Source organism: Oncorhynchus kisutch, unplaced genomic scaffold, assembly GCF_002021735.2.
Source record: "Oncorhynchus kisutch isolate 150728-3 unplaced genomic scaffold, Okis_V2 Okis01b-Okis20b_hom, whole genome shotgun sequence".
NCBI lineage: Eukaryota > Metazoa > Chordata > Actinopteri > Salmoniformes > Salmonidae > Oncorhynchus > Oncorhynchus kisutch.
In genome coordinates, this window is record NW_022261978.1 from 1,016,091 (window position 1) to 1,088,179 (window position 72,089).

At 42.7% G+C, this 72,089-nt stretch overlaps 2 protein-coding genes and 1 long non-coding RNA gene across 7 annotated transcripts; 2 read left to right on the plus strand and 1 right to left on the minus strand.

Annotated features, from left to right (window-relative positions):
• The first annotated feature begins 5,381 nt into the window (after positions 1-5,381).
• LOC116358810 (uncharacterized) lies at positions 5,382-10,990 on the plus strand. The gene is made up of 10 exons (XR_004206487.1): positions 5,382-6,431; positions 7,232-7,315; positions 7,601-7,945; positions 8,145-8,347; positions 8,819-9,126; positions 9,209-9,370; positions 9,655-9,745; positions 9,908-9,947; positions 10,063-10,143; positions 10,226-10,990. It is a non-coding gene; the product is annotated as an uncharacterized LOC116358810 (long non-coding RNA).
• Positions 10,991-18,487: 7,497 nt separating this feature from the next.
• LOC116358808 (sialoadhesin) lies at positions 18,488-23,970 on the plus strand. 2 transcript variants are annotated; one of them, XM_031811030.1, is made up of 10 exons: positions 18,488-18,576; positions 19,377-19,460; positions 19,746-20,090; positions 20,533-20,736; positions 21,208-21,546; positions 21,629-21,871; positions 22,150-22,413; positions 22,615-22,705; positions 22,790-22,844; positions 22,943-23,970. In XM_031811030.1, exons 2-10 carry the CDS (start codon positions 19,400-19,402, stop codon positions 23,180-23,182), a joined length of 1,842 nt encoding a protein of 613 aa, XP_031666890.1. In that variant the 5' UTR covers positions 18,488-18,576; positions 19,377-19,399; the 3' UTR covers positions 23,183-23,970. The 2 variants fall into 2 exon arrangements, with proteins under 2 accessions (XP_031666890.1, XP_031666891.1); XM_031811031.1 differs by having other exon boundaries at positions 18,531-18,576; positions 19,746-19,899.
• An 8,309-nt stretch (positions 23,971-32,279) lies between these two features.
• Positions 32,280-55,371, minus strand: LOC109876704 (B-cell receptor CD22). 4 transcript variants are annotated; one of them, XM_031811545.1, is made up of 15 exons: positions 54,499-54,602; positions 41,679-41,756; positions 41,054-41,398; positions 40,672-40,890; positions 40,163-40,519; positions 39,824-40,042; positions 38,007-38,333; positions 36,676-36,894; positions 36,169-36,528; positions 34,791-35,042; positions 34,296-34,559; positions 33,973-34,069; positions 33,831-33,870; positions 33,625-33,705; positions 32,280-33,530 (listed from the first exon to the last, which is right to left on the minus strand). In XM_031811545.1, the coding sequence occupies exons 2-15, from the start codon at positions 41,731-41,733 to the stop codon at positions 33,468-33,470; spliced, it is 2,898 nt and encodes a 965-aa protein (XP_031667405.1). In that variant the 5' UTR covers positions 41,734-41,756; positions 54,499-54,602; the 3' UTR covers positions 32,280-33,467. The 4 variants fall into 4 exon arrangements, with proteins under 4 accessions (XP_031667405.1, XP_020324689.1, XP_031667407.1 ...); XM_020469100.2 differs by lacking the exon at positions 54,499-54,602 and adding an exon at positions 53,999-54,058; XM_031811546.1 differs by lacking the exon at positions 54,499-54,602 and adding an exon at positions 53,999-54,058 and having other exon boundaries at positions 32,311-33,530; positions 38,196-38,333.
• Positions 55,372-72,089: the final 16,718 nt, after the last annotated feature.

Below are 72,089 nucleotides of genomic sequence, written 5' to 3' on the forward strand. Positions count from 1 at the left end.
CTCTCTGTTCGGTGCGCGTTCTGCTTAAGCAGCGTCTCTGCTCAGTTTGGCAGCTGCACCAGTGTGAGAGGGAGATGCCTGTGTGTATCGGAGTTGTGTACCTGATCTCTTTTTCTGCTGTTTTCTTGAAGATCACTCGGCTACACATGACGCAGCGCTGTCGTTCAGATTGTTGGCATTTTATAACAGGTGATGATAAGCAGTAATACGGGAGTACTAACTAACTCTCATAGTAGTAGATGTGAGTTTCTCTTTCAATCCCCTGGCCTTGTACACAGCTAATAGCTAACATTCACCAAAACAAGATAGCTACTGATAGTGCAACCCTAGTAACAGTACTGATGAAAATGAAAAATGATCAGGCCTACTTTACATCTTACTGTAGAAATTATTGTTGAAAACTAGTCTAGGTTGGAACTGTTGCTAAATACAACAATAATTGTTATTCTTAACTGGAATTAACTGATTGACGCAAGATGCTTTTTGAGGCAAACACACTCAGTTCTGGGTTGTTCATGTACAGTAGGAAGCGGTCTCCTGCCTGACTGAGAAAGCAGTAGATGTTCTGGGTTGTTAATGTACAGTAGGAAGCGATCTCCTGCCTGACTGAGAAAGCAGTAGATGTTCTGGGTTGTTCATGTACAGTAGGAAGCGATCTCCTGCCTGACTGAGAAAGCAGTAGATGTTCTGGGTTGTTCATGTACAGTAGGAAGCGGTCTCCTGCCTGACTGAGAAAGCAGTAGATGTTCTGGGTTGTTCATGTACAGTAGGAAGCGGTCTACTGCCTGACTGAGAAAGCAGTAGATGTTCTGGGTTGTTCATGTACAGTAGGAAGCGGTCTCCTGCCTGACTGAGAAAGCAGTAGATGTTCTGGGTTGTTCATGTACAGTAGGAAGCGGTCTCCTGCCTGACTGAGAAAGCAGTAGATGTTCTGGGTTGTTCATGTACAGTAGGAAGCGATCTCCTGCCTGACTGAGAAAGCAGTAGATGTTCTGGGTTGTTCATGTACAGTAGGAAGCGGTCTCCTGCCTGACTGAGAAAGCAGTAGATGTTCTGGGTTGTTCATGTACAGTAGGAAGCGGTCTCCTGCCTGACTGAGAAAGCAGTAGATGTTCTGGGTTGTTCATGTACAGTAGGAAGCGGTCTCCTGCCTGACTGAGAAAGCAGTAGATGTTCTGGGTTGTTCATGTACAGTAGGAAGCGGTCTCCTGCCTGACTGAGAAAGCAGTAGATGTTCTGGGTTGTTCATGTACAGTAGGAAGCGGTCTCCTGCCTGACTGAGAAAGCAGTAGATGTTCTGGGTTGTTCATGTACAGTAGGAAGCGGTCTCCTGCCTGACTGAGAAAGCAGTAGATGTTCTGGGTTGTTCATGTACAGTAGGAAGCGGTCTCCTGCCTGACTGAGAAAGCAGTAGATGTTCTGGGTTGTTCATGTACAGCAGGAAGCGATCTCCTGCCTGACTGAGAAAGCAGTAGATGTTCTGGGTTGTTCATGTACAGTAGGAAGCGGTCTCCTGCCTGACTGAGAAAGCAGTAGATGTTCTGGGTTGTTCATGTACAGTAGGAAGCGGTCTCCTGCCTGACTGAGAAAGCAGTAATGTTCTGGGTTGTTCATGTACAGTAGGAAGCGGTCTCCTGCCTGACTGAGAAAGCAGTAGATGTTCTGGTCCAGTTTGGCACCACATCCCTATGTGAGTCAGGGTTCTCAACTCTGACACTTATAAAACATGTACAGAAACAGTCTCAAGGCTGAGCTTGACCTCAGTGTTACACTGTCAAAAACAGAGCCCAGAATAGACCTGCTCTCATTAGGACTGTGTGGGGGTTTTCTGGTCTACAGATTTGATCAATCACTTTATTCCAATTCAGAATTTAAATGATTTATTGTATTTTAACAGCAACAGTTCCAACCTAGACAGACAGACAAGAGTGTTTTCAATGGGGGAAAATAAACATTAATAGATATTTAATGTCATTGTTATTTGTTTTTGTCTATATTGCATTTGTTTTAGGCATAAGGGCAATGAAATGTACTGATATTTATGTATAGTTGCATATTTTCCTAAGTTTGGGTCCCAGGAAAACACAGAATGTTGCATTCGGGTCCCAGGCTGAAAAGGTTTAAGAACCCCTGCACTAATGAGCTAGCAGACGCTCTGAGCAAATCAGAGTAGAAGTGCAGCAAAAGTGTAACTATACAAATGCACTAGTCCAGACTGTATAGCAACACATAGCCTGTATGCTAGTCTAGCACAGGCTTCTTCCTCCTTATATGGATGAAGGACTATTCTCTATGATGGTTCACGGAGCGCACTGACTCTGACTAGTATTGGGAACAAACAGGTAGGCTATATGATTGACTACTCCTGAGGCTAATTCTACTTAGCTAATTCTACATGTCGCCGGCTATTAACTGAAAACAGAGCAGCAACATGGTTGATCCTCACAATCAATCACATCACCGCAGCAGCCAAACATTGCAACATGAGCATATTGAACGATGCGGGTGAGTTTCAAACACAGCTAGCGAGCATTCACAAAGAAAACATTATATCAGAAATCAGCAGCATAGTGAGAAACAGCTAGTTACAGCAGTAGAATCAATGGAGAAAAAGAAGCCAGCGCTTGGTAGCAGCAAGCGGCAGAAGGATGCAAGAGCAGACCAGGTCAATAAGGAAGTCGTGAATGATACTAGCCTCTAATTGGTTCCATTCTCAGTTCAGGCGGGCCCTCGGGTTTCCTTTCTGAACTTGCTCCGCTTAATGAATAGCCTACTTTTCTTGTGTACTTATCTGTTTTTGCTATTTTTCTATGGGATTTAGCCAATTCCAGATTTGTTATAATAGATAAAGTATTGGCTTGTTTTAGTGACACAAAATGAATAATATTGACAAGAGCTTTTAAATCATTTTAGCTCTGGAGTTGCTCCTGATTTGTTTTAATACGTTTTACTTTGTAATGGTGTCAGATATTATTGGGCATTTTATATTTTATATTATGTTATACCATATTGTTCCGTGTCATAATATTGCTTGTTTAATTATCAAATTATGAGTTATTACCTATTTTAGATACATTACATTTTTCAGTTTTTTTTACATTGAATATAGTACAAGTATCATGTTGTAAATAAGCTCAAAGTTAGACAATAAATAGACAACAAATAAATCAATTATGTTTCTTGTATTTCTGCCTAACGTACACATGATGGCGCCATTGAGCAACATAATGCATGAGTGGCTAGCCTATAGGCCAGCCAGGGATACTCCATTACTGTCAGGAGATAAACTGTAATAGATCAACAATCAGCACTGTTCATCAACAAACACACACACAAACATGCACGCACACACGCACACACACTGAGTTGGAACTTGCCAGAGTCTTTCCCGGTAGATCAGACGTTGTATGGGTGTGTGCGTGTGTGTGCCTGCGTGTGTGTGTGTGTTTAAATGTGTGTGTGCGTGTGTGTGTTGTTGCGTGTGTGTGTGTGTGTGTGTTTTTGCTTGTGTCTCTGTGTGTGTGTGTGGTATGGGTATGTTGCTCCCTAGACTACTGCATGAGAACTCTAATGTAAGTGGTCCAACAGATTTACTAGGTGGTAAAGGTCTGGATGGACTATTTCTACATTGATCTCATTTCTTTGGTTCTTTGGGAATATGGTTTATACTGCTACTGGTGTCTAGAGCTCTACCCCTCTACCGTATCAGACGCTCAGAATTCCATCCAGCTCAACCCAGATTGGCCAAAGGGATACTTCTTCAAGGGGAGTGCACTGATGGGGATGAAGGTCAGTGTCTGAGCTTGCTACTGTGAATATGGAAATTGCTGATTGTGTGTGTGTGTGTGTGTGTGTGTGTGTCGGTCTGTCTTCTCCCTCTCCCCACTCCTTCTATCTCCCCATCCTTTCCTCCCTTCACTCTCTCACCTCATCTTCTCTACCTCCCCTCCCCTCCCCTCCCCTCCCCTCCCCTCCCCTCCCCTCCCCTCAGTTTTCCTTAAATGGCCTTCTGAATAGGAATGGACCAGGGTTTGAGGCTGCGTGTTGCTACTGATGTCCACCTGACAGCACTGTAGAGATCTAAATGTTGAGTTAGACATCCCTGCATGATACACAGAGTCAAGAGCCTTCAGTTTAGAGCTTCAGTTTAGAGCTTTAAATAGTATCACCATCGTTCAACACAGAGAGAAAAGTACAACTATTCAACTCCTTTCTGGCAGCAAAGGAAAAACAAGCTTTGTTATTGGTTCCATTGTACTTGTGGGACAATGCTATTGGTCCCATTGCATGTATTTGGACTGTGCCTGCTGTTTGTCCTCCGGTCCAGGGGGTGGAGCTGGAGAGCACCAGGCTGGTGATCAGGTACCCAGACAGCTAAATGCAGAGAACCCCTCCCTCTCCTTAGAGGACCAACCCTATAGGCCTCAACACCTCCCCAGCCTCCCAGTACGCCTCCACAGGGTAAGGACATCCATCTGTCTGTCAAAACATCATCTACGATTTATAAACATAGAACATATAATATATAAGCATTTATAATGAATAATTATGAGTTATAAAATGTTACCAATCAGCTCATATAAACGTTTGAAATGGAAGGTGGAAGCAGGAGCACAGTGTTCCTTGGCCGTCATTGTAAATAAGAATTTGTTCTTAACTGATCTGCTGTCACGTTCTGACCTTAGTTCCTTTGTTTTGTCTTTGTTTTAGTATGGTCAGGGCGTGAGTTGGGGTGGGCAGTCTATGTTCTTTTTTCTATAATTTGGGATTTCTGTGTTTGGCCTGGTATGGTTCTCAATCAGAGGCAGCTGTCAATCGTTGTCCCTGATTGAGAACCATACTTTCACCTTTGAGTTGTGGGTGATTGTTTTCTGTTGTGTGTCTGCACCAGCCAGAACTGTTTTCAGTCGTTCTCGTTGTTATTTTTGTTATTGCCGTGTTCATTTAATAAATATGGACATATACCACGCTGCACCTTGGTCCTCCTCTTCTTCCACCACCAAAGGACCAAGCAGCGTGGTAACGGGCTGCAGCAGCAGCGATCTCCAGACTCCTGGACATCGGAGGAGATCTTGGATGGCAAGGGACACTGGGGACAGCCGGGAGAATATCGCCGCCCCAAGGCAGAGCTGGAGGCAGCGAAAGCCGAGAGGCGGTGGTATGAGAAGGCAGCAGCACAGTCCGGTGCGGGCTATTCCACCTCGCCGCACTGGCCTGGCTACAGGGAGCATTCAGCCAGGTAGGGTTGGGCAGGCTCGCCTCCACGCACCAGCCCTCCGGTGGCAGCCCCCCGCACCAGGCTGTCTCTCCGTCTCCTCCCTACAGGTGCTCCCGAGCCTGTCCAGAGCTGCCAGAATCTTCCTCCTGTCCTGAGCTGCCAGAGTCTCCCGTCAGTTACACACAGTTGCAGGTGCTTGTGTTTTCATACTGTTTAGCTCTCTCTCTCCCAGGACCAGGAGGATGGCTCCCATCAATGGTGACGAGTGTTTCTTCTGGAGGACCACCGGCTGTTTCTACGGTGACAGGTGTCGCTTCAAACACAAGCCTGACCAGAGAGGAAGAGACAGGAAACCCTGACAACCCTTACAAGCCTGAACACCACGTACCGTCCGGATATGACAGAGTAAGGAAGAAGAGAAGGAATGACAGAATAATGAATATGAAGATTGAGGAAGCGGAGGAGGGGCCGTGTAGCTACCTGAAAAGGGAACAGGAAACTTGGCTAGAATGGGGCTGTTGGGAGGGTGTCACCGCTTTTGTAGTCCTCTGACACACAGCACAGACAGCACACTGGACACACAGTAGGAGTAAGTGTCAATCAAAGTGAAGAGGAGTGCTCCTCTGATTTCCTTCCCCCGCCCCCTCGGCCTGAGCTGTGAAACATGTTTGGTTATTGATGATGGAGATGATGTCATCATTAGAATCTTGAGGGGGTTGTTGCCCAGGCCAACGCCTCTACAACAACCATGTTGTAGACACTAAAGGGGGTCAGTGCAGGGTCTTTGATGCAGCTGATGAGGAGTGTACATTAAATGGGTTAGTAGAATAGAATGAATAGAAATGACATCATGGACCTGACCAAATGGAACTTTGACCTGTTCCATGTAGAACTCAGAGGGACAAGGCAACACATCCTAATATATTATAAACATTCCATATAGAATAGTCAACATATTGTTAACATGGTTCTGTATTTAAATAAAAGTGGAAATGGGGGACATTTTGTCCATTATAGAACTGTAGGGCCCATTTTAATACAGTAACCTCCCTTTTCTGACATGATGTTCTGGTTATCATGCATGTTTATGTCTTAAAGAGGAAGGAAAGGACTGTTCTGCATCAGCTACTTTAAATATGTATCAACCACAGAACTCACACTTACTACCAGTCAGTTGACTCACTGTACAAGACTCTCCCCTTCACTTCACTCTGTAAGTACTCTTGACATAAAAATAGTTTTTGGTTATTTGTTTTTAGTAATAAGTCATATTATTGAGGGTAATGTATCATTCTACTTGTTGTTATGTTTTGAGCTGTGTTTTGGTTGTTACATCAGGGCCAGTATTCATAAAGTGTCTCAGTGTAGGAGTGTTGATCTACATAGTGATGAGATGATTAACCAGGGTAAAAAAGACATGCAGACAAATATTGTAATACTGCTGTGTGTGTGTGTGTGTGTGTGTGTGTGCGTGTGTGTGTGTGTGTGTGTGTGACTTCTGTTTAGCCTCACAGCTTGGGGATAGGAGCTGTCATTGAACCTGGTGGTCAGTCTTTAGGCTGCTGTACAGCTTGATGGACCGTAGAGGATTGAACATTTATCCTCCTATATTTGGGGTTCTGAGAATAAAACAGCATCAGAATAATCAATGTAGAAATATGTGTTTACAGTAATACAGACCTGTTGAATACGCTGTTGGTGTTGTTTGTAATGATGGTGATGATAATGATGACTTTATTGTATCCATTAGTTAAATAGTTTATGCATCATACATCATGTCATCTTAAATAGACAGACATGCAACACGTCACACACTTTACATACATAGTGATATAGACTTACAGACAGACAGTATTCACATAGACAACCATATAGCACAATACAACACAACACAATATGAGCCTGGTTCATTTTCAGTAATGAGGCCCTGTACCCCATTTACAGCTTATACTTCAATGTATCAGGTGGAGTTATTCACCAGCTATAGAGTGAGTTGTTGTATATGTTTCTAAGACTGCAGGGTGGGAGATGCAACAATGGTCTTGAGAACAGCAGGTGGTCGTCTTTCTCTGGTGGTCTTTCTCTGGTCTGTAGCAGGTACGGGCTCATTCTTATCTTGAAGTTGCTCTGTTTATCGATCTACAGATATTTCTAAAAGCATAACCATTTTTATGTTCTACTGTCGACACACTTGGCGTCTCCACTTCCCTTTAAACAGTTGTCTTTCACACCTCACTGAGTGAATATTATCTGTGGTTTCCATTCACACTCAACCAAAGAGTATCTATGTCTCAACTCAGCAACTATGGAACAAAGTGTTAGTGTGAGTCACAAGACCTTGAACTTAATGTAACGTCCTTGTGATGTCTCACTGTGTTTCAGTGGTACTGAGTCAGAATGGCTGGAGTGTTACATACACCACTCAGAGTATCTGTACCTTGAAGGGGTCAACAGTGGATCTGTCCTGCTCTTACACATATCCCAGTAGTACAGTCACAACAACCTTCTGGTTCACCAAAAAGTATGATGTGGAGAATTATGTAAATCTGAGAAATGACTCAAACTACAAAGGTCGTGTGACGTACCGTAGAGATAAGACGAATGGACACACCCTGAGAATCACAAACCTGAGAGAGAGTGACTCAGCTGAGTACAAATTCAGATTTATAACAGATCAGACAGGAGGGAAATATTATGCCGAACCTGGAGTCACTCTGTCTGTTACAGGTACAGTGATATTATATATAGTGTTGATCTGTTTAAGTGGTTCTGGAAAAATTGTCTAAATTTGTACAGAAATAATATAATTAATATGAATGTTGGTATAATAGGAATGTCTGAATTGATGATTTGAGAACGTCCACTCCTGCCTCATTTGAACTAGACAACAGGTCATTGATGGTTTTAATGTTGTTATCTACTCCAGACCTGCAGGTGAAGGTGACCACTACATGGTGGTCAACGACACTGACCTGTAGCACCACCTGTACTCTGACTGGTAACCCCGCCTACACCTGGTACAGGAACAGTAGATTGTACAAGGGGCCTCCTCCCCCTCATACTCAGTCTACTTTCAAACTGAAGACAGCTTCTACTGTGCTGTAAAAGGCATCAATTCTCCTGCAGTGTGTGAGTGTGACTGATACACTTTTAAAGTCTGTCAAAATCCTCCAATACATCATTGGTCAGTGTTGATGTTTAGTGAAACAGACATGAGATAGATCTACTATTCCATTGAGATTAATGGTGGTTGATGTTTAGTGAAACAGACATGAGGTAGAGCTACTATTCCATATAGATTAATGGTTGTTGATGTTTAGTGAAACAGACATGAGGTAGAGCTACTATTCCATATAGATTAATGGTGGTTGATGTTTAGTGAAACAGACATGAGGTAGAGCTACTATTCCATATAGATTAATGGTGGTTGATGTTTAGTGAAACAGACATGAGGTAGAGCTACTATTCCATATAGATTAATGGTGGTTGATGTTTAGTGAAACAGACATGAGGTAGAGCTACTATTCCATTTAGATTAATGGTGGTTGATTTTACAGTTCTAAATACTGACACCATTTGAAAAATGTACTTGTGTTTCAGCTGTTGAGGGTCACAGTTATTTCCACGTGACTTACACCCATCAGAGGATCTGTACCTTGAATGGGTCATCAGTGGACATATCCTGCTCTTATACTTATCCCAGTGGTCATACAGTCTCTGAAACAATCTGGTATACAAAAGGAAAACTTCATGAGACGTCTCAAATCCTGAGCCCGGGGTATGGGGGTCGTGTGGAGTACCTTGGAAATATGCAGAGTGACTCCATCCTGAGAATCACAGACCTGAGAGAGGAGGACTCAGCTGAGTATAAGAGCCCACCATCCCTGGAACAACTCTGACTGTCACAGGTAACACTGCAGGTCACATCCTATCAATACTGCAAACGATTACTTAATGATGAACTCAGTGCTTTAATCCTCTTTCATTTAGGTCTGCAGGTGAAGGTGACTCCTGCCACTGTGACAGACGGACAGAAGGTGATACTGACCTGTAGCACCACCTGTATTCTGAGTGACAACCCCACCTACATCTGGTACAAGAATGGATATGTAACCAACCAATCTACCAGTCTGTTCCTAAACCCAGTCAGCAGTGAGGATGCAGGCAGATACAACTGCAATACTTCAATACAAAACTACATGGTTCATTCTAATGTTAATACTTTTAATATGGCTTTTTATAATTAAACATTGAGTGTACAAAACATTAAGAACACCTGTTCTTTCCATGACATAGATAGACTGATCAGGTGAATCCAGGTGAAGCTTTGATCCCCCTTTGATGTCCTTTGTTAGTGTATATTCATTGTCAGTTCATAGGAACACCATTACAGTCCTGTATTACCATGTACTCATGTCATCCATATTTTATTATAGGGAAACAAACCTCAGTTCTGACTGCAGCTGTAGGAATCATAGTGGTTGTTCTGGTTCTCATCCTCTGTCTCTCTGGACTCATGTGGTTCAGGTGACAGAATTTTTCAAATGTTTTATAAATTCCCCTTAGCACTCTGATTTGTTGTGAATGCATTAATATATTCATTTATTCATGTGCAAAACTGTATTAGTAACATATAAACTTCCACTAGTGGTCACTAGAGAGCAGAATTCACTCTGTCCCACTTTACAGGAGATCCTCAGCAGGAAGTGATGCCACAACAGGGATACAGGTGACTATATCAGTTACACCTCCACCTCCACACCTGGTGACATTAATTTACTATGTCATGACAGTCTCTCTCATACTATTTTCACTCTTACCGTGACAACTCTCTCTCTCCACAGAGTGTCCATCCTGATCCTAACAGTGACACGTACACAGCTCTGAACATGAAGACCAGGTCACCAGAGTATGACACCCTGGCAGTAAGTGTGTTTAATGTGTGTGTGTGTCTACAAAAATGTTACGGAGTGGGTGGTAATGTGCTCATTCAGTGTCTTATTTCAGAATGTGAGGGACTCCCCCACTGTCACAATCCCTCAGATAGATGCTGATGCCTCCGATTATGAGAACTACAACCCGTCCTGAAGAGAACCACCACAGAACCTGGACTAAAGAGAAACAACACAGAACATTGAGTGAAGAAAACCACCACAGAACCTTGAGTGAAGAGAACCACCACAGAACCTGGACTGAAGAGAACCACCACAGAACCTGGACTGAAGAGAACCACCACAGAACATGACTGAAGAGAACCACCGTAGAAACTGGACTGAAGAGAACCACCACAGAACCTGGACTGAAGAGCAACAGCATGAAACCAAAGCTAGACCTCACAATGCTATTCTCTTACTATCATTATGCTTTCTTATCTATTAGGTTTTCCAGACAATGACCTTTAACTTTTGAGTAAATGCTGTAATTTAGATTGTTATCCTAATGATAAATTCAGTATGTATATAGATGATAAATACAGTTTGTATATAGATGATAAATGGGAAAGATTATGCTTCTGCTATTTTTCTATAAGATTTTGCCATTTCCAGATTTGATTACATTTCATGTAGAAATATGTTGAACTATTCATTAGCTCTGCTCCTTCAGGTGTTTAGTAAGCCCACCATATGCTAGGTAATGCTAGTATCAACATGCCATCCAACACAGCTGAAACTATAGTAAGACCACCACATGCTAGGTAATGCTAGTATCAACATGCCATCCAACACAGCTGAAACTATAGTAAGACCACCACATGCTAGGTAATGCTAGTATCAACATCCCATCCAACACAGCTGAAACTATAGTAAGACCACCACATGCTAGGTAATGCTAGTATCAACATGCCATCCAACACAGCTGAAACTATAGTAAGACCACCACATGCTAGGTAATGCTAGTATCAACATCCCATCCAACACAGCTGAAACTATAGTAAGACCACCACATGCTAGGTAATGCTAGTATCAACATCCCATCCAACACAGCTGAAACTATAGTAAGACCACCACATGCTAGGTAATGCTAGTATCAACATCCCATCCAACACAGCTGAAACTATAGTAAGACCACCACATGCTAGGTAATGCTAGTATCAACATGCCATCCAACACAGCTGCAATTATAGCTAGCCTTGATTAGTAATCACAGCGTCAGCTTCCCCACTAAGGTCCAATGTGAACTTGAAATCTGAGGAAGAAAGTCAGGTTTAAGAAGTAGTATGACATTTTAAATGATGCCGTACATCTATGAATATATGCTTAATGATAAAAAGATCCAGTAATGTCGACTGCTGAACAGCGCATATAGTGGCCAACAGCATTTGGGCCAGCATGCTGGTGGTAGATTTGACCCACTCTCAGTAAAACTACTGTAGCAGAGTGAGTCTCATCAGGGTATAAGATGCCTGCATACTCACAATGTACAAGCATACATGATAACATGCGTAAATGTATTACTAGCAGAAGATTAATAAGAATGAACAACAGTAGCTAATACATGATGACTAGAATGAAGTGATCGCTACAGTAGCATACAATGTAAAGATGGACCGACATGGAGGACTAACTATGTAAAGATGGACCGACAGGGAGGACTAACTATGTAAAGATGGACCGACAGGGAGGACTAACTATGTAAAGATGGACCGACAGGGAGGACTAACTATGTAAAGACGGACCGACAGGGAGGACTAACTATGTAAAGATGGACCGACAGGGAGGACTAACTATGTAAAGACGGACCGACAGGGAGGACTAACTATGTAAAGACGGACCGACAGGGAGGACTAACAATGTAAAGATGGACCGACAGGGAGGACTAACTATGTAAAGACGGACCGACAGGGAGGACTAACTATGTAAAGATGGACAGACAGGGAGGACTAACTATGTAAAGATGGACCGACAGGGAGGACTAACTATGTAAAGATGGACCGACAGGGAGGACTAACTATGTAAAGATGGACCGACAGGGAGGACTAACTATGTAAAGATGGACCGACAGGGAGGACTAACTATGTAAAGATGGACCGACAGGGAGGACTAACTATGTAAAGATGGACCGACAGGGAGGACTAACTATGTAAAGATGGACCGACAGGGAGGACTAACTATGTAAAGATGGACCGACAGGGAGGACTAACTATGTAAAGATGGACCGACAGGGAGGACTAACTATGTAAAGATGGACCGACAGGGAGGACTACCTATGTAAAGATGGACCGACAGGGAGGACTAACTATGTCAGGTCGCAATTGTAAATGAGAACTTGTTCTCAACTTGCCTACCTGGTTAAATAAAGGTTAAATAAAAAAATAAAAAAATAAAATGTAAAGATGGACCGACAGGGAGGACTAACTATGTAAAGATGGACCGACAGGGAGGACTAACTATGTAAAGATGGACCGACAGGGAGGACTAACTATGTAAAGATGGACCGACAGGGAGGACTACCTATGTAAAGATGGACCGACAGGGAGGACTAACTATGTAAAGATGGACCGACAGGGAGAACTAACTATGTAAAGATGGACCGACAGGGAGGACTAACTATGTAAAGATGGACCGACAGGGAGGACTAACTATGTAAAGATGGACCGACAGGGAGGACTAACTATGTAAAGATGTACCGACAGGGAGGACTAACTATGTAAAGATGGACCGACAGGGAGGACTAACTATGTAAAGATGGACAGACAGGGAGGACTAACTATGTAAAGATGGACCGACAGGGAGGACTAACTATGTAAAGATGGACCGACAGGGAGGACTAACTATGTAAAGATGGACCGACAGGGAGGACCAACTATGTAAAGATGGACCGACAGGGAGGACTAACTATGTAAAGATGGACCGACAGGGAGGACTAACTATGTAAAGATGGACCGACAGGGAGGACTAACTATGTAAAGATGGACCGACAGGGATGACTAACTATGTAAAGATGGACCGACAGGGAGGACTAACTATGTAAAGATGGACCGACAGGGAGGACTAACTATGTAAAGATGGACCGACAGGGAGGACTAACTATGTAAAGATGGACCGACGGGGAGGACTAACTATGTAAAGATGGACCGACGGGGAGGACTAACTATGTAAAGATGGACCGACAGGGAGGACTAACTATGTAAAGATGGACCGACAGGGAGGACTAACTATGTAAAGATGGACCGACAGGGAGGACTACCTATGTAAAGATGGACCGACAGGGAGGACTAACTATGTAAAGATGGACCGACAGGGAGGACTAACTATGTAAAGATGGACCGACAGGGAGGACTACCTATGTAAAGATGGACCGACAGGGAGGACTAACTATGTAAAGATGGACCGACAGGGAGGACTAACTATGTAAAGATGGACCGACAGGGAGGACTAACTATGTAAAGATGGACCGACAGGGAGGACTAACTATGTAAAGATGGACCGACAGGGAGGACTAACTATGTAAAGATGGACCGACAGGGAGGACTAACTATGTAAAGATGGACCGACAGGGAGGACTAACTATGTAAAGATGGACCGACAGGGAGGACTAACTATGTAAAGATGGACCGACAGGGAGGACTAACTATGTAAAGATGGACCGACAGGGAGGACTAACTATGTAAAGATGGACCGACAGGGAGGACTAACTATGTAAAGATGGACCGACAGGGAGGACTAACTATGTAAAGATGGACAGACAGGGAGGACTAACTATGTAAAGATGGACCGACAGGGTGGACTAACTATGTAAAGATGGACCGACAGGGAGGACTAACTATGTAAAGATGGACCGACAGGGAGGACTAACTATGTAAAGATGGACCGACAGGGAGGACTAACTATGTAAAGATGGACCGACAGGGAGGACTAACTATGTAAAGATGGACCGACAGGGAGGACTAACTATGTAAAGATGGACCGACGGGGAGGACTAACTATGTAAAGATGGACCGACAGGGAGGACTAACTATGTAAAGATGGACCGACAGGGAGGACTAACTATGTAAAGATGGACCGACAGGGAGGACTAACTATGTAAAATACAGAACAGGATTAGATCATGGCTAATACATCAGAGCCTAAACCTACTGTTGTAGATAAGGATGAAGTAAATATTAGAGTGACACAAATTATACCATCAAATGGAAACTAATAATGTGGCTCATGCAACAGTATCAAATAGTATTTGTCACATGTGTGGAATACAACAGGTGTAGATCTTACAGGGAAATGCTTACTTACAAGCCCCTTAACCAACTATGCTTTCAGAAGTTACGAAAAAATAAGTGTTAAGTAAAAAAGTAGTAACAAAAGTAACAAATAATTAAACAGCAGCAGTATAATAACATTATAGAGGTTATATAAAGGGAAAGGGGGAGACCTAGTCAGTTGTACAACTGAAGGCATTCAACTGAAATGTGTCTTCTGCATTTAACCCAACCCCTCTACAGGGGGGCACCGGGTAGTTGAGGTAATATGTACATGTAGGTAGGGTTAAAGTGACTATGCACAGATAATAAACAGAGTGTTGCAGCAGCGTCTTGGTCGCCCTTTGATTAGCTGTTCGGGAGTCTTGGCTTGGGGGTAGAAGCTGTTCAGAAGCCTTTTGGACCTAGACTTGGCGGTCCGGAACCTCTTGCCGTGTGGTAGCAAAGAGAACAGCCTATGACTGGGGTGGCTGGAGTCTGACCATTTTTATGGCCTTCCTCTGACACCGTCAGGTTAGAGGTCCTGGATGTCAGGAAGCTTGGCCCCAGTGATGTACTGGGCCATACGGGCCTTTTGATCGGAGGCCGAGCAGTTGCCATAACAGTCGGTGATGCACCCAGTCAGTCAGTATGCACTAATGCAGCTTTTCTTAAAGTTGGGTCACAGACCTGTTAATGGTGGGTCGTGACGTGTCAGTGTAAATACATCATTATTTCAAGAATTACTGGAATTGATTTGGCCAAGTGCATCTGCGCTCTCTGTTCGGTGCGCGTTCTGCTTAAGCAGCGTCTCTGCTCAGTTTGGCAGCTGCACCAATGTGAGAGGGAGATGCCTGTGTGCATCGGAGTTGTGTACCTGATCTCTTTTTCTGCTGTTTTCTTGAAGATCACTCGGCTACACATGACGCAGCGCTGTCGTTCAGATTGTTGGCATTTTATAACAGGTGATGATAAGCAGTAATACGGGAGTACTAACTAACTCTCATAGTAGTAGATGTGAGTTTCTCTTTCAATCCCCTGGCCTTGTACACAGCTAATAGCTAACATTCACCAAAACAAGATAGCTACTGATAGTGCAACCCTAGTAACAGTACTGATGAAAATGAAAAATGATCAGGCCTACTTTACATCTTACTGTAGAAATTATTGTTGAAAACTAGTCTAGGTTGGAACTGTTGCTAAATACAACAATAATTGTTATTCTTAACTGGAATTAACTGATTGACGCAAGATGCTTTTTGAGGCAAACACACTCAGTTCTGGGTTGTTCATGTACAGTAGGAAGCGGTCTCCTGCCTGACTGAGAAAGCAGTAGATGTTCTGGGTTGTTCATGTACAGTAGGAAGCGGTCTCCTGCCTGACTGAGAAAGCAGTAGATGTTCTGGGTTGTTCATGTACAGTAGGAAGCGGTCTCCTGCCTGACTGAGAAAGCAGTAGATGTTCTGGGTTGTTCATGTACAGTAGGAAGCGGTCTCCTGCCTGACTGAGAAAGCAGTAGATGTTCTGGGTTGTTCATGTACAGTAGGAAGCGGTCTCCTGCCTGACTGAGAAAGCAGTAGATGTTCTGGTCCAGTTTGGCACCACATCCCTATGTGAGTCAGGGTTCTCAACTCTGACACTTATAAAACATGTACAGAAACAGTCTCAAGGCTGAGCTTGACCTCAGTGTTACACTGTCAAAAACAGAGCCCAGAATAGACCTGCTCTCATTAGGACTGTGTGGGGGTTTTCTGGTCTACAGATGTGATCAATCACTTTATTCCAATTCAGAATTAAAATGATTGATTGTATTTTAACAGCAACAGTTCCAACCTAGACAGACAGACAAGAGTGTTTTCAATGGGGGAAAATAAACATTAATAGATATTTAATGTCATTGTTATTTGTTTTTGTCTATATTGCATTTGTTTTAGGCATAAGGGCAATGAAATGTACTGATATTTATGTATAGTTGCATATTTTCCTAAGTTTGGGTCCCAGGAAAACACAGAATGTTGCATTCGGGTCCCAGGCTGAAAAGGTTTAAGAACCCCTGCACTAATGAGCTAGCAGACGCTCTGAGCAAATCAGAGTAGAAGTGCAGCAAAAGTGTAACTATACAAATGCACTAGTCCAGACTGTATAGCAACACATAGCCTGTATGCTAGTCTAGCACAGGCTTCTTCCTCCTTATATGGATGAAGGACTATTCTCTATGATGGTTCACGGAGCGCACTGACTCTGACTAGTATTGGGAACAAACAGGTAGGCTATATGATTGACTACTCCTGAGGCTAATTCTACTTAGCTAATTCTACATGTCGCCGGCTATTAACTGAAAACAGAGCAGCAACATGGTTGATCCTCACAATCAATCACATCACCGCAGCAGCCAAACATTGCAACATGAGCATATTGAACGATGCGGGTGAGTTTCAAACACAGCTAGCGAGCATTCACAAAGAAAACATTATATCAGAAATCAGCAGCATAGTGAGAAACAGCTAGTTACAGCAGCAGAATCAATGGAGAAAAAGAAGCCAGCGCTTGGTAGCAGCAAGCGGCAGAAGGATGCAAGAGCAGACCAGGTCAATAAGGAAGTCGTGAATGATACTAGCCTCTAATTGGTTCCATTCTCAGTTCAGGCGGGCCCTCGGGTTTCCTTTCTGAACTTGCTCCGCTTAATGAATAGCCTACTTTTCTTGTGTACTTATCTGTTTTTGCTATTTTTCTATGGGATTTAGCCAATTCCAGATTTGTTATAATAGATAAAGTATTGGCTTGTTTTAGTGACACAAAATGAATAATATTGACAAGAGCTTTTAAATCATTTTAGCTCTGGAGTTGCTCCTGATTTGTTTTAATACGTTTTACTTTGTAATGGTGTCAGATATTATTGGGCATTTTATATTTTATATTATGTTATACCATATTGTTCCGTGTCATAATATTGCTTGTTTAATTATCAAATTATGAGTTATTACCTATTTTAGATACATTACATTTTTCTGTTTTATTTACATTGAATACAGTACAAGTATCATGTAAATAAGCTCAAAGTTAGACAATAAATAGACAACAAATAAATAAATTATGTTTCTTGTATTTCTGCCTAACGTACACATGATGGCGCCATTGAGCAACATAATGCATGAGTGGCTAGCCTATAGGCCAGCCAGGGATACTCCATTACTGTCAGGAGATAAACTGTAATAGATCAACAATCAGCACGTTTCATCAACAAACACACACACAAACATGCACGCACACACGCACACACACTGAGTTGGAACTTGCCAGAGTCTTTCCCGGTAGATCAGACGTTGTATGGGTGTGTGCGTGTGTGTGCCTGCGTGTGTGTGTGTGTTTAAATGTGTGTGTGCGTGTGTGTGTTGTTGCGTGTGTGTGTGTGTGTGTTTTTGCTTGTGTCTCTGTGTGTGTGTGTGGTATGGGTATGTTGCTCCCTAGACTACTGCATGAGAACTCTAATGTAAGTGGTCCAACAGATTTACTAGGTGGTAAAGGTCTGGATGGACTATTTCTACATTGATCTCATTTCTTTGGTTCTTTGGGAATATGGTTTATACTGCTACTGGTGTCTAGAGCTCTACCCCTCTACCCTATCAGACGCTCAGAATTCCATCCAGCTCAACCCTGATTGGCCAAAGGGATACTTCTTCAAGGGGAGTGCACTGATGGGGATGAAGGTCAGTGTCTGAGCTTGCTACTGTGAATATGGAAATTGCTGATTGTGTGTATGTGTGTGTGTGTGTGTCGGTCTGTCTTCTCCCTCTCCCCACTCCTTCTATCTCCCCATCCTTTCCTCCCTTCACTCTCTCCCCTCCCCTCCCCTCCCCTCCCCTCCCCTCCCCTCCCCTCCCCTCCCCTCCCCTCCCCTCCCCATTCCATATAGAATAGTCAACATATTGTTAAAATGGTTCTCTATTTAAATGAAAGTGGAAATGGGGGACATTTTGTCCATTATAGAACTGTAGGACCCATTTTAATACATTAACTTCCCTTTCCTGATGTGCTGGTCTGGTCGTCATGCATGTTTATGTCTTAAAGAGGAAGGAGAGGACAGTTCTGTCTCAGCTACTTTAAATATGTATCAACCACAGAACTCACACTCACTACCAGTAGGTTGACTCACTGTACAAGACTCTCCCCTTCACTTCACTCTGTAAGTACTCTTGACATAAAAATAGTTTTTGGTTATTTGTTTTTAGTAATAAGTCATATACTTGAGGGTAATGTCTCATTGTACTTGTTGTTATGTTTTGGTTGTTACATTAGGGCCAGTATTCATAAAGTGTCTCAGTGTAGGAGTGTTGATCTACATAGTGATGAGATGATTAACCAGGGTAAAAAAGACATGCAGACAAACATTGTAATACTGCAGTGTGTGTGTGTGTGTGTGTGTGTGTGTGTGTGTGTGTGTGTGTGTGTGTGTGTGTGTGTGAGACTTCTGTTTAGCCTCACAGCTTGAGGATAGGTGCTGTCATTGAACCTGGTGGTCAGTCTTTAGGCTGCTGTACAGCTTGATGGACTGTAGAGGATTGAACATTTATCCTCCTATATTTGGGGTTCTGAGAATAAAACAGCTTCAGAACAATCAATATAGAAATATGTGTTTACAGTAATACTGACCTGTTGAATACGCTGTTGGTGTTGTTTATAATGATGGTGATGATAATGATGACTTTATTGTATCCATTAGATAAATAGTTTATGCATCATACATCATGTCATCTTAAATAGACAGACATGCAACACGTCACACACTTTACATACATAGTGAAATAGACTTACAGACAGACAGTATTCACATAGACAACCATATAGCACAATACAACACAACACAATATGAGCCTGGTTCATTTTCAGTAATGAGGCCCTGTACCCCATTTACAGTTTAAACTTCAATGTATCAGGTGGAGTTATTCACCAGCTATAGAGTGAGTTGTTGTTTATGTTTCTAAGACTGCAGGGTGGGAGATGCAACAATGGTCTTGAGAACAGCAGGTGGTCGTCTTTCTCTGGTGGTCTTTCTCTGGTCTGTAGCAGGTACGGGCTCATTCTTATCTTGAAGTTGCTCTGTTTATCGATCTACAGATATTTCTAAAAGCATAACCATTTTTATGTTCTACTGACGACACATTTGGCGTCTCCACTTCCCTTTAAACAGTTGTCTTTCACACCTCTCTGAGTGAAGCTTATCTGTGGTTTTCATTCACACTCAACCAAAGAATATCTATGTCTCAACTCAGCAACTATGGAACAAAGTGTTAGTGTGAGTCACAAGACCTTGAACTTAATGTAACGTCCTTGTGATGTCTAACTGTGTTTCAGTGGTACTGAGTCAGAAAGGCTGGAGTGTTACATACACCACTCAGAGTATCTGTACCTTGAAGGGGTCAACAGTGGAGATGTCCTGCTCTATCAGATATCCCAGTGGTACAGTCACAACAACCTTCTGGTTCACCAAAATGTATGATGTGGAGAAGTATGTAAATCTGAGAAATGACTCAAACTACAAAGGTCGTGTGACGTACCGTAGTGATAAGATGAATGGCCACACCCTGAAAATCACAGACCTGAGAGAGAGTGACTCAGCTGAATACAAATTCAGATTTATAACAGATCAGACTGGAGGGAAATATTCTGGCTATCCTGGAGTCACTCTGTCTGTTACAGGTACAGTGATATTATATATAGTGTTGATCTGTTTAATCACTCTGTCTGTTACAGGTACAGTGATATTATATATAGTGTTGATCTGTTTAATCACTCTGTCTGTTACAGGTACAGTGATATTATATATAGTGTTGATCTGTTTAATCACTCTGTCTGTTACAAGTACAGTGATATTATACAGTGATATTATGTATAGTATTGATCTGTTTAAACACTCTGTCTGTTACAAGTACAGTGATATTATACAGTGATATTATATATAGTGTTGATCTGTTTAAGTGGTTCTGGAAAAATTGTCTAAATTTGTACAGAAATAATATAATTAATATGAATGTATGGTATAAAAGGAATGTCTGAATTGATGATTTGAGAACGTCCACTCCTGCCTCATTTGAACTAGACAACAGGTCATTGATGGTTTTAATGTTGTTATCTACTCCAGACCTGCAGGTGAAGGTGACCACTACAAGGTGGTCAACGACACTGACCTGTAGCACCACCTGTACTCTGACTGGTAACCCCACCTACACCTGGTACAGGAACAGTAAGATTGTACAAGAGGACTCCTCCCCCTCATACACATTCTACTTTAAAACTGAAGACAGCTTCTACTGTGCTGTAAAAGGCATCAATTCTCCTGCAGTGTGTGAGTGTGACTAATACACTTTTAAAGTCTGTCAAAATCCTCCAATACATCATTGGTCAGTGTTGATGTTTAATGAAACAGACATGAGATAGATCTACTATTCCATATAGATTAATGGTGGTTGATGTTTAGTGAAACAGACATGAGATAGAGCTACTATTCCATATAGATTAATGGTGGTTGATGTTTAGTGAAACAGACATGAGGTAGATCTACTATTCCATATAGATTAATGGTGGTTGATGTTTAGTGAAACAGACATGAGGTAGAGCTACTATTCCATATAGATTAATGGTGGTTGATGTTTAGTGAAACAGACATGAGGTAGATCTACTATTCCATATAGATTAATGGTGGTTGATGTTTAGTGAAACAGACATGAGGTAGATCTACTATTCCATATAGATTAATGGTGGTTGATTTTACAGTTCTAAATACTGACACCATTTGAAAAATGTACTTGTGTTTCAGCTGTTGAGGGTCACAGTTATTTCCACGTGACTTACACCCAACAGAGGATCTGTACCTTGAATGGGTCATCAGTGGACATATCCTGCTCTTATACTTATCCCAGTGGTCATACAATCTCTGAAACAATCTGGTATACAAAAGGAAAACTTCATGAGGCGCCTCAAATCCTGAGCCCGGGGTATGGAGGTCGTGTGGAGTACCTTGGAAATATGCAGAGTGACTCCATCCTGAGAATCACAGACCTGAGAGAGGAGGACTCAGCTGAGTATAAGATTAGATTCAGAACAGGTCAGACAACCTGGGAGCCCACCATCCCTGGAACAACTCTGACTGTCACAGGTACCACTGCAGGTCACATCCTATCAATACTGCAAACGATTACTTAATGATGTACTCAGTGTTTTAATCCTCTTTCATTTAGGTCTGCAGGTGAAGTTGACTCCTGCCACTGTGACAGAGGGACAGAAGGTGACACTGACCTGTAGCACCACCTGTACTCTGAGTGACAACCCCACCTACATCTGGTACAAGAATGGACATGTAACCAACCAATCTACCAGTCTGTTCCTAAACCCAGTCAGCAGTGAGGATGCAGGCAGATACTCCTGTTCTGTAGAAGGACATGAGGATCTCCCCTCTGATGAAGAGACTCTCACTGTCAGATGTGAGGATGTGTGATCCATCTCCAGTTGTATTATTTTAGTAACATCTTCTCTCATCTATTCTATCTATTATTTCAATCTATGTCCCAGTTCCATGATTGTACTCATCTCATTACTGTAGTAACTACAAGTACTTCACAAACACTGTATTGTTACATTAATGTCTAAGTTACACATATTTATATTAATATTTCATTTATTTTAATCATAAATCCAAGTTCCATGATGCTCCTCATGTAAAGCTCTATGTATGAACAATGTGTTACATATTGTCCACCAGACGGCCCAAAGAACACCTCAGTGTCAGTCAGTCCCTCTGGTGAAATAGTGGAGGGCAGTTCAGTGACTCTGACCTGCAGCAGTGATGCCAACCCACCTGTGGACAAATACACCTGGTACAAGAAGAACGTAACCTCACCAAAAGCATCAGGACAGAGTTACAGCATCACTAACATCATCTCTGAGGACAGAGGAGAATATTACTGTGAGGCTGAGAATGGAAGAGGATCTAATAACTCTACAGCTCTGATGATCATTGTAGCAGGTAAAGTTACATCTTCAATACTTCTATACAAAACTACAAGTTTCAAGCTGATCTTAATTATTCTACTCTGACTAATTACACATTAATTTACACTGGGTTATAAGATCCCTGAACAAGTATTGTATTAATGTCCTGTATTATAGTTCATTTGTAGTTTATTATATAATGCCATGTACTCAAATCATCTATATTGTATCATAGGGAAACCCACCTCCTTTGTGACTGCAGCTGTAGGAATCATAGTGGTTGTTCTGGTTCTCATCCTCTGTTTCTCTGGCTTCATGTGGTTCAGGTGGGTGAAGTGAAAACGCATGTTTCAGTTTTATTATTTAGCTTTAGTAACATTGATTGATTGATTCATTAATGTGTAAAACAGGAAGAAGGCCTCCAAATCCACCTCTGACACAAGAGACACATCAGAGAATGTACAGGTGAGTCTGTGGGAAACAGAAGGTGACTGTGATTAATGTGTATTGCTTTGTGGAGCACCTCTACTCCTTATGTTGTCTGTCCTCTCTTTCTCCATCAGGGAGACTCTAGTCCAGTGTATGACAACATCTCAGGCATGGCCATGACCTCTACTGCAGCACAGACAGCTGACACAGACAACCAGGATTATGTTCACTATGCCAGCGTCCACTTCTGTGGCTCCAAAAACCAGGACGTGCCTCTATACTCCACCGTCCAGCTGCCTCAGCCCCAGATTCAGGATGAGGATCTCCAGTATGCTGCTGTGAAATTCAGCTGCCCCAGTGCTGCCACCCGGTGAATATTTTCTGCCATTACAACAGTCAATACTGGAACACTGAACTCACAGACATCATCAAGGGCATTCATATGCTGCTGTTTATTGGAAGAGTAGACAATGATGTCATCAATAAGCAAAACGGTTGACCCCCTAGTGACAACTCATTGTCCCTGAGAACTCCCTCCATCAATAGCTGAAGCACAGGGGGATGGTGGCACCTTCATTGGGGAGGATGGGCTCGTGGTAATTGCCGGAGCAGAATAAGTGGAATGGTATAAAATACATCAAACACATGGTTTCCATTCTATTTGCCTCGTTCCAGACATTATTATGACCCGTTCTCACCTCAGCAACCTCCTTCAGGACAAAGTGCATTTCCTTGAACTCATAATATGGTGGAACAATGGACATTTTGAAAAGTTGCACTCAGGGTTGGGGTCAATTCCAGTTCAATTTAGGAAAATTCCAATTCCAATTGTTCCTCATTGAAAAGCATTGAGAAAAGATGAGATTTCAGTTTACTTCCTGAATTGAAATGTGTTTCCTAAGTGATTGTTTAGGGCCAATTTCTAGTTGTGTCTTTAGACTAAACTTTAGCAAAACAAATCTGCACAAGACTATACAGCTGCACTCTTATCTGATTCGATGTATGACATTAACTTGGCGTTGATATTGAGACTGTCAAGCATGATACTATAACGCTTTTCTAATCACTTATCTAAATGTGTTTCTTACTTTTTGTCAAATGTGATGAGTGGCCAGTGTTTGTTTATCCATGAGAAAATTTTAATAAATGCTTTCACCCACCATTGGTTCTCACGCTCTTCCATTTTGTCAAACAGTGAATGTGGCCTCCTTTAAGTCACTGATATTTTAACAAAGTAAAACAATGACAGAGGTAATGCCTATAGGGTTTACTTTAAAATAAGTTGAACAAAGAAGAAATATCAGTTTGTTGACATGAGAGTATTATGATGATAGAACATATATAATTAATATCATGCAAATGAGCAAGCATTTCAGTTCTAGCATGATGTCACTGGTCCTCTTCTATACACCTGTGAAATTATCTTTCCGTACGGTGTACATTTTAGGACATCCCGACTCCTTATGACAAAAGTCGACTATGGGTCTCCATCCAATGGTTTCACTTTCGTTTGCATTACAAGCAAAAGCACAACTACACAAAAATGACATTATTAACAAAATGTATTATATCATCTAAAAATACATTCTGGGATTTAAAAACACACGGTCACTTCGCCATCTGTTTTGGTAAAGAGCTGAGAATTCTGTCTGGAGAAATGTAACCACTCTGGAATTCTATCCATGAGATGGAAATGATTGTTTTAACCCTGTTTTAAAGGGTTCTGATGGGGTAGTACCGTTGAAATAAGCTTCTAAGCATTTAAGTTATATTCTTCAAGAATTAATGGCCATACATCATTCATTTAAAACTCTGAAAATGGATGTACCAATCACAGACTGTAGCTTTAAGCTGACTTAAACATATGCCTTTTGTTGTAAAGAATTCACTGTTCCTGTACCCCTTGGTAGCACACAGGACATAAGAAAAAATAGTTTGTTGATTTGAGTACATGATGTAACATCAACATAAATCAGCATTATGCAAATGAGAATGCTTTCCAATTCTGACATGATGTCACTGATCCTCTTCAATAGACATGAAATTATCTTCACTACGGTGTACATTTTAGGACATCCCTATAACAAAGTCTACTATGTAATTTCATGGGACTCCTTCCAATGTGTTTACGATAAGATCACAGGTATTGTGTTTGCTGTTAATGTGACACACACACACACACAAACACACACAAGCAAGTAATGTTATGGTATTGTGGTATTGTGGATTCTATATTGCAAATGTGAAAGATTAGATTAATGATGTAATAATGTATTATATGATGTATTGTTTTATTGATGATTTCATTTGTATTATTTTATTGACCTTTATTTAACCAGGTCGGCCAGTTGAGAACAAGTTCTCATTTACAACTGCAACCTGGTCAAGATAAAGCAAAGCAGTGCGACACAAACAACAACACAGAGTTACACATGGAGTCAACAAGCGTACAGTCAATAACACAATAGATATAATTGGACATGTGTTTAGTTAAGTTCAAAATTTTCAATTGCGTGTTTAAAACATGATCAGTAGAGTACAGTATGCCAGTAATACCAAAATGCATTTCTGCTGATGGATAATGTTCACGTCAATGTATTACTGTGTGTGTGGTCAAGTATAACTGTGTGTGTGTGGTCAAGGATAACTGTGTGTGTGTGGTCAAGGATAACTGTGTGTGTGTGGTCAAGGATAACTGTGTGTGTGTGGTCAAGGATAACTGTGTGTGTGTGGTCAAGGATAACTGTGTGTGTGTGGTCAAGGATAACTGTGTGTGTGTGGTCAAGGATAACTGTGTGTGTGTGGTCAAGGATAACTGTGTGTGTGTGGTCAAGGATAACTGTGTGTGTGTGGTCAAGGATAACTGTGTGTGTGTGGTCAAGGATAACTGTGTGTGTGTGGTCAAGGATAACTGTGTGTGTGTGGTCAAGTATAACTGTGTGTGTGTGGTCAAGGATAACTGTGTGTGTGTGGTCAAGGATAACTGTGTGTGTGTGGTCAAGGATAACTGTGTGTGTGTGGTCAAGGATAACTGTGTGTGTGTGGTCAAGGATAACTGTGTGTGTGTGGTCAAGTATAACTGTGTGTGTGTGGTCAAGGATAACTGTGTGTGTGTGGTCAAGTATAACTGTGTGTGTGTGGTCAAGGATAACTGTGTGTGTGTGGTCAAGGATAACTGTGTGTGTGTGGTCAAGGATAACTGTGTGTGTGTGGTCAAGTATAACTGTGTGTGTGTGGTCAAGGATAACTGTGTGTGTGTGGTCAAGGATAACTGTGTGTGTGTGGTCAAGTATAACTGTGTGTGTGTGGTCAAGGATAACTGTGTGTGTGTGGTCAAGTATAACTGTGTGTGTGTGGTCAAGGATAACTGTGTGTGTGTGGTCAAGGATAACTGTGTGTGTGTGGTCAAGTATAACTGTGTGTGTGTGGTCAAGTATAACTGTGTGTGTGTGGTCAAGTATAACTGTGTGTGTGTGGTCAAGGATAACTGTGTGTGTGTGGTCAAGGATAACTGTGTGTGTGTGGTCAAGTATAACTGTGTGTGTGTGGTCAAGGATAACTGTGTGTGTGTGGTCAAGTATAACTGTGTGTGTGTGGTCAAGGATAACTGTGTGTGTGTGGTCAAGTATAACTGTGTGTGTGTGGTCAAGGATAACTGTGTGTGTGTGGTCAAGGATAACTGTGTGTGTGTGGTCAAGTATAACTGTGTGTGTGTGGTCAAGGATAACTGTGTGTGTGTGGTCAAGGATAACTGTGTGTGTGTGGTCAAGTATAACTGTGTGTGTGTGGTCAAGTATAACTGTGTGTGTGTGTGGTCAAGGATAACTGTGTGTGTGTGGTCAAGGATAACTGTGTGTGTGTGGTCAAGGATAACTGTGTGTGTGTGGTCAAGGATAACTGTGTGTGTGTGGTCAAGGATAACTGTGTGTGTGTGGTCAAGGATAACTGTGTGTGTGTGGTCAAGTATAACTGTGTGTGTGTGGTCAAGTATAACTGTGTGTGTGTGGTCAAGGATAACTGTGTGTGTGTGGTCAAGGATAACTGTGTGTGTGTGGTCAAGGATAACTGTGTGTGTGGTCAAGGATAACTGTGTGTGTGGTCAAGGATAACTGTGTGTGTGGTCAAGGATAACTATGTGTGTGGTCAAGGATAACTGTGTGTGTGGTCAAGGATAACTGTGTGTGTGTGGTCAAGTATAACTGTGTGTGTGTGGTCAAGGATAACTGTGTGTGTGTGGTCAAGGATAACTGTGTGTGTGTGGTCAAGTATAACTGTGTGTGTGTGGTCAAGTATAACTGTGTGTGTGTGGTCAAGTATAACTGTGTGTGTGTGGTCAAGGATAACTGTGTGTGTGTGGTCAAGGATAACTGTGTGTGTGTGGTCAAGTATAACTGTGTGTGTGTGGTCAAGGATAACTGTGTGTGTGTGGTCAAGTATAACTGTGTGTGTGTGGTCAAGGATAACTGTGTGTGTGTGGTCAAGTATAACTGTGTGTGTGTGGTCAAGGATAACTGTGTGTGTGTGGTCAAGGATAACTGTGTGTGTGTGGTCAAGTATAACTGTGTGTGTGTGGTCAAGGATAACTGTGTGTGTGTGGTCAAGGATAACTGTGTGTGTGTGGTCAAGTATAACTGTGTGTGTGTGGTCAAGTATAACTGTGTGTGTGTGTGGTCAAGGATAACTGTGTGTGTGTGGTCAAGGATAACTGTGTGTGTGTGGTCAAGGATAACTGTGTGTGTGTGGTCAAGGATAACTGTGTGTGTGTGGTCAAGGATAACTGTGTGTGTGTGGTCAAGGATAACTGTGTGTGTGTGGTCAAGTATAACTGTGTGTGTGTGGTCAAGGATAACTGTGTGTGTGTGGTCAAGGACTGTAATTATTGGCACCCTTGATAAATATTAGCAAAAAATATAGTATAAAATAAATATTACAAATACTGCATGCTGAAAAAGATGGGATGTATATTTTACATCTGGTTTCATATATAATACTTGTGCTTGCTATTTTAAGACCTCTGAGAGTAACAGATTGTTGTGGAGACATTTTGAAAATGGCCTAAAGTAAGAGTAAGATTGATTGAGTTGATGCTTCATAAGAGCTTTAGGAGTAGTATTAACATGAGACACAGTGATGGTGGGTTGTGTTTAGGAGTAGTATTAACATGAGACACAGTGATGGTGGGTTGTGTTTAGGAGTAGTATTAACATGAGACAGTGATGGTGGGTTGTGTTTAGGAGTAGTATTAACATGAGACACAGTGATGGTGGGTTGTGTTTAGGAGTAGTATTAACATGAGACAGTGATGGTGGGTTGTGTTTAGGAGTAGTATTAACATGAGACAGTGATGGTGGGTTGTGTTTAGGAGTAGTATTAACATGAGACAGTGATGGTGGGTTGTGTTTAGGAGTAGTATTAACATGAGACACAGTGATGGTGGGTTGTGTTTAGGAGTAGTATTAACATGAGACACAGTGATGGTGGGTTGTGTTTAGGAGTAGTATTAACATGAGACACAGTGATGGTGGGTTGTGTTTAGGAGTAGTATTAACATGAGACAGTGATGGTGGGTTGTGTTTAGGAGTAGTATTAACATGAGACAGTGATGGTGGGTTGTGTTTAGGAGTAGTATTAACATGAGACAGTGATGGTGGGTTGTGTTTAGGAGTAGTGTTAACATGAGACACAGTGATGGTGGGTTGTGTTTAGGAGTAGTATTAACATGAGACAGTGATGGTGGGTTGTGTTTAGGAGTAGTGTTAACATGAGACACAGTGATGGTGGGTTGTGTTTAGGAGTAGTATTAACATGAGACACAGTGATGGTGGGTTGTGTTTAGGAGTAGTATTAACATGAGACAGTGATGGTGGGTTGTGTTTAGGAGTAGTATTAACATGAGACACAGTGATGGTGGGTTGTGTTTAGGAGTAGTATTAACATGAGACAGTGATGGTGGGTTGTGTTTAGGAGTAGTATTAACATGAGACAGTGATGGTGGGTTGTGTGTAGGAGTAGTATTAACATGAGACACAGTGACGTTGGGGTTTCAGGAATCTGTATAAACACATTCGACTATACAGAATATGGTTCCCTGTAGCTCCGCTGGTAGAGCAATGTTTTGTATTTCTATTACTGCCCAAATGAATGAGGACATCATATGAGGACTGGAGGCTGCACTAATGTTGAGATGCCAGTAGGGAGCGCTCTAGTCTAGAACACTGGAACATTCAGTAACACTGATGCAGCTGATGAGGAGTGATGGGAATGGGTCACATTTCTCCTCTTTAAAAAATGTATGGCCCACTCCTCAAATGAAGAAATGCAACCCTCTTCTGAGATGCTGTTTATGCATGTTAATGTCTTATCTCCCTGTTTAGAATTCACACTTACAGGAGGATACTTCTTGTTTCTCTGCACTGCCAGTAAGTGTTGTTGGTTCAGATCAGTGGTTCCCAAACTTTTTATAGTCCTGTACCCCTTCAAACATTCAACCTCCAGTTGTGTACCCCGTCTAGCACTCTCAAATATAGTTTTTTTTGCCATCATTGTAAGCCTGCCGCACACACACTATACGATACATTTATTAAACATAAGAATGAGTGTGAGTTTGTCACAACCCGGCTCGTGGGAAGTGACAAAGAGCTCTTATAGGACCAGGGCACAAAAAATACTATAATATTAGTGAATCATTTTGCTCATTATTTTGCCATCTTACATGTAAAACCTTATTTGTTCATTGTGAGTAACTCACCACAGGTTAATGAGATGGGTGTGCTTGAAAGGATGCACATAACTCTGCAACGTTGGGTTGTATTGGAGAGAGTCTCAGTATTAAATCATTTTCCACACACAGTCTGTGCCTGTATTCAGTTTTCATGCTAGTGAGGGCTGAGAATCCACTCTCACATAGGTACAGTTGAAGTCGGAAGTTTACATACACTTAAGTTGGAGTCATAAAAACTTGTTTTTCAACCACTCCACAAATTTCTTTTTAACAAACTGTAGTTTTCGCAAGTTGGTTAGGACATACTTTGTGCATGACACAAGTAACTTTTCCAACAATTGTTTACAGACAGATTATTTCACTTATAAATAACTATCACAATTCCAGTGGGTCAGAAGTTTACATACACTAAGTTCACTGTGCCTTTAAACAGCTTGGAAAATTCCAGAAAATTATGTCATGGCTTTAGAAGCTTCTGATAGTCTAATTGACATGATTTGAGTCAATTAGAGGTGTACCTGTGGATGTATTTCAAGGCCTACCTTCAAACTCAGTGCCTCTTTTTGCATGAAATCATGGGAAAATCAAAAGAAATCAGCCAAGAAAATCAGCCAGCCTACAACAAATTGTCGACCTCCACAAGTCTGGTTCATTCTTGGGAGCTATTTCCAAACGCCTGAAGGTACCACGTTCATCTGTACAAACAATAGTACGCAAGTATAAACAGCCGCCATACCGCTCAGGAAGGAGGCGCGTTCTTTCTCCTAGAGATGAACGTACTTTGGTGCGAAAAGTGAAAATCAATCCCAGAACAACAGCAAAGGACCTTGTGAAGATGCTGGAGGAAACAGGTACAAAAGTATCTATATCCACAGTAAAACGAGTCCTATATCGAAATAACCTGAAAGGCCGCTCAGCAAAGAAGAAGCCACTGCTCCAAAACCGCCATTAAAAAAGCCAGACAACGGTTTGCAACTGCACATGGGGACAAAGATCGTACTTTTTGGAGAAATGTCCTCTGGTCTAATGAAACAAAAACAACTGTTTGGCCATAATGACCATCATTATGGTTGGGGGAAAAGGGGGAGGCTTGCAAGCTGAAGAACACCATCCCAACCGTGAAGCACTAGGGTGGCAGCATCATGTTGTGGGGGTGCTTTGCTGCAGGAGGGACTGGTGCACTTCACAAAATATATGGCATCATGAGGCAGGAAAATGATGTGGATATATTGAAGCAACATCTCAAGACGTTAGTCAGAAAGTTAAAGCTTGGTATCAAATGGGTCTTCCAAATGAAAATGACCCCAAGTATACTTCCAAAGTTGTGACAAAATGGCTTAAGGACAACAACGTCAAGCTATTGGAGTGTCCATCACAAAGCCCTGACCTCAATCCTATAGAAAATGTGTGGGCAGAACTGAAAAAGCATGTACAAGCAAGGAGGCCTACAAACCTGACTCAGTTATACCAGCTCTGTCAGGAGAAATGGGACAAAATTCACCCAACTTACTGTGGGAAGCTTGTGGAAGGCTACCCGAAACGTTTGACCCAAGTTAAACAATTTAAAGGCAATGCTACCAAATACTAATTGAGTGTATCTAAACTTCTGACCTACTGGGGATGTGATGAAATAAATCATTCTCTCTACTATTATTCTGACATTTCACATTCTTCAAATAAAGTGGTGATCCTAACTGACCTAAAACATGGAATTTTTTATAGGATTAAATGTCAGGAATTGTGAAAAACTGAGTTTAAATGTATTTGGTTAAGCTGTATGCAAACTTCTGACTTCAACTGTAGTCCATCCAGATCTTTGCCACCTAGGACATCTATTGGACCACTTAAATTTGAGTACACCTTCAATAGTCTAGGGAGCAACTGTCGTGGAGATTCTTAACAAAATGTAACACTTACAAGAACTTGTGAATTCAATATAGGCTTTTAATACAAACATATCAGAAGCCTAGATGGTCCGCGGAACACACACTTGTCCAGAGCACTGGCTCTGATTTATACACATACAACATATGAGTCCATCCCACATGCAAATGAAGTTACTTCCCTCAGTCCATCTGCCACCATTATATCCCAATCTGTGCATCCTGCTTGTTCACGCCCAATAACGCCCATATCTGCTTTCAGTCAAGTTATAATGGTGACAGGACCTCTTCATGTCACAAAAATAATACATGCCCATCTTATGCTATGGGCCCCTTACGTTCAGCCTAGTGTGTTCTTTGGTATGTCTGTCCTTATTAGGACTCGTAGACTATGTGTCTCTTCTGACATTCCTTCAGCATCTTCATGTCCTAAAAATATATGGCCTATGTCTATAGTCCATCAGTTGGTCATTTGGCTGACCCCCTCCTTTGTATGTCCCTCTGACCTTGGTTTGTCCAGCTGTCCTATGCTCTCTGGCCTCCTGTCCTATACAATAGACAATGCATTTTACCAGAATGGCAAATGCACTCGAAGTGTATCTTTCTCTTGTGTTACAGTATTATGTTCCTCCCTATATGTACATCTTTCTCCCACACAACATACCCATACCACACACATACGGACGCAGGCATCCACACGCACACACCCATACAATGTCTAATCTACCGGGAAAGAATCTGGCAAGGTCTCGTGTGCATGTGTGTGTGTGTGTGTGCCTAGCCACTCAGGGTTATGTGGTTCAATGGCACCATCATGTGTCCAACAGGGAGAAATACAAGAAACAAGCTGAATGGATGTAGTTATGATTCAATGTAAAGTAACAAAATATTCCATTTATTTGTTGTCTTTTTATTGTCTACATTTGAGCTTATTTACAACATAATGCTTATACTGTATTCAATGTGTCTAAAATATGTAAGAATGAATAATGTGATAATAAAACAAGGAATATCATGACACTGAACAATATGGTATTACATAATATAAAATATAAAATGACCAGTAATGACTGACAGCAATACAAAGTAAAACATATTTTAACACATCAGGAACAACTCCAGAGATACAAATATTTAAAATCTCTTGTCAATATAATTCATTTTTGTGTCACTAAGACAAGACATAACTTTATATGTTGTAAAAATCTGGAATTGGCAAAATCCCATAGAAAAAAACCAATACAATCAATAGATAGAAAACAGATAAGTTGAAAACGGAGTGTCTGTAATAGATAAATTGCAACATTGAGCCTGTAATCGAACCCACAAATGCTGATGCTCCAGATACTCAACTAATCTAAAGAAGGCCCGTTTTATTGCCTCTTTAAATCAGCAAGCACAACCATTTTCAGCTGTGCTAATATAATTGCAATATGATTTTCGAATGATCAATTAGCCTTTTAAAATGATAAACTTGGATTAGCTAACACAGTGTGCCATTGGAACACAGGAGTGATAGTTGCTGATAAAGGGCCTCTGCACGCCTGTGTAGATATTCCACAAAAAAATCTGCCATTTTCAGCTACAATAGTCATTTAAAACATTAACAATGTCTACACTGCATTTCTGATCAATTTGATTATATTTTAATGGACAAAAAAAATGCAAGGACATTTTAAGTGACCCCAAACTTTTGAACGATAGTGCACATACTGTATTTATCATTAGGAGAATAATCTAAATTCCAGCATTTACTCAAAAGTTAAAGCTCATTGTCTCAAACCTTCTAGATTAGAAAGCATAATGATAGTAAGAGAATAACATTCTGAGGCCTAGCTTTGGTTTGATGCTGTTGCTCTTCAGTCCAGGTTCTGTGGTGGTTCTCTTCAGTCCAGGTTCTGTGATGGTTCTCTTCAGTCCAGGTTCTGTGGTGGTTCTCTTCAGTCTAGGTTCTGTGGTGGTTCTCTTCAGTCTAGGTTCTGTGGTGCTTCTCTTCAGTCCAGGTTCTGTGGTGCTTCTCTTCAGTCTAGGTTCTGTGGTGGTTCTCTTCATTTCTCATAAATGGAGAGCTAAGGATCTATTTTGAGGGGCTGTGTCACTGGGGAGTCCCCTCACATTCTGAAAGAAGACACACTGAATGAGAACTTGACAAACTTGTCCCTATAACATTTATATGGACATGGACACAAAAACTGCATTATAAGAGACTTACTGCCAGGGTGTCATACTCTGGTGGCCTGGTTTTCATGTTCAGAGCTGTGTACATGTCACTGTTAGGATCTGGATGGACACTCTGTGGAGAGATACAGAAACACAAATACTCAATACTGCATAAAACACAAATATATTAATCAATTCACTTCCTGTCTGTGTCTGCTGTATTGGTATTGAAATAACTTTGGTTTTTGACATTATTACCTGTGTGTCTGATGTGGCATCACTTCCTCCTGTGTGTCTCCTGTAATGAGGGACAGAGTGAGTTCTGCTCTCTTACTGTCTTACTGACATCTAGTGGAAGTTGATATGTTACTAATAGAGTTCATGTAAATGGCTGTCTCACCTCTTCATATAGCAGTAGATGGTGACTAGAAGAGCTCCAACAGTCAGGGCAGCCCCCACCCCCATCACAGGAACCCAGAGAAACAATGTTGTAGTATCTTGAAATGCAAGGTGGAGATATGACACAGAGGAAACCAGGGAAACACTGCTGTCATATCATGAGGTTATAAATGCATGATGGAGATATAGGGGAAACCAGGGAAGAACAATATTTATTTAATTCTATGTCATGCGGTAGGATAAGTGTCTCACATTGCTTACTATTATTTATTGTTGTTGACCTGTGTGATTATCAATGAATAGATGAAGATTAGGTGAACTTACACTGAACGTCCACAGACACAGAAGAAGAGTTGAGACGTCCATATTTATTCTCAGCCTCACAGTAATATTCTCCTCTGTCCTCAGAGATGATGTTAGTGATGCTGTAACTCTGTCCTGATGCTTTTGGTGAGGTTACGTTCTTCTTGTACCAGGTGTATTTGTCCACAGGTGGGTTGGCATCACTGCTGCAGGTCAGAGTCACTGAACTGCCCTCCACTATTTCACCAGAGGGACTGACTGACACTGAGGTGTTCTTTGGTTTATCTGGTAAAGAGGATGACAGAAAAGGTAAGAGTACACATAGTATAATGCAACAATGTGTACTCTTACCTTGCTCAGAAAACTTGCGGGGGGCAAAATAAAACCACCCGCAGGTCAAATTTGGCCTGTGGACCACCAGTTGTGTAAATCTGGTCTATGTCATTTAAAAAGCAGGTGTTCTTAATGTTTTGTATACTCAGTGTGTAGTTCTAGAATTATATCCCACATACTCACATCTGACAGTGAGAGTCTCTTCGAGAGAGTGGAGATCCTCATAGTTTTCTACAGCACAGGAGTATCTGCCTGTATCCTCACTGCTGACTGGCTTTAGGTACAGGTACTTGGTCTCATGCCTGATCAGACGTTGTCCGTTCTTGTACCAGATGTAAGAGTGGTTGTCCTGCAGAAAGCATATGGACTCACAGAACAGACAAAGACACGTTCCCTCTATGATGTTGGTTGGATCCTCAATCCGCACCTGAAGACCTGGAATTTAAAAAAACGATTCACCTGATCTCTATTACAATAAACAAAGACTTTCGTACACAGATGGTTCCCATTTATTTTATTTCACCTTTATTTAACCAGGTAAGCTAGTTGAGAACAAGTTCTCATTTACAACTACGACCTGGCCAAGATAAAGCATAGCAGTGGACACAAACAACACAGAGTTACACATGGAATAAACAAGCGCACAGTCAATAACACAATAGAAAAAATCTATATACAGTGTATGCAAATGAGGTAAGATAAGGGAGGTAAGGCAATAAATAGGCCATAGTGGCGAAATAATTACAATATAGCAATTAAACACTGGAATGATAGATGTGCAGAAGATGAATGTGCAAGTAGAGATACTGGGGTGCAAAGGAGCAAAATAAATAAATAACAGTATAGGGATGAGGTAGTTGGATGGGCTACAGATGGGCTATGTACAGGCGCAGTGATCTGTGAGCTGCTCTGACATCTGGTGCTTAAGGTTAGTGAGGGAGATATGAGTCTCCAGCTTCAGTGATTTTTACAATTCGTTCCAGTCATTGGCATTAGAGAACTGGAAGGAAAGGCGGCCAAAGGAGGAATTGGCTTTGGAGGTGACCAGTGAAATTTACCTGCTTGAGCGTGTGCTACGGGTGGGTGCTGCTATGGGGACCAGTGAGCTGAGATAAGGCGGGGCTTTACCTAGCAAAGACTTATAGATGACCTGGAGCCAGTGGGTTCTGGCGATGAATATGTAGCGAGGGCCAGCCAACGAGAGCATACAGGTCGCAGTGGTGGGTAGTATATCGGGCTTTGGTGACGAAACGGATTGCACTGTGATAGACTGCATCCAATTTGCTGAGTAGAGTGTTGGAGGCTATTTTGTAAATGACATTGCCGAAGTCGCCATTGTATCAATATTAAATAATACATTGACACTGTGGCAGGAACAGGGTTGCAAAACTCTGGTAACTCTCCCAAAATCCCTATGTTTTCCAGAATAATCCCAGAATCAGAAGGAATTAATCCTCCAACCAGGATTTTTGGAAAAGCTGGGAACTTTGGGAAAGTTACCAAAATGTTACAACACTCGGCAGGAGTCACATTCACCTGAAGGTTGTGAGTGCAGTGTTACCTGTGACAGTCAGAGTTGTTCCAGGGAAGCTGTACCCCCATCCTGAGGTTTGTGTGTTGAAAATGAACTTGTACTCAGCAGAGTCCTCCTCTCTCAGATCTGTGATTCTCAGGGTGGAGCGACCTCTCTCCTTCTCTCCAACATACTCCACACGACCTGCATACCCTGGGTCTGTGGTTAGGTTCTCAGGGACCAACTCATCCTTCCAGCTGGAACTCTGTTTAGAACTAAACCAGTGTGATGATGTGATCGTATCATCACCAATGTCATACGTGGAGGATATATCCACTGTTGACCCCTTCAAGGCACAGACTCCCTGATGGGGGTAAGTCACACTCCAACAGTTCTGACCACGGACACCTTAAACAATAACATGACAATATGTAGTGTTTTAGTGTATTCTGTTCTCAGATCTTTCTGTGTGATGAGTGTTTCAGATGTGTAATTCACCAACATGAATGAATATAGTCTAATGAGGAGGAATACTGTAATTGAATCTACACTCACACACTGCAGGAGAGTGGAGGTACCCATGGCCTTTTACAGCACAGGAGTAACTGTCTGGGTCTCTAAGGTAGTCTGAGTACTGGCTGGAAGTGTCCTCCTTTACTTTGTGTCCGTTCTTGTACCAGATGTAGGTGGGGTTGTCAGTCAGAGTACAGGTGGTGCTACAGGTCAGAGTCACCCAGCTTGAAAACAGTGAAGTTGTAATCTTTACCTGAAGATCTGGAGAGAAAAACAACACATGAAAATACTGTATGAATTTATTGAGTTCTCTTCTGAAGAAATGATGCAATCCAGTCCTATTACAGCTGTACAGACTATCATCCTGACCCTTATACTGAATAAACACAAATCAAGATATGTTGAACTAACCTACAATAAAACAATTCATTTTGGTTAATTCAAATTACGTTAGTCTATAGATTGATAATGCACATTTGTATCGAATCTTGATCTAGTATTTAGCACAGTATTACCTGTGACAGACAGAGTAACTCCGTGTCATACTGCCCTCCTAAATTTGAATAAACTATTTTAGAGACAATAATGAGAGTCATTCTCTCTCTCGGGTCTCTGTTTCAACTACACTGAACAAAAATATAAACACAACATGTAAAGTGTTGGTTTCATGTTTCATGAGCTGCAATAATAAATCCCAGAAATGTTCCATATGAACAAAAAGCGTATTTGTCTCATGCAGCGTGACACATCTCCTTCACAGAGAGTTGATCAGGCTGTTGATTGTGGCCATACACGTGGTCTGCGGTTGTGAGGCCATTTGGACGTACTGCCAAATTCTCTAAAAACGACGTGAGGTGGCTTATGGTAGAGAAATGAACATTAATTTCTCTGATAACAGCTCTAGTTGACATGCCTGCAGTCAGCATGCCAATTGCACACTCCCTCAAAACTTGATACATCTGTGGTATTGTCTTGTGTGACAAAACTGCACAATTTAGTGGCCTTTTGTTGTCCCCAGCATAAGGTGCACCTGTGTACTGGTAATGCTGTTCAATCAGCTTCATTATATGCCACACCTGTCAAGTGGAGGGGTTATCTTGGCCAAGGAGAAATTCTCACAAACAGGGATGTTATCAAGTTTGTGCACAACATTTGAGAGCTGTACATTCTTTGTGCAAATGGAACATTTCTGGGATCTTTTATTTCAGCTCATGAAACAAACACATTACATGTTGCATTTATATTTTATTCAGTGTCCGGTATGTCCTCTTATGTGAAATACTACATTTGGTATCATACACCACTACTGTGTCAGTATGACTGCCCTTAATAAGGTCATTACAGTAATAGATGCAAAATTAGTGACAGATCACCTGTGACAGTCAGGGGGACAGGTGAGCCATGAAATTTCTCTCCAGATGTTATGAATCTGAACCTGTACCCAGCAGAGTCACTCAATCTCAGGTCTGTGATTCTCAGGGTACAGTCACTCTCCTTATCCCCAAGGTACTCTATATGACCCTCATACCCTGGCACTGAGCTCAGATCTTCAGCCTCCTTACCAGACCATTTAGTAAGCCAGAAAGCTGTTTTGATCTCATGATTACTGGGATATGTGTAAGAGCAGGATATGTTCACCGTTGACCCCTTCAAGGCACAGATACTCTGATGGGTGTAAGTTACACTCCAACACTTCTGACCTGAAAGACAAGACAATAGAACACCTCAATATTACCTATACACTTACGCTGTTATGTTCACCTGCAAGAAAACCAAAAGTCACTCAAACAGAAGGGGGAAATAACAGTCACTGACAAAGACCAAAATGAGACCGTTTTCCAGGAAGTGTTCTGAAAGACACTCATGGGGGTGTCCATTGAAAGACATGAGCGCCCACAAAATTTGCCCAATAAGAAGAAAATAAAATAAAAACACACACCAAATGTGAAGACAGGAAGCAAACCAAAAAATGGAGCAAAACAAAAACAGGGAAGATAAACAATTGTTTTTCTATAACTCAAATAGGGAGAACCAAATAATGTGTTGACCCTCCACATCTCTTAAACAAACTTCATCATCGGCCCAGCCACTCTTAAATATCATCTGGGCCAGCACAGGTGAAACACCTTCCGACTAACCAGATGGACAAGTGAGAACAGGTGTAACACATACTGACTAACGAGGTGATGCCCCATCTCGAAATATAAATAAAAAAGTCAACACTGTTGATTAAGTAGGAAAACAAGTTTTCACCAGTGTGAGGATTCTGTGTTATGCACTATAGCCCGTTACCATATATGTGATTGAATATTATCTGCTGTTGGCTTGTGTGGATGTATGTATGTGTTATGCAACATAGCTGACTTGAGACATTGTTAACAGTTTCAGGGCCATGGGCCTTTCTCATGATGGAAAAATACAGAATAACATAAAAACGGACACATACAGAACGTAGTGTAGGGAACAAACGGTATTTTGTTAGATAACAGGAGTCAGGTGTGTGATAAGTGTATGGAGCATGGGCGCATGGATATTCTACACAACTACAATGACTGACCGCTGAAGCGCCTAGGAGGCTAGGACCAGCTCGTGTGCCAACAATCAACGATAGGCTGGGGGAGTTTAAACCACGCCCAGTCTCTACTCTGAAGGGCCGGCTCGGAAGCAGGAACTACTTCTGTCAGAGTATATTATAATCATTTATATAGTATAGTCAGTTCTCTGTTTGCCCTGCGAGGTGTGACAGAGAGGCCGTATATACGAAAATTGCATTTACCACTTATTGCTTAGCTAATAAAAAATACATAATATACAATTCGGTGACTCAGTGTCATACTTATCCTGATACCAGATTCGATTGACGCAACCCTTAACACCAGTTAACATCATATGCTGTGAAAGTAACCAGGAAGTGACCGCTCCCTCAGCTTTGCAGTTTTTAAACTTTGTTTTTTTTTCATGGGTCTTCAGTGCTCAAACAAGTAGTGCAATGGTGTACAAGTGCAAAAACGTAATGAAAGGTATTTGGTAGAAGTAAAACCATCCATAGACTGCATTTTCATGAATTTGATTGTATATCTTGAAGCCCATTCAACACTGCGTGGCAAAGCATATGGAACTAAAGCAGGAAATTAAATAATGATTGTCTGACAACCTGAAACAAATGTTGTATGTAAAAATCCACACTTACACACTGCAGGAGAGAGGAGATCATCACGGCCTTTTACAGCACAGGAGTAACTGTCTGCATCACTAAAGGAGTCTGAGTCCAGGCTGGAAGTGTCCTCCTTTACTTTGTGTCCGTTCTGGTACCAGATGTAGGTGGGGTTGTCAGTCAGAGTACAGGTGGTGATACAGGTCAGTGTCCTCTTCCCTGCCTCTGTGGCAGGAGTCACCTTCACCTGCAGGTCTGAGAACAGGGTCGATGACAATAACATAATTAAACCAATCAAGTATTATGGATGAAACATTTATAATGAAACATCAAATAGAAATATATGTATAAACATGAACATTTGTTCAGTGTTACCTGTGACAGTCAGAGTTGTTCCAGGGAAACTGTATCCCCATCTTGATGTCTGTGTGTTGAATATGAACTTGTACTCAGCAGAGTGCTCCTCTCTCAGATCTGTGATTCTCAGGGTGTAGTGACCTCTCTCCTTCTCTCCAACATACTCCACATGACCTGCATACCCTGGGTCTGTGGTTAGGTCCTCAGGGATCAACTCATCCCTCCAGCTGTCACTCTGTTTTGGACTAAACCAGAGTGATGATGTGATATTATAAAGACTGAAATTAGTACAGGAAATGTTCACTGTTGACCCCTTCAAGGCACAGATTGTCCTCTTGTTGTAAGTCACTCTGTTGCAGTCCTGACCCTGGACACCTGCAATATAATGGAATCACATAAGTACATTATACAGTATTTTTAGATATTTTCATAAAAGCCCCATCAAATTATACAGTGAGACCAAAAGGACGTAGTATAAACATTCTGTATACTTGCTGTATTAGATTCCATATTAGATTCACACTCACACACTGCAGGAGAGAGGAAATCCTCATGGCCTTTTACAGCACAGGAGTAGCCATCTTCATAGTTACTGGAGACTGGGTCTTTGTACTGGGGGGAGGTGCTCTCATCTAGATGTTGTCCGTTCTTGTACCAGATGTAGGTGGGGTTGTCAGTCAGAGTACAGGTGGTGCTACAGGTCAGTGTCTTATCCTGATGTCCACCAGTCACCTTCACCTGAAGACCTGGGGAAAAAACAACATCACTGCAAATCCCTTTATCACTGACTTATCACTCTAATACAAAGATGGAAGAAATCCTATGTTATACAGACATAAACACAAACCAAGACATTTATCCTGATCCAAATGGAAATCAACAGTTTAACTATATTGAATGTAACTGTACCTGTGACAGACAGAGTGACTCCAGGTTTGCCAGTATATCTCCATTTCCCAGTCTGATCTGTAAATCTGAACATGTACGTAGCTGAGTCTTTCTCTCTCAGGTCTGTGATTGTCAGGGTGTGACCATTCTCTTTATCCTCACGGTATGTCACACGTCCGTTGTAGTCTGTGTCATCACTCAAACTAACAGGACCCACAGCATTATACTTAGTGAACCAGAAGGTTGTTGTGACTGTATAACCACTGGGATATGTGTAAGAGCAGGATATGTTCACTGTAGACCCCTTCAAGACACAGATACTCTGAGTGGTGTATTTCACACTCCAGCCATCCTGACCCAGTACCACTGAAACAGTCATACAACACAATGGTATCAGAATTAAGCCAAGGCCAATTGGTTCACACTGACAGTAGGGTTTGTCCACACTTTGATGCCATAGTTGCTGAGTTGAGTGTGAATGGAAACCACAGATAAGCATCACTCAGTGAGGTGTGAAAGATAACTATTTAAAGTGAAGTGGAGACGCCTAACAGAACACACCAGAATAACATTATGATTCTTATCCTATTAGAAATGTCTGTAGATTGATAAACAGAGCAACTAAAAGATAAGAATGAGACCATACCTGCTACAGACCAGAGAAAGACCACCACCACACTTCCTGCTGTTTTCAAGGCCATTGTTGCCTCTCCCACCCTGCAGTCTTAGAAACATAAACAACAACTTACTATATAGCTGGTGAATAACTCCACCTTACCATTGAAGTATAAACTGTAAATGGGGTACAGGACCTCATTACTGAAAATGAACCAGGCTCATATTTTGTTGTGTTGTATTGTGCTATATGGTTGTCTATGTGAATACTGTTTGTCTGTAGTGTGTCTGATGTGTTGCATGTCTGTCTACGTCTGTCTATTTAAGATTTTTATTTTATTTTATTTATTTTACCTTTATTTAACCAGGTAGGCAAGTTGAGAACAAGTTCTCATTTACAATTGCGACCTGGCCAAGATAAAGCAAAGCAGATGACATCACCGGCAAAAACGTCGCCTATGGGCACAAACCCACGGTCACTGGACCAGACAGGACTGGCAAAACGTGCTCTTCACTGTCGAGTCGCGGTTTTGTCTCACCAGGGGTGATGGTCAGATTCGCGTTTATCGTTGAAGGAATGAGCATTACACCGAGGCCTGCACTCTGTAGCAGGATCGATTGGGAGGTGGAGGGTCTGTCATGGTCTGGGGTGGTGTGTCACAGCATCATCGGACTGAGCATGTTGTCATTGCAGGCAATTTCAATGCTGTGTGTTACAGGGAAGACATCCTCCTCCCTTATGTGGTACCCTTCCTGCAGGCTCATCATGACATGACCCTCCAGCATGACAATGCCACCAGCCATAGTTCTCTTTCTGTGCATGATTTCCTGCAAGACAGGAATGTCAGTGTTCTGCCGTGGCCAGTGAAGAGCCCGATTCTCAATCCCATTGAGCATGTCTGGGACCTGTTGGATCGGAGGGGGAGGGCTAGGGCCATTCCCCCCAGAAATGTCAGGGAACTTGCAGGTGCCTTGGTAACATCTCACAGCATGAACTGGCACATCCGGTGCAAACCATGAGGAGGAGATGCACTGCAGTACTTAATGCAGCTGGTGGCCACACCAGATACCGACTGTTACTTTTGATTTTGAACCCCTTTTGTTCACGGACACATTATTAAATTTCTGTTAGTCACATGTCTGTGGATCTTGTTCAGTTTATGTCTCAGTTGTTGAATCTTGTTATCTTCATACAAATATTTACACATGTTAAATCTCCACCCCCCCCTTCAGCTGAAAAGGTGGCGCAGGGAATTCAAAAATATTCTTTAGAAATATTTAACTTTCACACATTAACAAGTCCAATACCTCAAATGAAAGATAAACATCTTGTTAATCATGTCCGATTTTTAAAATGTTTTACAGCGAAAACACAACATATATTTATGTTAGTCCACCACCAAATCAAAGGGAAAACACAGCCATTTTTTCCAGCCAAAGATACAGTCACAAAAGCAGGATTGGAGATAAAATGAATCCCTAACCATTTGAAAATCTTCATCGGATGACACTCATATAACATGTTACACAATACATTTATGTTTTGTTCGATCTCGGTTTACATTGACGCCATGTTCAGAACTGCCTCCAAAATATCCGGAGGAATTATAGAAAGCTACGCCAGATACCAGAAATACTCATCATAAACTTTGACTAAAGATACATGTTCTACATATAATTAAAGATACACTGGTTCTTAATGCAACCGCTGTGTCAGATTTTTTTTTTTACTTTACGAAAAAAGCCTACCATGCAATAATCTGAGACAGAGCTCAGACGTAAAAGTATTTCTCCGCCATGTTGGAGTCAACAGAAATACGAAATTACAACATAAATATTCCCTTACCTTTGATGATCTTTCATCAGAATGCAGTGCAAGGAGTCCTAGTTCCACAATAAATCGTAGTTTTTTTCCCATAATGTCCAATACTAGTGTCCAAGTAGCTGCATTTGCTATCACTTTCAGCTCACGTGCCCAAAAACTGACTGCTGGTCCAGCATAACTCGCACGAAAACTTCAAAAAGATATATTCCAGGTCGAATAAACTGGTCAAACTAAGTAGAGAATCAAACCAGTCCTGCATTTTGGAGCTCGAAGCCTAAGATGTTCACTGTACCCTGAAATCACACCTGCAACCTTGTGCATGTGACTATTAAACAATCTGAATCTTTATTATTTTCCCCTAACTCTACCTCCCCTCCTATAATTGGAGTAAACTAATGACAAACAACATCGAGAAAATGTTGTGTTCATTCCTGGTGGGGACCTGTGAAATGTACCCACTTGTCCTGGTTCAGAACAATTTCCTTGTTCTGGTCCACACAAGGATAGTAAAACCATACACGCACACACACACTTACACACACACACACACACACACAGGCTATATATTGACTGTGCTTTAGGACTGCATTATTCTATTTATGGTGAAGTTTCTTGTGTGTAGGTACCATTTCAGTTATATTTCTTCTTTTGAGGAGTGGACCTACATATTTTTCTGCAGTCTCCTCTCTTCATATGATGTCCTCATTAATTTGTCCTGTGATATAATGCCACTATGATATTCTGTTACACTGGTTGCTTCCCAAACACACCCTACGTGCCCTGGTCAAAAGTAGTACACTATTAACTTCTCTAGGATAGGGGGCAGCATTTTCACGTTTGGATGAAAAGCGTGCCCGGAGTAAATGGCCTCCTACTCTGTCCCAGATGCTAATATATGCAAATTATTAATATTAGTATTGGATAGAAAACATTCTGAAGTTTCTAAAACTGTTTGAATCATGTCTGTGACTATAACATAACTTATTTGTCAGGCAAAAACCCGAGGACAAACCATCCAGATGTATTTTTTTTGAGGTCACTCTTTTCAATGGGTTTTCATTGGGAATCCAGATTTCTAAGGGTCCTTCCTGCAGTTCCTATCGCTTCCATTGGAAATTGGTTGAGGTTTTTCCTTTGAAAATGAAGAAGTAGCCATGTTCAGAATGAGGCTCCAGTGAAGTGTACTGTTTATTAGAGGCGCATGACCTTCAAATGTATCGATTATTTACGTAAAAAAATACCTAAAGTTGTATTACGTGCTTCTACACCTGCATTGCTTGCTGTTTGGGGTTTTAGGCTGGGTTTCTGTACAGCACTTTGAGATATCAGCTGATGTACGAAGGGCTATATAAATACATTTGATTTGATATTACAAATGTCAGCGTTTGGGTGCAGAGATGTAGCGGAGTCAGGCGTAGGACACAGGTTTGAGCAACACAAGAGTTTACTCAAAAGTCAAGCAAAAATTCCAAATAGGAACATACATACACACTAGCACATACAACCACCACTTAAGACACCAACAATAACGGACAGAACAGAAATGTATGCCAGAGGGTTAAATAAGGAACATGATATGGGAATTGAAACCAGGTGTGTGTAATACAGACAAAACAAAACTGAAACATGGATTGGTGGAGACTAGAAAGCCGGTGATGTCGACCGCCGAACACCACCCGAACAAGGAGAAGGGCCGACTTCGGCGGAAGTCGTGACAACAAAAGTAGTTTGAAATGTTTGGACAAAGCTTACAGGTAACTTTTGAGATATTTTGTAGTCACGTTGTGCGATGTTGGAACCGGTGTTTTTCTGGATCAAACGCGCGAAATAAATGGACATTTTGGATATATATCGACGGAGTTAATCGAACAAAAGGACCATTTGTGATGTTTATGGGACATATTGGAGTGCCAACAGAAGAAGCTCCTCAAAGGTAAGGCATGAATTATATCTTTATTTCTGCGTTTTGTGTCGTGCCGGGAGTGTTGAACTACAGTGGGCAAAAAAGTATTTAGTCAGCCACCAATTGTGCAAGTTCGCCCACTTAAAAAGATGTGAGAGGCCTGTAATTTTCATCACAGGTACACTTCAACTATGACAGACAAAATGAGAAAAAAAATTCCAGAACATCACATTGTAGGATTTTTTTATGAATTTATTTGCAAATTATGGTGGAAAATAAGTATTTGGTCAATAACAAAAGTTTCTCAATACTTTGTTATATAGCCTTTGTTGGCAATGTCAAACGTTTTCTGTAGGTCTTCACAAGGTTTTCACACACTGTTGCTGGTATTTTGGCCCATTCCTCCATGCAGATCCCCTCTGGAGCAGTGATGTTTTGGGGCTGTTGCTGGGCAACACGGACTTTCAACTCCCTCCAAAGATTTTCTATGGGGTTGAGATCTGGAGACTGGCTTAGGCCACTCCAGGACCTTGAAATGCTTCTTACGAAGCCACTCCTTCGTTGCCCGGGCGGTGTGTTTGGAATCATTGTCATGCTGAAAGACCCAGCCACGTTTCATCTTCAATGCCCTTGCTGATGGAAGGAGGTTTTCACTCAAAATCTCACGATACATGGCCCCATTCATTCTTTCCTTTACACGGATCAGTCGTCCTGGTCCCTTTGCAGAAAAACAGCCCCAAAGCATGATGTTTCCACCCCCATGCTTCACAGTAGGTATGGTGTTCTTTGGACGCAACTCAGCATTCTTTGTCCTCCAAACACGACGAGTTGAGTTTTTACCAAAAAGCTATATTTTGGTTTCATCTGACCATATGACATTCTCCCAATCTTCTTCTGGATCATCCAAATGCTCTCTAGCAAACTTCAGACGGGCCTGGACATGTACTGGCTTAAGCAGGGGGACACGTCTGGCACTGCAGGATTTGAGTCCCTGGCGGCGTAGTGTGTTACTGATGGCAGGCTTTGTTACTTTGGTCCGGTCCCCCCGTGTTGTTCTGGGATTTTTGCTCACCGTTCTTGTGATCATTTTGACCCCACGGGCTGAGATCTTGCGTGGAGCCCCAGATCGAGGGAGATTATCAGTGGTTTTGTATGTCTTCCATTTCCTAATAATTGTCTTCCATTTCCTAATAATTGCTCCCACAGTTGATTTCTTCAAACCAAGCTGCTTACCTATTGCAGATTCAGTCTTCCCAGCCTGGTGCAGGTCTACAATTTTGTTTCTGGTGTCCTTTGACAGCCCTTTGGTCTTGGACATAGTGGAGTTTGGAGTGTGACTGTTTGAGGTTGTGGACAGGTGTCTTTTATACTGATAACAAGTTCAAACAGGTGCCATTAATACAGGTAATGAGTGGAGGACAGAGGAGCCTCTTAAAGAAGAAGTTACAGGTCTGTGAGAGCCAGAAATCTTGCTTGTTTGTAGGTGACCAAATACTTATTTTCCACCATAATTTGCAAATAAATTCATAAAAAATCCTACAATGTGATTTTTCTCATTTTGTCTGTCATAGTTGAAGTGTACCTATGATGAAAATTACAGGCATCTCTCATCTTTTTAAGTAGGAGAACTTGCACAATTGGTGGCTGTCTAAATACTTTTTTGCCCCACTGTATGTTGGTCTGTGATTGTTAGCTGGGGTGCTATCATTAGATAATAGCATTGTTTGCTTTCGCCGTAAATCATTTTTGAAATATGACACGTTGGCTGGATTCACAACCAGTGTAGCTTTCATTTGGTATATTGAATGTGTGATTTCATGAAAGTTTAATTTTTATAGCTCTGCATTTTCAATGGATGTTGGCCAGGTGGGATGCTACCATCCCACATATCCCAGAGAGATTAAGGGAACAGGGTGCCATTTGGGTGTCACGCCCTGACCTTAGAGAGCCTTTTTATTCTCTATTTTGGTTAGGTCAGGGTGTGACTAGGGTGCGTACTCTAGTTTTATGTATTTCTATGTTGGCCTGGTATGGTTCCCAATCAGAAGCAGGTGTATATCGTTGTCTCTGATTGGGGATCATATTTAGGCAGCCTTTTCCCACCTGTTGTTTGTGGGATCTTCTTTTTGTATAGTTTCTTTTGAGCCCTACAAAGCTGCACGTTCGTTTTGTTTAATCTTTGTTTTGTTGCTGGTTATCATTATTAACTTGGTGACAGGGGGGCAGTATTGGGTAGCTTGGATGAATAAGGCGCCCAGAGTAAACTGCCTGCTACTCTGTCCCAGATGCTAATATATGCATATTATTAGTAGTATTGGATAGAAAACACTCTGAAGTTTCTAAAACTGTTTGAAGGATGTCTGAGTATAACAGAACTCATATGGCAGCCGAAAACCTGAGACAAATCCAACGAGGAAGTGGGAAATCTGAGGTTTGTAGTTTCATTTAAGTGATTGCCTATCCAATATGCTGTGTCTATGGGGCCATATTGCACTTCCCAAGGCTTCCAGCCGATGTCACCATTCTTTAGAAAGTTGTTTGAGGCTTCTATTGTGGAAGGGTGTCAAATAAGAGCTGTTTCAACAAGTGGACTAGGCTGAGGCCTATCAGCTGTTTACTGCGCGGTCACGCATGCACGCCGTGCCCTCTTTTTCCTCTGTAATGAATACGCTATTGTCCGGTTGGAATATTATTGAAGATTTATAAAAAAAAGACCCTAAGGATTGAATGTAAACATCGTTTGACAGGTTTCTACAAACTGTAATGGAACTCGACTTTTCGTATGGATTTGGCGCTCGCGCATTGTGCCTTTGGAATAGCTAACTAAACGCGCGAACAAAACGGAGGTATTTGGACATAAATATGGATGTAATCGAACAAAACAATTGTGGAAGTCCTGGGAGTCTATTCCGACGAAGATCAGCAAAGGTAAGTGAAGATTTATAATGCTATTTAGACTTTTGTTGACTCCACAACTTGGCGGGTAACTGTATGGCTTATTTTTGTGGCTGAACTCTCTTCTCAGATTATTGAATATTGTGCTTTTGCTGTAAAGCCTTTTTGAAATCTGACACAGCGGTTGCATTAAGAACAGGTTTATATTTAATTATTTGTAAAACATGTATCTTTCATCATAGTTCATGATGAGTATTTCTGTTATTTGATGTGGCTCTCTGCAATTTCTCCAGATGTTTTGGAGGCATTTCTGAACATGAAGCTAATATAAACTGAGGTTTTTGGAAATAAATATGAACTTGATCGAACAAAAGATACATGTATTATGTAACATTGGGTCCTGGGAGTGTCATCTGATGAACACCCACGGACCAAGCAGCGTGCCCAGGAGCAGCAGGGATCCTGGGCCTGGGAGGAAAGCCAGGAGTGGAGGACATCCTGGACGTGGGACGAAATCATGACAGGAGACAGAAGCCTGCCATGGAAGCAGGTGGAGGCAGCGAAGGAACAACAACGATGACACCGGTGTTCGCGGCCATGACAGAAACCTGAGAGGCAGCATCAAAAAAAATTTGGGGAGGCACACGGGGTGGTTGGCGGAGCCAAGGTGGGAACCAGAACCAACTCCCTGTACTCACCGTGTGGACACCGTTCAGGTGTCCCCAGTGCGCTTTCACAGCCCAGTGCATCCTGTTCCAGCTCCCCGCACTTGCCGTGCGAAGGTGGTCATTTGTCCAGGACGCGTTGCGCCAAATCTGCGCTCCAGACCTCCAGTGCGCTTCCACGGTCCAGTATATCCTGTGCCGGCTTCACGCACCCGGCCTCCAGTGCATCTCCCCAGCCCGGTATGTCCGGTGCCAGCTCCACGCACCAGGCCTCCAGCGACGGTCTGCAGTCCAGAGCCTCCAGTGATGATCCACGGCCCGGTGCCTCCAGTGATGATCCACAGCCCGGAGCCTCCAGTGATGATCCACGGCCCGGAGCCTCCAGTGATGATCCACGGCCCGGAGCCTCCAGTGATGATCCACGGCCCGGAGCCTCCAGTGATGCCACGGCCCGGAGCCTCCAGTGATGATCCATGGCCCGGAGCCTCCAGTGACGGTTCACAGTCCGGAGCCTCCAGCGACGGTTCCCAGTCCGGAGCCTCCGGGACGATCCACGGTCTGGTTCCTCCGGCGACAACCCACGGTCCGGTTCCTCGGAAGCGGAGGGATCCATGAGCAGAGCGGGGTCTATATCCCGAACCGGAGCCGCCACCGAGGCTAGATGCCCACCCCGGACCCTCCCCCATAGAGTCAGGTTTTGCGGCCGGAGTCCGCACCTTTGGGGGTGGGGGGGGGGGGGTGCTGTCACCCTGACCTTAGAGAGCCTTTTTATTCTCTATTTTGGTTAGGTTAGGGTGTGACTAGGGTGGGTAATCTAGTTTTTTGTATTTTTATCTTGGCCTGATATGGTTGTTCCGACCATCCTTACAACAACAAGTGTTACATTGGGACACAACCACTGTTGGTCATTGTCTACAGTACCGGTACCTAATAATAATTTCCTCAAACATTTTGGGTCAATAACAACATAACAAACTAAGGAAACACAGCACTGGCTAGTACTTAACCAAGTCACATTTAAGCACACAAACACTGATGTCTATAGTAGTATAAGCCACTATCATATTATGTTACAATGTTGGCCCTTATGTTCAGCAGAGGAGGCTGGTGATAGAAGGAGATGGTCAGGAGTGGATGCTAATTTGTGTTTTTTATGCTGGTTGTAACTTTTTTTTGTTCTTAATGTCTCTGCCATCATTTTGTAATAGGTCAGGGCGTAGCTGGTGCAGAGGAGTCAGGCGCAGGACAGCAGAGATGAGTAATTCACGTAATTTTACTCAAGACTTAAAAATAGTCGATAATACCTAGCCCACAATACGGACCGTAAATACAACAATCACTCACAAACAAACATGGGGGAACAGAGGGTTAAATAATGAACAAGTTATTGGGGGAGTGAAACCAGGTGTGTAAGACAAGGACAAAACAAATGGAAAATGAAAAGTGGATCGGTGATGGCTAGAAGGCCGGTGACGTCGACCACCGAACGCCGCCCGAACAAGGAGAGGGACCGACTTCAGTGGAAGTCGTGACACATTTCCTTTGGCCTACAGCTTCTAAACATCAGAACAGTGATCACTAAACTTGATTTGGATGAAAATGTCAACTTCAACGAGTCTGCAACTTTGGACATTCTGCTTACTCCGGACCACACCCTGATCCCCGGCAACAGAGAGTCAAGCGAGCAGGCATCCTGACGAGATTACGTCGGTCATCAAATAGACCCCCAAATAGACCAACAAACTGGAAGAGCTCGAGACTCTCCTGTCAACAGGACCTGAATAACTGTAATATATGTTTCTCAGAGTCGTGGCTGAACGAGGACATGGATTTCCTTCTTGCTGATTTGTCTACAATCTTAGAAAACAAATGGTGTTATCTAGAAAATGGTTATTTGGCTCTCCCCATAGGAGAACACTTTGAAGAACTCTTTTTGTTTTCAGGTAGAACATTTTTGGGTTCCATGTAGAACCCTTTCCACAGAGGGTTCTACATGGAACCAAAAATTATTCCGAAGAACACTTTTGGATCCTCACCTGTGCAACTAGGGCCAACAAAACTCTAGTTCACTTATACTCTACACATGAATAAAAGGCCCTCCCTTGCCCTCTCTTTGGCAAGTCAGACCATATCTTTATCCTCCTGCTTCCTGCCTACAGGCAAAACCTCATACAGGACGTACCTGAGACATGCTCAATACGGAAGTGGTCCGATCAGGTGGATGCTCAGCTACAGGACTGTTTCACTAGCACAGACTGGAATATGTTCCGGGATTCGTCCAATAACATTGAGGAATTGACCAAGTCATTCACCGCTTCATCAATAAGTGCATCGCCGTACCCCAACCAGAAGCCATGGATTACAAGCAACATCTGCACAGAGCTAAAGGCCAGAGCTTCCGCTTTCAAGGAACGGGACACTAATCCGGACGGTTAAAGAAATTCTACGACCACATCTAGATGAGCAATCAAACTGGAAACGCGTCAATACAGGACTGTGGCTGGGCTTGTGGCTGGGCTTGCAAACTATAATGGATTACAAAGGGAAATCCAACCGAGAGCTGCCCAGTGACACAAGTCACTTTACCCCTACCTATGGGGCAGCAGGTAGCCTAGCGGTTAAGAGCGTTGGGCCAGTAAAGGTTGCTGTTTTGACTTCCTGAACTGGCAAAATCAGTCAATTCTGCAGTTCTGCCCTTGAGCAAGGCAGTTAACACACAACAACAACTGCTGCCGGGCATCGATTACGTCCATTAATACAGCCCCACACACCTCTCTGATTCAGAGGGGTTGAATTAAATGTAGAAGACACGTTTCAGTTGAATACATTCAGTTGTGCAACTGACTAGGTATCCCCCTTTCCCTTATATGTATGTACATAAACACCTTAATTACCTCATACCCCTGCACATCGACTCGGTACTGTGAAAGAGACAAGTTATTTTTACTCGTTATTGATATTCGTTAATCACTCTGTATTTATTCCTTGTGTCACTACTTCCCCCACAACATTTATACAGTGTAAGTATTCAGACCCCTTTACCTTTTGACATTTTGTTATGTTACAGCCTTATTCTTAAATGGATTAAATAAACAATTTCCCTCATCATTCTACACACGACACCCCATAAAGACAAAGCAAAAACTGTTTTCTGAATTTACGTAAGTATTCTGTCACGAATATTACCGAAGGTGGCTCCCCTTCTTGTTCGGGTGGCGCTCAGTGGTCGTCGTCGCCGGTCTACTAGCTGCCACCGATCCTTTGTTCCGTGTTCGTTTGGTTTTGTCTAATTGGTTTCACCTGTTCATTGTTTGGTTGTTAGGGTGGGGTTATTTAAGTTCGTTTAGCCCGCTTCTGTTTGTACGGGCTTGTTCTTCTGTATTTTTGAGAGGTGTTTGTTGGGTTTTCTCGCTGTCCTGGTATTTTACCTAAGGGTACTATATTGTTTTTATAGTTACCCCTGGTTTGGGTATACTATTTTGGTCCTTTGATTTTGGACATTAAAGTGTGTTTTTCCCCGCAACCTTTGCTCTCTGTGCCTGACTCCACACCCATTCACTCATTGAGCGTTACATATTCATAACCTTTGTTATGAGATTTGAAATTGAGCTCAGGTGCATCATGATCAAATTCATCATCCTTCAAATGTGATTGGAGTCCACCTGTGGTAAATTCAATTGATTGGATGAGATTTAGAAAAGGCACACACATGTCTATATAAGGCCCCACAGTTGACAGTGCATGTCAGAGCAAAAACCAAGCCATAACGTCTAAGGAATTGTCCGTAGAGCTCAGAGACAGGATTGGGTCTAGGCAATGATCTCGGGAAGGGTAACAAAAAATGTCTGCAGCATTGAAGGTCCCCAAGGACACAGTGGCCTCCAGCATTCTTAAATGGAAGAACAGAGCAATCAGGAGAGAAGGGTCTTGGTCAGGGAGGTGACCAAGAACCCGATGGTCACTCCAGTGTTCCTCTGTGGAGATGGGAGAAACTTCCAGAGGACAACCATCTCTGCAGCACTACACCAATCAGGCCTTTATGGTAGAGTGGCCAGATGGAAGCCACTCCTCAGTAAAAGGCACATGAAAGCCAGCTTGAACTTTTCCAAAAGCCACCTAAATGAGATTCTCTGGTCTGATGAAACCAAGATGGAACTCTTTGGCCTGAATAGCCAAGTGTCACGTCAGGAGGTATTGTTGGAAACGACCCATTAGTCAGCATCTAAATCCACCTTCACTGTGTCTCATGTTAATACTACTCCTAAACACAACCCACCATAACTCTGTGTCATGTTGAAACTACTCCTAAACACAACCAACCGTCACTGTCTCATGTTAATACTACTCCTAAACACAACCAACCGTCACTGTGTCTCATGTGAATACTACTCCTAAACCCAACCCACCATCACTGTGTCTCATGTTAATACTACTCCTAAACACAACCCACCATCACTGTGTCTCATGTGAATACTACTCCTAAACCCAACCCACCATCACTGTGTCTCATGTTAATACTACTCCTAAACACAACCCACCATCACTGTGTCTCATGTTAATACTACTCCTAAACACAACCCACCATCACTGTGTCTCATGTTAATACTACTCCTAAACCCAACCCACCATCACTGTGTCTCATGTTCATACTACTCCTAAACCCAACCCACCATCACTGTGTCTCATGTTAATACTACTCCTAAACACAACCCACCATCACTGTGTCTCATGTTAGTACCACTCCTAAAGCTCTTACGAAGCATACACCTAACCACTATTACTTTCACTCTCACTTTAGGCCATTTTCAAACAAGTCTCCACAACAATCTATTGCTGTCAGAGTCCTTAAAATAGCATGCAAAAGTATTATATGTGTAACCCCATGTACAATACTGTATCAGATTAAATACGCATAAATACATCTACAGAGTATACTGTACATATCAGAAAAACAAAACATACATTACAACAGCATCGCCATGCACATAACAGGATACAGAAGTTCATGGACACAAACACATGATAAAATAAACATATTTTAAGATATAGTCAAGCAGACTTACAGAGTGAAGGGGAGATGTGTTGTAAGTTAACTTACTGGAAGTCTATATAAATAGACACTGAGTGTGAGGTTTGAAGTCTGTGGTTGACAACTTTGAAGCAGTCAGGGACAATAGAGTTGAATAGAGGGCGGACTTGCTTCAAAGACTGTTTTAGATTTGCTTAAGCCATTGAATACACCATTTCAGTTGGTATACCGACTGTTTTTAAACTTAAGGAAGTTGAAGACATTAACTACTTTAAAATGGAAATAGCCCTCAATGGCGCTGCTCATTCTGTCAGATAAGACCTCATGACAAAAAAATAAAAAATGTACCTTCTATCCAACTTTATGTCAGCGACCAAGACACTTCTGCAGAGAGGGCTTCATCATTCACAGAGACAGTGTTCAAGAGCATCAAAACTGTGATGTATCATGGGTAAATTGTGACTGACTGACTGATCTATAAATAATATTGAGTAGTTATTCATCATGCAAGGTGATTTGTAGATCTCTACTCACCTACAAAGTCAGCTGTAATGTTAAACACTCCCACATTTACATAACATTACGGCATTAGTAACAAAAATTCTATTCAAGTCACGGGACCGATATTAATATATATATAATATATATATACAGGTTCTATGGTGGTTTTCTCAGCTGGATGGCCTGATACACGGAGGGCTGAGCGTCTCTCTGAAGAGCTGTGAACGTGTCACTGGGCGAGTCCCTCACACTCAGAGAGACAGCGACACAGGAAACACAGTATGAACACTTTACACACTGCTCTATAGCATTCTCGTTCACTTCTACTTTCTGTGTTCATCTCTCTCCTCTGTCTCTGTCTTTCTCTCACTCACCCACTATCACAAACACAAATACTATATACAAAATAAACACATAAATGAATACATTATAACAAACTTACTGCCAGTGTCTGGTCCTCATTGTCAGTGGTGTGTGTGTCCCAGTTAGGGTCAGGATGGACACTCTGGAGAGAGAGCTGTCAAGGTACAGGGAAAATAGTAGAAAGAGTTTATTTTTAAAGCAGTAACTTATCAACAGGCAGTTTGTTGATAACATGACCATCTGAAGAGCATCCATCCAGACCATCCAAATAAAGTGTGAAAACTATATCACTGTAAATCCCTTTATCACTGACTTATCACTCTAATACAAAGATGGAAGAGATCCTATGTTATACAAACATAAGTACAAACCAAGACAATTTCCTGAAATAAATGGAATTCAACAGTTTAACTTTATTGAATGTAACTGTACCTGTGACAGACAGAGTGACTCCAGGATCACCACTATATTTCCTTATGGTCTGATCTGTTATAAATCTGAACTTGTACATAGCTGAGTCACACTTTCTCAGATCTCTGATTGTCAGGGTGTGGCCATTCTTCTTGTCGCTACTGTACATCACATGACCTGTGTTGTCTGGGTCATCACTCAGAGTCACAGGATTCCCCTCAGCATCATTTCTAGTGAACCAGAAGGTTGTTGTGACTGTACCACTGGGATATGTGTAAGAGCATGACAGCTCTACTGTTGACCCCTTCAAGGTACAGATACTCTGAGTGATGTACGTCACACTCCTGCCATCCTGACCCAGTATCACTGAAACACAGTCACACAACACAATGGTATCAGAATTAGGACACTATCTATTGGCTCACACTGAAAGTAGGGTTTGTTCACACTTTGTTGCCAAAGTTGCTGAGTTGAGTGTGAATGGAAACCACAGTTAAGCATCACTCAGTGAGGTGTGAAAGATAACAATTTAACCCTCCTGCTGTGTTCCGGTCGAATTGGACCGATTTTCTCTCTGAAAAATGTAGTGTCGGAGGAAACCCTGTCGGACTGACAGCCGAAGTCAGCTTGCAGGCGCCCAGCCCGCCACAAGGAGTCGCTAGAGCACAATGAGACAAGGACATCCCGGCCGGCCAAACCCTCCCCTAACCCGAATGACCCTGGGCCAATTGTGCGCCACCTCATGGGTCTCCCGGTCACAGCCGGCTGTGACACAGCCTGACAACAAACCTGGGGCTGCAGTGGTGCCTTAACACTCATTGTTGAATTTGCGATTTCCAACTTGTGCAATGTTTATGTCCAATGGCCGATGAGCACCGATACGTTGTTACTATAATTTTTATTCACATGACAAGGATTGAAAAGGATTTGCCAGTAGATTGCCAACCTCATTCATGATGATGACTGCTTGTCCAGCTTGTCTAGCTAAGATTTTGAAAGTATGATGTTGACATGATCAATTTAATCAAAGCTACGGTAGATATAACGTGATTTGACAGCATTTTATCTGTGGCCAATTTTCTTGTATTTATTTTTTACACCTTTATTTAACCAGGTAAGCTAGTTGAGAACAAGTTGTCATTTACAACTGTGGCCAAGATAAAGCAAAGCAGTGCGACACAAGCAACAACAGAGTTACACATGGAATAAACAAGCGTACAGTCAATAACACAATAGAAAAAAAGAAGGTCTATATACAGTCTGTGTAAATGGCGTGAGAAGGTAAGGCAATACATAGGCCATAGTAGCGAAGTAATTCTATTTTAGCAAATTACCACTGGAGTGAAAGATGACAGATGGTGATTTGCAAGTAGAAATACTGGTGTGCAAAAGAGCAGAAAAGTAAATAAAAACAATATGGGGATGAGGTAGGTAGATTGGGTGGGCTATTTACAGATGGGCTATGTACAGCTGCAGCGATCGGTTAGCTGCTCAGATAGCTGATGTTTAAAGTTAGTGAGGGAGATATAAGTCTCCAGTTTCAGCAATTTGTTCCAGTCACTGGCAGCAGAGAACTGGAACGAAAGGCGGCCAACGAGGTGTTGGCTTTGGGGATGGCCAGTGAGATATACCTGCTGGAGCACGTGCTACGGGTGGGTGTTGTTATCGTGACCAGTGAGCTGAGATAAGGCAGAGCTTTACCTAGCATAGTCTTATAGATGACATGGAGCCAGTGGGTCTGGCAACGATTATGTAGCGAGGGCCAGCCGACTAGAGCACACAGGTCGCAGTGGTGGGTGGAATAACGGGCTTTGGTGACAAAACGGATGGTACTATAATAGACTACTCAGCAAATTGGATGCAGAGTATTGGAAGCTATTTTGTAAATGACATCGCCGAAGTCGAGGATCGGTAGGATAGTCAGTTTTGCGAGGGTATGTTTGGTGGCGTGATTGGAGGCTTTTTTGTGAAATGGAGAGATTTAGATCTAGATTTAATTTTGGATTTGAGATGTTTAATAAGAGTCTGGAAGGAGAGTTTAGTCTAGCCACACACCTAGGTATTTGTAGTTGCCCACATATTCTAAGTCAGAACCGTCCAGAGTAGTGATGCTAGTTGGGTGGGCGAGTGCGGGTAGCGAACGGTTGAAAAGCATGCATTTGGTTTTACTAGCATTTAAGAGCAGTTGGAGTGTTGTATGGAGTGTTGTATGGCATTGTCTGAAGGTGTGTTGTATGGCATTGAAGCTCGTTTGGAGGTTTGTTAACGCAGTGTCCAAAGAAGGGCCAGATGTATACAGAATGGTGTCGTTTGCGTAGAGGTGGATCAGGGAATCACTCGCAACAAGAGCGACATCATTGATATATACAGAAAAAAAAGACTCGCCCGAGAATTGAACCCTGTGGTAGAGAGACTGCCAGAGGTCCAGACAACAGGCCGTCCGATTTGACACACTGAACACTATCAGAGAAGTAGTTGGAGACCCAGGCGAGGCAGTCATTTGAGAAACCAAGGCTGTTGAGTCTGCCGATAAGAATACGGTGATTGACAGAGTCGAAAGCCTTGGCCAGGTTGATAAATACAGCTGCACAGTACTGTATTTTATCGATGGTGGTTATATCGTTTACTACCTTGAGCGTGGCTGAGGTGCATCCATGACCAGCTCGGAAAACGGATTGCACAGCGGAGAAGGTATGGTGGGATTCGAAATGGTAAGTGATCCGTTTATAAACTTGGCTTTCGATGACTGTAGAAAGGCAGGGCGTGATGGATATACAGTGCCTTGCGAAAGTATTCGGCCCCCTTGAACTTTGCAACCTTTTGCCACATTTCAGGCTTCAAACATAAAGATATAAAACTGTATTTTTTTGTGAAGAAGCAACAACAAGTAGGACACAATCATGAAGTGGAACGACATTTATTGGATATTTCAAACTTTTTTAACAAATCAAAAACCGAAAAATTGGGCGTGCAAAATTATTCAGCCCCTTTACTTTCAGTGCAGCAAACTCTCTCCAGAAGTTCAGTGAGGATCTCTGAATGAGCCAATGTTGACCTAAATGACTAATGATGCTAAATACAATCCACTGGCGGCTCCTTGCAGACTGGCGGCACTGGCGGCTCCTTGCAGACTGGCGGCACTGGGGGCTCCTTGCAGACTGGCGGCACTGGGGGCTCCTTGCAGACTGGCGGCTCCTGGCGGCTCCTTGCAGACTGGCGGCGCTGGCGGCTCCTTGCAGACTGGCGGCGCTGGCGGCTCCTTGCAGACTGGCGGCGCTGGCGGCTCCTTGCAGACTGGCGGCGCTGGCGGCTCCTTGCAGACTGGCGGCGCTGGCGGCTCCTTGCAGACTGGCGGCGCTGGCGGCTCCTTGCAGACTGGCGGCGCTGGCGGCTCCTTGCAGACTGGCGGCGCTGGCGGCTCCTTGCAGACTGGCGGCGCTGGCGGCTCCTTGCAGACTGGCGGCGCTGGGCAGACTGGCGGCGCTGGGCAGACTGGCGGCGCTGGGCAGACTGGCGGCGCTGGGCAGACTGGCGGCGCTGGGCAGACTGGCGGCGCTGGGCAGACTGGCGGCGCTGGGCAGACGGGTGGCGCTGGGCAGACGGGTGGCTCAGGCGCCGCTGGGCAGACGGGTAGCTCAGACGGCGCTGGGCAGACGGAAGGCTCCGGCGCCTCTGGACTGAGGGGCTCCGGCGCTCCAGAGGCGCCGGAGCCCCTCAGTCCAGAGGCGCCGGAGCCCCTCAGTCCAGAGGCGCCGGAGCCCCTCAGTCCAGAGGCGCCGGAGCCCCTCAGTCCAGAGGCGCCGGAGCCCCTCAGTCCAGAGGCGCCGGAGCCCCTCAGTCCAGAGGCGCCGGAGCCCCTCAGTCGGGACAGGCGGGAGCACCTGTGTTGATGGGACGGAGAGACAGCCTGGTGTGGGGTGCCGGCACTGGTGGTACCGGGCTGGGGACACGCACCTCAGGGTGAATGCCTTGCATACTATGCCAAACCAACAGCCTTCTCTCTATTCTGTCCAATACACCCTCAACACTCTCAGACTCAGCTTCGCCGACAGCTCCAATCCATCCATGGCTCCTTACGGTAAACAGGGGGAGTTGGCTCAGGTCTGACTCCTGACTCTGCCCCACTCTCCCTGTGCCACCCCCAATACATTTTTGGGGCTGCCTCTCGGGCTTCCAGCCGCTCTGCCATGCTTGCTGCTTGCTGCTTTTGTTTACCACGCCGCTTGGTCCTTGGTTGGTGGGTGATTCTGTACCCAAGTCCATGAGTCTTTTGATGCTGGCTGCTTACATATGGTTCCCAATCAGAGACAACGATAAACAACTGCCTCTGATTGAGAACCACTCTAGGCAACCATAGACTTACCTAGAGTACTACTCTAACCACAATCCCATAACCACAAACAACCCCAGACAAAACAAACTACATAAATCCCCATGTCACACCCTGGCCTAACTAAAATAATAACGAAAACACAGAATACTAAGGCCAGGGCGTGACAGCACCCAACCGCAATTGCTAATAACCCATCTGATCAAGTGAAAATCTGAGGTCCACACCCAACTCTAACCCAGAAACATAGAAAATTCACTACAGACAACAGTCAAAGACGGCATAACTATTTACTTTGCCATCATGGCCTTTTTTGCCTTTACCTCCCTTCTCACCTCACATTGTATATAGACTTGTTTATACTGCATTATTGACTGTATGTTTGTTTTTACTCCATGTGTAACTCTGTGTCGTTTTATCTGTCGAACTGCTTTGCTTTATCTTGGCCAGGTCGCAATTGTAAATGAGAACTTGTTCTCAACTTGCCTACCTGGTTAAATAAAGGTAAAATAAATAAATAAATAAATAAATAACAATTTTTTTGACAGGGGAGGCAGGATTTCTGCTTATAAATTCCAACATTTGACAGGTAGGTTATTTGTTGGTCAACGTGTCTATAAAGTCATTCAGGGCAGGTGGGCAGAGCCCCATCTGTATTGAGCTCCACCTGTTTAGTTTTTTTGCATGTTATTTTGGCATTAATACGTGTCACCTATCAGTTTGCAAACAATGTCAAAAAATACATAAAGCATTGAGTTAACGTCGCATACATGGTCTCTTTTTTGCTTTTTTGAGTAAGGCAGCTCCATAATGCAGGTGTTGCAGCCTAGCTTAGTGCTTTCTGTGGTGGTGGGGCAGCCAGCAGCGTAGGGGTTGATAATGTTCTCTAGTTGTGCCGTAATTGTCTCAGTGTTGTGTCACTCATGGGGACACGACGTCACCGCAAAATCTACGGGTAGAGATAAAACATTCAAGCCCAGTGAGTGCTGCCATAGAATTGCATTACAAATGTCCATTCAAGAAGGCTGAAGGTCATTGTGGTGGACTGCACTGGCATCGAATAGTCCCCGCGATATGCAACTTTTCAGGGAAGTCAGGAACCAATACATACAGTCAGTCAAGAAAGCAAAGGCTAGCTTTTAAAACAAAATTTTGCAGCCTGTAGTTCTAACTCCAAAGTAGTTCTAACACTAAAGTTCATGGAGAATAAGAGCACCTCCTCCCAGCTGCCCACTGCACTGAGGCTAGGTAACACTGTCATCCCTGATAAATCCACGATAATCGAGAATTTCAATAAGCATTTCTCTACGGCTGGCCATGCTTTCCTCCTGGCTACCCCAACCCTTTTCAACTGCTCAGCAGCCCCCGCAGCTACTTGCCCAAGCTTCCCCAGCTTCTCCTTCACTCAAATCCAGAGAGCAGATATTCTGAAAGAGCTGCAAAACCTGGACTCGTACAAATCAGCTGAGCTTGTCACGCCCTGGTCTTAATATTTTGTGTTTTCTTTATTATTTTGGTCAGACCAGGGTGTGACATGGGTTATTTATGTGGTGTGTTTTGTCTTGGGGTTTTTGAAGGTTATGGGATTGTGGTATAGTAGAGTTGTCTAGGTAAGTCTATGGTTGCCTAGAGTGGTTCTCAATCAGAGGCAGGTGTTTATCGTTGTCTCTGATTGGGAACCATATTTAGGCAGCCATATTCTTTAGGTCTCTTGTGGGTGATTGTTCCTGTCTTTGTGGCACCAGATAGGACTGTTTTTTTTCACATTTCTTGTTTTGTAGATTGTTGTATTCATCTTTATTAATGATGTACAAAACTAACCACGCTGCATTTTGGTCCGCCTCTCTTTCACCAGAAGAAAACCGTTACAGGTGCGGGTTAACAAACAGCTATTTGGTGAGGAAAAGCGCTGGGTGTTGATCTGTTCACTGGTGACATCATGTGCCCAATAGGCAGAAATAGTTCACCAACTGATTAATGTATTTATTGTCTTAAACTTTGAGCTTATTTACAACATGAAGCTTATCCTGTATTGATACTGAACCACACTGTAAAATCTGCAAAAGTAAACATGTACTTAATGTATCTAAAATTGGTAATAACAATTGATGATAAAATAAGTGATATCATGACACTGAACAATATGGTATTACCTAATATAAAATAATGAATATAAAATGTGCAATAATGTCTGACAGCAATACAAAGTATGACACTGAACCACACTGTAAAAAATGTATATAATGTAGTGTCATGCTGTGTAATTATAGGAGACAGGCACTGGTGTTTTTTTAACATTTGATGAAAGTAGAAACTCAGAATGACAAAATGGTTTATCATACACTACAGAACAATAGGAAATAAATGTTGCTTTGTATGTTAAACTTAACTCGCTTTTGAGAAAATGGACTTTGAATGTTTTGGTACACCTATTGGAGAGCCTTTCTTTGTCTACACCCATTCAGCATCATTCACACCCTCTTAAGCTTTAGCCCCACCCATCTCTTTAATGGTTGATCCGAGTGTACTAATAACAGCAGTCAAGCACCTAAGGTAACTTGCTAGCTACTTCCAGACATCTAAGTGAGAAAGTACAGCTCACTGAACATTACTCACACTAGTAGAGCTGGTTAGGCTATGTTAACCAGAGCTTTGGTGACTGCAACTGTGTCCTTTTGTAAATTCAGAGTGTTTTGCGTTCAGAGCACACACCGGACAATCTGGCCAATGAGTAATGACCACGACATTATTCAACGGGTGTTGGGCGTTTGTGAATTCATCAGTTATTCTGAGCTCTATGGTACACTCAAACGAAATCGGAGTAGATGAATTTACGAATGCACCCAAAATGGTTACTTGCATAGTGGAGTCAATTTGTTAAGACATGTACATTGGGGAGAACAAGTATTTGATACACTGCGGATTTTGCAGTTTTTTTAACTTACAAAGCATGTAGAGGTCTGTAATTTTTATCATAGGTACAACTTCAACTGTGAGAGACGGAATCTAAAACAAATATCCAGAAAATTACATTGTATGATTTTTAAGTAATTAATTTGCATTTTATTGTCTCAGATTGCATGGTTTGCTTTTTCCGTAAAGCTTTTTTGAAATATGACACAGCTGAACTGTAAAATCAACCACCATTAATCTAAATGGAATAGTAGCTCTCTCATGTCTGTTTCACTAAACATCAACACTGACCAATGATGTATTGGATGATTTTGACAGACTTTAAAAAGTGTATTAGTCACACTCACACACTGCAGGAGAATTTATGCCTTTTACAAAGTACAATGCGTACGAGGGGGAGGAGACCTTTTGTACAATCGTACTATTCCTGTACCAGGTGTAGGTAGGGTTACCAGTCAGAGTACAGGTGGTGCTACAGGTCAGTGGTGTTGACCACCATGTAGTGGTCACCTTCACCTGCAGATCTAGAGTAGATAACAACATTAAAACCATCAATGACCTGTTGTCTAGTTCAAATGAGGCAGGAGTGGACGTTCTCAAATCATCAATTCAGACATTCCTATTAAACGCATACTTTCACATTATTATTTAAATACCCAATCAAGACCATTTTCCAGAACCAATTAAACAGATAAGTATTATAGTTATTTGTTTATTTTGCACCCCATTATTTTTATTTCTACTTTGCACATTCTTCCACTGCAAATCTACCATTCCAGTGTTTTACTTGCTATCTTGAACCATGCAAAGTCTTCGGTTAAGTTTTTCGGAAGATGGTGGGGTAGGACGGATGTGCCCGGGGGGGGGGGGGTTCTCTCTGTGAGGGGGCCCTGAGGATTCTCGGGGTCCATTTTGAGACCTCCGGCTCAGCGACGCTGAACATGGGTATCGCAGTGGTACAAAGGAAGCAAGCGATGTGGAAGGCTAGGTCTTTGTCTTTTATGGGCAAGGTCCTGGTACTAAAGGTGGATGTCTTGCAGTCTCTTCTGTATTTGGCGTACATCTACCCATTGCCGGCTTGTCTGAGGAGGCCTCTAGTGAGGCTTGTGTTTCAGTTCATGTTGGGTGGCAGGTACGAGTGTGTCGCCTGGACCCGTCCGGTTACCTCCTGCGGGTGTTCTTCTCGTATCAGGCGAGAAGCGTAATGGTGTATTCTAACATGGGTCCTCGGGCGGAACAGCTGCCGTGGCACTTTGGCCATGCGGCCAAGTGGCTGCGTGCGCACCCCGAGGTTGAAGTTGCCCGAGTAGGTTTAGATCACAGGCACCTAGACGAGGAGGTCAGACAGGCAGGGAGTCCGGCGCCTGTAGTGGGCATCTCGGCAGTGGTCTGGGAGGGAGTGCAGGCGCGGGGCCTGGACAACAGGCTCAAGGACCTGAATTGGTTGAGCCTCCACAAGTGCTTGCCGGTACGTTCCATCATGTATCGGCATAGTTTGGCGCAATCCCCCACCTGTCCAAGATCCTCGTGGCAGGGAGGAGACTGTGTGCCATGCCTTTTGGGACTGTGCCTTTGCCGGAGTAGTATGGGCTAGGGCACGGGTGTTGTTAGGTTTGGTAAAAGGAGATTTTGTATTGACGTGGGCCAGGTTAGAGAGACGTGTAGGGAGAGCGAGAGGGATGGATAGGGACAGGTTTCTGCTCTGGCTTCTCATGAGTCTCTTTAAACGGGGGCTGTGGGTAGCCAGGCAGAACATGGTTAAGACAGGGAGAGATTGGGGGGTGGAAGGGATAGTGAGGAGGGTGGAAGGGGACTTGAGGGGGAGGGAGGAGAGGAAGTGGGGGCAGCATGCTGCCCGGGAGAGGTGGAAGGGGGGTTTAGGGCTGGGTTTCATTTAGATTTGTAAGGGGATAGATTAGGGACAGGGAGATAGGGAAAGGTAGTTTGTAGGATGACGGGGAGGGAAGATGCTCCCCTGAGGTTTTGTTTTGGGGTTTTTGTTTAGTTAAATTAAAATACCATTATTGGAGTATGAATGACAATTATGAGTTGTAAAGAATGAATGGTATTGAACATAAATTATTTTTTCTAAAAATAAAAATAAATATTTATAGCTTCATGTTCGTTTTGTAGTTTGTGTAAGTGTTTTTTCGTCTTCAACTTCTTGACGCTACCCATCCCTTAAGCGGGATAATTATCATTAAAAACCGCTGAATAGCATATCAAATCAAATCAAATCAAATGTATTTGTCACATACACATGGTTAGCAGATGTTAATGCGAGTGTAGCGAAATGCTTGTGCTTCTAGTTCCGACAATGCAGTAATAACGAACAAGTAATCTAACTAACAATTCCAAAAAAAACTACTGTCTTATACACAATGTAAGGGGATAAAGAATATGTACATAAGGATATATGAATGAGTGATGGTACAGAGCAGCATAGGCAAGATACAGTAGATGATATCGAGTACAGTATATACATATGAGATGAGTATGTAAACCAAGTGGCATAGTTAAAAGTGGCTAGTGATACATGTATTACATAAGGATGCAGTCGATGATATAGAGTACAGTATCTACGTATGCATATGAGATGAATAATGTAGGGTAAGTAACATTATATAAGGTAGCATTGTTTAAAGTGGCTAGTGATATATTTACATCATTTCCCATCAATTCCCATGATTAAAGTGGCTGGAGTAGAGTCAGTGGCATTGACAGTGTGTTGGCAGTAGCCACTCAATGTTAGTGGTGGCTGTTTAACAGTCTGATGGCCTTGAGATAGAAGCTGTTTTTCAGTCTCTCGGTCCCAGCTTTGATGCACCTGTACTGACCTCGCCTTCTGGATGACAGCGGGGTGAACAGGCAGTGGCTCGGGTGGTTGATGTCCTTGATGATCTTTATGGCCTTCCTGTAGCATCGGGTGGTGTAGGTGTCCTGGAGGGCAGGTAGTTTGCCCCCGGTGATGCGTTGTGCAGACCTCACTACCCTCTGGAGAGCCTTACGGTTGAGGGCGGTGCAGTTGCCATACCAGGCGGTGATACAGCCCGCCAGGATGCTCTCGATTGTGCATCTGTAGAAGTTTGTGAGTGCTTTTGGTGACAAGCCGAATTTCTTCAGCCTCCTGAGGTTGAAGAGGCGCTGCTGCGCCTTCCTCACGATGCTGTCTGTGTGAGTGGACCAATTCAGTTTGTCTGTGATGTGTATGCCGAGGAACTTAAAACTTGCTACCCTCTCCACTACTGTTCCATCGATGTGGATGGGGGGGTGTTCCCTCTGCTGTTTCCTGAAGTCCACAATCATCTCCTTAGTTTTGTTGACGTTGAGTGTGAGGTTATTTTCCTGACACCCCACTCCGAGGGCCCTCACGTCCTCCCTGTAGGCCGTCTCGTCGTTGTTGGTAATCAAGCCTACCACTGTTGTGTCGTCCGCAAACTTGATGATTGAGTTGGAGGCGTGCGTGGCCACGCAGTCGTGGGTGAACAGGGAGTACAGGAGAGGGCTCAGAACGCACCCTTGTGGGGCCCCAGTGTTGAGGATCAGCGGGGAGGAGATGTTGTTGCCTACCCTCACCACCTGGGGGCGGCCCGTCAGGAAGTCCAGTACCCAATTGCACAGGGAGGGTCGAGACCCAGGGTCTCGAGCTTGATGACGAGCTTGGAGGGTACTATGGTGTTGAATGCCAAGCTGTAGTCGATGAACAGCCTTCTCACATAGGTATTCCTCTTGTCCAGATGGGTTAGGGCAGTGTGCAGTGTGGTTGAGATTGCATCGTCTGTGGACCTATTTGGGCGGTAAGCAAATTGGAGTGGGTCAAGGGTGTCAGGTAGGGTGGAGGTGATATGGTCCTTGACTAGTCTCTCAAAGCACTTCATGATGACGGATGTGAGTGCTACGGGGCGGTAGTCGTTTAGCTCAGTTACCTTAGCTTTCTTGGGAACAGTCAAATAATATGACTAAAAATATTCATATTCATGAAATCACAAGTGCAATATTGCAAAACACAGCTTAGCCTTTTGTTAATCCACATGTCGTCTCAGATTTTGAAATGATGCTTTACAGCGAAAGCAATCCAAGCGTTTGTGTTAATTTATCGATCGCATGACAAAACATTAAGTACACTTAGTATCAGGTAGCTTGGCCACGAAAATCAGAAAAGCAATCAAATGAATCGTTTACCTTTGATCTTCGGATGTTTTCACTCACGAGACTCCCAGTTAGACAAATGTTCCTTTTGTTTCATAAAGATTATTTTTATAAGAGATATAATAGATAAGAGATTATAAGAGAGCGAGAGAGCGAGAGAGCGAGATGTCATGGTAACAGTGAAAATAGTATGAGAGAGAGACTGTCGTGACATAGTAAATTCATGTCACCAGGTGTGGAGGTGGAAGCATAGCTGATATCATCACCTGTGTGTCTGCTGTGACATCACTTCCTCCTGTGGATCTCCTGTAATGAGGGAGAGAGTGAGTTCTGCTCTCTACTGACCTCCAGTGGAAGTTGACATGTTACAAATAAAGTTTTGCACATTAATGAATGAATGAATATATTAATACATTCATAACACATCAGGGTGCTCAGGTAAAACAAAATGTATGTCACCTGAACCACATGAAGCAAGGGAGAAAGAGGATGAGAACCAGAATAAACACTGATTCCTACAGCTGCAGTCATAACTGAGGTTTGTTTCCCTATAATAAAATATGGATGATATGAGTAAATGGCAAGATATAATGAACTAAAAACAAATATAATTTGGTAAAACCTGTCTCCTCCCCTTCATCCACACTGATTGAAGAGGATTTAACAAGTGGCATCAATATGGGATCAAAGCGTCACTTGGATTCACCTGGTCAGCCTGTCTATGTCATGGAAAGAGCACGTGTTCTTAATGTTTTGTACACTCAATGTTTAATTATAAACCAAAGTTTAAAAAAAGCCAATTTCAAAGTATTAACATTAGATTGAACCATGTAGTTTTGTACTGAAGTATTGAAGATGTAACTTTACCTGCTACAATGATCAGAGCTATAGAGTTATTAGAAGCTATTGTATTCTCAGCCTCACAGTAATATTCTCCTCTGTCCTCAGAGATGATGTTAGTGATGCTGTAACTCTGTCCTGATGCTTTTGATGAGGTTACGTTCTTCTTGTACCAGGTGTATTTGTCCACAGGTGGGTTGGCATCACTGCTGCAGGTCAGAGTCACTGAACTGCCCTCCACTATTTCACCAGAGGTACTGACTGACACTGAGGTGTTCTTTGGGCCGTCTGGTGGACAATATGTAACACATTGTTCATACATAGAGCTTTACATGAGGAGCATCATGGAACTTGGATTTATGATTAAAATAAATGAAATATTAATATAAATATGTGTAACTTAGATATTAATGTAACAATACAGTGTTTGTGAAGTACTAGTAGTTACTACAGTAGTGAGATGAGTACAATCATGGAACTTGGACATAGATTGAAATAATAGATAGATTTCATATCTGTTCCACTGCATATCAACACTAACCAATGATTGGATGATTTTGAAAGACATTAAAAAGTGTTTTAGTCACACTCACACACTGCAGGAGAATTGATGCCTTTTACAGCATAGTAGAAGCTGTCTTCAGTTTTAAAGTAGAATGTAGGTGTTCCTCAAGGTTCCGTTTTAGGACCACTATTGTTTTCACTATATATTTTACCTCTTGGGGATGTTATTCGAAAACATAATGTAAACTTTCACTGCTATGCGGATGACACACAGCTGTACATTTCAATGAAACATGGTGAAGCCCCAAAATTGCCCTCGCTAGAAGCATGTGTTTCAGACATAAGGAAGTGGATGGCTGCAAACTTTCTACTATTAAACTCGGACAAAACAGAGATGCTTGTTCTAGGTCCCAAGAAACAAAGAGATCTTCTGTTGAATCTGACAATTAATCTTAATGGTTGTACAGTCGTCTCAAATAAAATTTTGAAGGACCTCGGCGTTACTCTGGACCCTGATCTCTCTTTTGAATCAAGACCATTTCGAGGACAGCTTTTTTCCATCTACGTAACATTGCAAAAATCAGAAACTTTCTGTCCAAAAATGATGCAGAAAAATTAATCCATGCTTTTGTCACTTCTAGGTTAGACTACTGCAATGCTCTATTTTCCGGCTACCCGGATAAAGCACTAAATAAACTTCAGTTAGTGCTAAATACGGCTGCTAGAATCCTGACTAGAACCAAAACATTTGATCATATTACTCCAGTGCTAGCCTCTCTACACTGGCTTCCTGTCAAAGCAAGGGCTGATTTCAAGGTTTTACTGCTAACCTACAAAGCATTACATGGGCTTGCTCCTACCTATCTCTCTGATTTGGTCCTGCCGTACATACCTACACGTACGCTACGGTCACAAGACGCAGGGCTCCTAATTGTCCCTAGAATTTCTAAGCAAACAGCTGGAGGCAGGGCTTTCTCCTATAGAGCTCCATTTTTATGGAACGGTCTGCCTACCCATGTCAGAGACGCAAACTCGGTCTCAACCTTTAAGTCTTTACTGAAGACTCATCTCTTCAGTGGGTCATATGATTGAGTGTAGTCTGGCCCAGGAGTGGGAAGGTGAACGGAAAGGCTCTGGAGCAACGAACCGCCCTTGCTGTCTCTTCCTGGCCTGTTCCCCTCTTTCCACCGGGATTCTCTGCCTCTAACCCTATTACAGGGGCTGAGTCACTGGCTTGCTGGGGCTCTCTCATGCCGTCCCTGGAGGGGGTGCGTCACCTGAGTGGGTTGATTCACTGTTGATTCACTGATTCACTGTTGTGGTCAACCCCTTGGGTTGTGCCGTGGCGGAGATCTTTGTGGGCTATACTCAGCCTTGTCTCAGGATGGTAAGTTGGTGGTTGAAGATATCCCTCTAGTGGTGTGGGGGCTGTGCTTTGGCAAAGTGGGTGGGGTTATATCCTTCCTGTTTGGCCCTGTCCGGGGGTGTCCTCGGATGGGGCCACAGTGTCTCCTGACCCCTCCTGTCTCAGCCTCCAGTATTTATGCTGCAGTAGTTTGTGTCGGGGGGCTGGGGTCAGTTTGTTATATCTGGAGTACTTCTCCTGTCCTATTCGGTGTCCTGTGTGAATCTAAGTGTGCGTTCTCTAATTCTCTCCTTCTTTCTTTCTCTCTCTCGGAGGACCTGAGCCCTAGGACCATGCCCCAGGACTACCTGACATGATGACTCCTTGCTGTCCCCAGTCCACCTGGCCATGCTGCTGCTCCAGTTTCAACTTCCACCTGACTGTGCTGCTGCTCCAGTTTCAACTGTTCTGCCTTATTATTATTCGACCATGCTGGTCATTTATGAACATTTGAACATCTTGGCCATGTTCTGTTATATTCTCCACCCGGCACAGCCAGAAGAGGACTGGCCACCCCACATAGCCTGGTTCCTCTCTAGGTTTCTTCCTAGGTATTGGCCTTTCTAGGGAGTTTTTCCTAGCCACCGTGCTTCTACACCTGCATTGCTTGCTGTTTGGGGTTTTAGGCCGGGTTTCTGTACAGCACTTTGAGATATCAGCTGATGTACGAAGGGCTATATAAATACATTTGATTTGATTTGATTTGAATGTGTATGAGGGGGAGGAGTCCTCTTGTACAATCTTACTGTTCCTGTACCAGGTGTAGGTGGGGTTACCAGTCAGAGTACAGGTGGTGCTACAGGTCAGTGTCATTGACCACCATGTAGTGGTCACCTTCACCTGCAGGTCTGGAGTAGATAACAACATTAAAACCCTCAATGACCTGTTGTCTAGTTCAAATGAGGCAGGAGTGGACGTTCTCAAATCATCAATTCAGACGCATACTTTCACATTCATATTATTTCAATACAAATCAAGACAGAACCAATTAAACAGATCCACACCATATATAATATCACTGTACCTGTAACAGACAGTGATTAAACAGATCCACACCATATATAATATCACTGTACCTGTAACAGACAGTGATTAAACAGATCCACACCATATATAATATCACTGTACCTGTAACAGACAGTGATTAAACAGATCCACACCATATATAATATCACTGTACCTGTAACAGACAGTGATTAAACAGATCCACACCATATATAATATCACTGTACCTGTAACAGACAGTGATTAAACAGATCCACACCATATATAATATCACTGTACCTGTAACAGACAGTGATTAAACAGATCCACACCATATATAATATCACTGTACCTGTAACAGACAGTGATTAAACAGATCCACACCATATATAATATCACTGTACCTGTAACAGACAGTGATTAAACAGATCCACACCATATATAATATCACTGTACCTGTAACAGACAGTGATTAAACAGATCCACACCATATATAATATCACTGTACCTGTAACAGACAGTGATTAAACAGATCCACACCATATATAATATCACTGTACCTGTAACAGACAGTGATTAAACAGATCAACACTATATATAACATCACTGTACCTGTAACAGACAGAGTAACTCCAGGATCACCAGCATAATTCCCTCCAGTCTGATCTGTTATGAACAGAACAGATCCACTGATGACCCCTTCAAGGTACAGATACTCTGAGTGGTGTATGTAACACTCCAGCCATCCTGACCCAGTACCACTGAAACACAAGTCACACAACACAATGGTATCAGAATGAAGACAAGGTATATTGGTTCACACTGACAGTACGGTTTGTCTCCACTTTGTTGCTTTAGTTGCTGAGTTGAGTGTGAATGGAAACCACAGAAAACTATTTAAGTGAAGTTGATATGCTTAACAGAACACACCAGAATAACATTATGATTCTTAACCTTTTATTAAGTGTTTGTAGATTATTAAACAGAGCTGCTAAAAGATAAGAATGAGACCATACCTGCTACAGACCAGAGAAAGACCATACCTGCTACAGACCAGAGAAAGACCATACCTGCTACAGACCAGAGAAAGACCACCAACACACTTCCTGCTGTTCTCAAGGCCATTGTTGTATCTCCCACCCTGCAGTCTTAGAAACATAAACAACAACTCACTCTATAGCTGGTGAATAACTCCACCTGAGACATTGAAGTATAACTTCTTAAGCTGGTGAATAATGTTGTGGAAAAAGCCCAACAGCCGGATCTTATACCCGGTCAGCAGTGAGGATGCAGTGATGCCAACCCACCTGTGGACAAATACAGCTGGTACAAGACGAATGTAATCTCAGCATAAGCATCAGGACAGAGTTACAGCATCACTAACATCATCTCTGAAAACAGAGGAGAATACTACTGTGAGGCCCAGAATGGAAGAGGATCTATGAACTCTACAGCTCTGATGATCATTGTAGCAGGTAAAGTTACATCTTCAATACTTCTATACAAAACTACAAGTTTCAAGCTGATCTTAATCATTGTGTTTTGACTGATTACACTTTGGTTCATAATTATGTGTTGGCTTGGATCCCTTGACAAGTAGTATAAGATCTCCAAGTAGTAACATGTATTGTGTTGATATTCTGAATTATGTTAGTTTTTACATTATAAGACATGCCATCGTCCATTTGATCTTTTAAGGAAACATACCTCAGTTCTGACTGCAGC

What these genes read in the sequence shown, in the direction of transcription:
- LOC109876704 (XM_031811545.1), bottom strand. Translation starts at nt 41,733, where the DNA reads ATGGCCTTGAAAACAGCAGGAAGTGTGGTGGTGGTCTTTCTCTGGTCT. An exon ending in TGTGTCTGTGGACGTTCAGT is followed by an intron (nt 34,070 to 34,295) that starts GTAAGTTCACCT and finishes TTGCATTTCAAG; the next exon opens with ATACTACAACATTGTTTCTC. An exon ending in ATGCCACATCAGACACACAG is followed by an intron (nt 33,706 to 33,830) that starts GTAATAATGTCA and finishes ATCTCTCCACAG; the next exon opens with AGTGTCCATCCAGATCCTAA.
- LOC116358808 (XM_031811030.1), top strand. Translation starts at nt 19,400, where the DNA reads ATGGTCTTGAGAACAGCAGGTGGTCGTCTTTCTCTGGTGGTCTTTCTC. An exon ending in AGAGACTCTCACTGTCAGAT is followed by an intron (nt 21,872 to 22,149) that starts GTGAGGATGTGT and finishes ATTGTCCACCAG; the next exon opens with ACGGCCCAAAGAACACCTCA. An exon ending in TCTGATGATCATTGTAGCAG is followed by an intron (nt 22,414 to 22,614) that starts GTAAAGTTACAT and finishes ATTGTATCATAG; the next exon opens with GGAAACCCACCTCCTTTGTG.